General features: G+C 41.8%; 1 protein-coding gene across 2 annotated transcripts; it reads right to left on the bottom strand.

Moving 5' to 3' along the window:
* Window positions 1–11,759: 11,759 nt before the first annotated feature.
* MED17 (mediator complex subunit 17) lies at window positions 11,760–42,731 on the bottom strand. 2 transcript variants are annotated; one of them, XM_075851478.1, is made up of 12 exons: window positions 42,364–42,729; window positions 39,470–39,636; window positions 36,802–37,021; window positions 34,725–34,861; window positions 32,060–32,144; window positions 24,711–24,863; window positions 17,767–17,897; window positions 17,487–17,671; window positions 16,839–16,976; window positions 16,142–16,259; window positions 13,072–13,231; window positions 11,760–12,038 (listed from the first exon to the last, which is right to left on the bottom strand). In XM_075851478.1, exons 1-12 carry the CDS (start codon window positions 42,590–42,592, stop codon window positions 11,833–11,835), a joined length of 1,929 nt encoding a protein of 642 aa, XP_075707593.1. In that variant the 5' UTR covers window positions 42,593–42,729; the 3' UTR covers window positions 11,760–11,832. The 2 variants fall into 2 exon arrangements, with proteins under 2 accessions (XP_075707593.1, XP_075707594.1); XM_075851479.1 differs by lacking the exon at window positions 24,711–24,863 and having other exon boundaries at window positions 42,364–42,731.
* Window positions 42,732–66,445: the final 23,714 nt, after the last annotated feature.

The raw sequence follows: 66,445 nt of genomic DNA, 5'->3' as shown, positions 1-66,445 counted from the left end.
GCTAGCTGATTATTTCAGCTAGCGGGAAAAAGAGGCGTCTTACCCGATCTTGGGCGGATTCTGCCCGAACCTCCCATTCCCGTCGGCGGGAATAGTTCAGTGGCAGATTTTGAAGCGGGACTCACAATGCAAATCGGCAGTGTGAACTAGCCCTTTCTGTTGGCATGCTATATGTGGCGATATGCTACCAGCACTACCAATCCTAGAATTTCTTCTTAGAAGATGGCCACTGGCCCCCAGCACTAAAGTGAAGACTGAGGCTACGTTCACACGTTGTTGATACCATAAGGATTTCGGCATGCATTTCACACACAAACCCGCATCAAATCCACTCACAATCAGCCTCGGATTTCTGCTGCGGAATCTTTTAAAAATCCATGATCAGATTCTTTTATGGCAAATCCTGATCATGTGAACATACCCTTAAAGCTATTACTTTTATTAGAAAACAGAGGAGGGGGTGGGGCGTATAGCTCTACAATGTCACATTATGTATTCTTATTGAAGCGCAACAGTGCAGAGGAATGAGATGCTGGGCACATCCCGCTAAGATGTTGATACAGATGTCCGAAATGTTTTTCTTACAAGATGTGTGTTTTTTTGTTTGATGTGTTTACACACATAATATAGATGAGAAAACTCAGCCACATTCCAACAAAAAGAGGACGTACACGTTACTGCCATAAGACGCCGTAGAGCCTGCGTTGTGTGAATATTATCATTACGTGAATAAATCTGGTCTGATACGATCCGCCGCTGATGACTGATGCAGAAAAAACGGGTTTCTGCTGGGAGACAAAATAATATCTCCCCCCCATAGTTCCCTCCAGTGACGTTGAGCTGGAAAATTGAAGTTGACCTTATAGGACCTATCCACCTTTAGCTTGCTTCATCCTGCCAACAAGCTGCAATCGCTTCAACAGAATGTTATGCTAAAAATACGTATTTTACCTGCGTTTAAGCAGCCGTGCACAACGGATAAAAGTTAGCAGTTTCGGCTAAATAATTCTGCGTTCGCATTTACGCTGAGAATTCAGTTTATCTGTTCTGTCATATAAAAAAAAAGACGGAATTCAATGCTGTGACGGATCCGTTACATGATGGGAAAAAAAATAATGCCTCCTGACGGACCCTATTGACTTTAATAAAGTCCGTCAGGTTTTCATTATAGGGTCGGTCATTTTACCGGAAAAAGTGTGCTGTTTTTTTCCTGCATTATTAACGGACTCTGCGATGGGGGGTCTCTAGTTGAGCCTCTAACGTAGATGTGAACAGAGCCTGATCCCTTAGGAGGTCCGGGTACCTCTAATAGCCTTTATTTTGAGAGGGATAACCATAGACATGTAAAATCAAGCATGGACAGTTAATGTGCATGATAGTCAGGCACAGATTTTCCATTAGGCACAAGAGGCACATGCCTATGGGCTGCACTGTAGACAAGGGCACCTGCTGAGTTGGTGCTGGTTTCCTTTTAGTTCTTATATACATGTTATTCGTACGTGATCATTATACAGCTTGAGGTTCTCTTTCAATTATATATATTTTTGTGGTTGGTTTATCAGTGAAAAGGGCCTAAGGCACAAGGCAATCTAGAGATGTACATCTGGTACTTATGAAAGCCCACCGTACATGAAAGATCATTACCAGACCTAGTCAACAGGAACCTAGTATATACGCAGGATGCTTTGGCTATGTATCAATAGAGAAGAAACCAACTATGGCTATGCTTACACTGGTGATGAGGTCCATTCTGTCTGGTCTCCATTGCTCCCTGCGTACACTGCTATACTATTCTTTCTGTAAAATACCCAATGGATCGGTCATGGCTCCTATAATAATGGATGCCAGTGAGAACAGAACGTGGTCAAAATGTGGACATGCCATCTACTTAGCCATTTCAGCCACTTTCATTGCGAAGAAGGAGCTTACAATGAAGCGTACAGCCATGCACTCTCCAAAGACAATCATTAGCAATGGGATGTGTGGTTTCAATACTAAGACTGTCATCCTTCGAACAAGTCAATATGTCTGCCCTACTTGAGCCTCTATGATCAGCCATCTTTAAGTCTTGTTCTTTTGAAGCGCAAGCTGCCTCAAGAAGCAACATCAAGGAAGACTTGTTCGTAGCTCTATGTATTGGATTTCCATGGATGAGCAGCAGTCAAAGCTCACGATGTGCAATGCAAAGAATCTGTGCACATCACCATCAGACTCTGGAGAAGTGGAATTGTGTAATCAGGAGAGATGAAAAATAGCGCTCCACCAAAAGGAAGAAAATTTTTCTCTAATGCCACCACAAGGAAAATCAGTACCCTTTAAGAGGCAGAACATATGGCATCTCACACCGTCAACCAGAACAATACTCTGTGCTGATGAGGGACAACAACTCTGAAACAGTTCCGTCTACAGATAGGTGTCTCTAGTTTGGCTAATAAGCCAATTCAGTTCAAGGTTTATTAAATAGTCAAACATTGACTTAGTTTCAAACAGGTGGCACTCTAGAGACCGTTTTCTTCCTACCAGAGGAGAGCTCTTTTGCAAACTGGGGTGGCCAGAATGACGCTTATTGCCCAATTGTGTAAGTATGGTGAAGGAATAATGGTATGAGGTTGGTCATGATTGGTGCCCCTTAGTTCGAGTTGCATCAAATCTTAACGATGTTCTAAAGATTTATGTCATCTTTGAAGTAACTTTTTGGGGAAGGCCGTTTTCTTATCCAGAATAACAATATCCCTAATCAGAAAGCGGGGTCTAAGTTTAGTGTAAACATACTTGACTGGCCTGAGCAGAGCCCTGACCTCAACCCCATTAAAACAACTTTGGGGATGAATTGGAACTGTAACCAGGTCCTAAAAATTTTAGCTCTCAAAAACATTGCCTGACCTCAATAATGCTCTCAAGGCTGAATAGATACTGCCACAGCCATGCTCCATAATCTAGTGGAAAGCCTTTCTAGAAAACTAGAGGCTGTTATATCAACAAATGGGGGGGGGGGGGGTACCCTCCTCCATAATTGTTCCAAGTTGGTCATTATAAGTGTCACGGACAGGACACTCTAACCCACAGCATCACTATTGGATTTGGTTTAAAGAGGCTCTGTCACCACATTATAAGTGCCCTGTCCCCTACATAAGGAGATGGGTGCTGTAATGTAGGTGACAGTAATGCTTTTTATTTAAAAAACCGATCTTTTTTCACAACGTTAGGAGCGATTTTGGTTTATGCTAATGAGCTTTCTTAATGCCCAAGTGGGCGTATTTTTACTTTCGACCAAGTGGGCGTTGTACAGAGGGAGTGCATGACGCTGACCAATCGTTATCATGCACTCCTCTCCATTCATTTACACTGCACTAGCGATATAGATATATCACTATGTGCAGCCTCATACACAAGCCCTAACATTACTAGTGTCCTGATAATGAATACACATGACCATCCAGCCTGGACGTCATGTGTACTCAGAATCCTGACACTTCTGAATCTTTTTTGTGAGATTCCGGCAAGTGAAACCAAATCTCGCGAGATTACGGAGCTAAACGAGATTTGGTTTCACTTGCCGGAATCTCACAAAAAAGAGTCAGAAGTGTCAGGATTCTGAGTACACATGACGTCCAGGCTGGATTTCATGTGTATTCATTATCAGGACACTGTAGTAATGTTAGGGCTTGTGTATGAGGCTGCACATAGTGATATATCTATATCGCTAGTGCAGTGTAAATGAATGGAGAGGTGTGCATGATGCCGATTGGTCAGCGTCATACACTCCTCTGTACAACGCCCACTTGGTCGAAAGTAAAAATACGCCCACTTGGACATTAAGAAAGCTCATTAGCATAAACCAAAATCGCTCCTAACGTTGTGAAAAAAGATCGTTTTTTAAAATAAAAAACATTACTGTCACCTACATTACAGCGCCGATCTCCTTATATAGGAGACAGGACACTTATAATGTGGTGACAGAGACTCTTTAAGAATAAACTGGGTAGAGTAGTCTAAGGGGACTGTTCAATCTTCACCTTAAAATGCCCATCAAGGGGATATGAACTTTTTGAAGGTAATAACGAAGTTTGCATATTCAGGCCAATGGTGACAAGCTTACTGAGGGCATCTCACGTCATGGGTGAAACCAGTTGTTATAATGGTTGGAGGACATGCTCTTTAACAGTAAATGGGCACGTGCATCATTGACATGCAAGTTATATTTAGCAGAGGGTTTATTCTAATACAAACTGATCAAACTGGAAATTCCAGGTCATACAAATTATTTTTCATTTTTTTTTACATAAAGTGATAGTGAAGTCACATGTTTTATAGAGTGCAACAATCCCCCATGTTTTTCATCTTGGGTTTAAAAATGTGAATGATTTTTTCACGTTTTAGTATCTTTTTATAGTTTGTGCATTTTTCTATATATTTTTTTAAAACCTCCTTTATTGGGAATGTCTCAGGTATTTACATTTAAGTTTCATGAATTAGATGTAGAAGTCTGTAGAAGAGTATCAAGGGGTTTGCTCTTACCTTTAACCCCTTACCAACATTTTACATACATGTACAGTATGTCAGTCTGGGGGGGGGGGGGGAGTATGGAGAGGGCTCATGGGCTAATTAAAATAAGTGTAAAAATGAAATAAAAAGTTTTTAGGAATAAAGAAAAAAAAAAACAACAACTTTTCTTATTGCCTCAAAATTATGTAAATAAACATTATTGGTCTGTAAGAGACCAAGCTATAAAAACATGACGTTATTTATTTGGAAGGTGAACGCTGTAAAATTAGAAAAAAAATCCAGTATTACTGTTTTTTGGTCACCTTGTCTCTTCAAAAAAGTGATCAAAAAGTTGTATGTACCACAAAATTGGAGCAAGAAAAATGACAGCTTGCTCCACAAAAAGAAGCCCTCACATAGTGTCATCGACAAAAAAAAAAAAAAAAGTTATGGGTTTTAGAATATAGCAACAAAAACAATTTTTTAAAAGAGTTTTTAGTTTGTAAAAATTATAAAACATAAAAAACAAACCTATATACATTTGGTATCACCGCAACCATATTGACCCACTCTCATGACGCGGGGTGTGGACCCACTGGGCCGTACCGCATAGCGGGATAGCAGCTGGCCAACTAGGTACAAAACAATGTCTATAGTCCAGAACGGGTACCTGAGGCAATGTAGACAGTAGCGGAGACACGACTTGACTCTCACTGTAGATGTGATAGCACGGGATACAGGGTACAGTCAGCAGGAACGGGTAACACTGGGAACTGGAAAACACTGGGAGACCATTTGCAAGACAAACTTTAGGTAGACAATAATAACGCTCAGGCAAGGAACAAGTGGGCAGAGCCCTTTTTATAGTCCAGCAGCATTCTGGGCTAATACTGAAGATAGACAGTTGGACGCGTACTGGCCCTTTAAGGTCACAGAACCCGTAAGTGAGTGCCGGCGTCTCCCTGGAGTGAGATGCCGCCGGGAACACAGACGTCCATGGCCGGAGCCATCAGATGGTAAGTCTGAACGATGGTCTGCAGCAATGGACATTACACCCGCAGAGTAAAGTTAACATGTCATTTTTACTACTGCTAGGTGAACGCTGTAAAACACTAAACTTAACTCGCTCTCTACCTTCTCTCCACCCTACGCCGTGGCAGTGGCACCTAAACGAAACCATGCTGCAAGACTCAAAAATTGTGGCAGTACTGGAGAATAACCTCCGCTTTCTCTTTGACACTAACATTACGGACGACTAACCCGCTCTCGGTGTGGGAGGCACATAAATGCGTCATAAGAGGCACCCTGATACGCATAGGATCTCGACTTAAAGAGGCCCTGTCTCCTACATAAGGAGATCGGCGCTATAATGTAGGTGACAGTAATGATTTTTATTTAAAAAAAACGATCTGTTTTCACCACTTTATTAGCGATCTTAGATTTATGCTAATGAGTTGATTAATGCCCAAGTGGGCGTGTTTTTACTTTAGACCAAGTGGGCGTTGTACAGAGGAGTGTATGACGCTGACCAATCAGCGTCATGCACTCCTCTCCATTCATGTACTCAGCGCATAGGGATCCTTTTAGATCCTTATGTGCTGTCTTATACGAACACATTAACAATAATGAAGTGTTTAGACAGTGAATAGACATTCCACGGGATGTCTATTCACAATCTCTGCACTTCGTTACTCTGTCGGTGGTAGTTACAGCAGGTGGTAGTTCCTCTGCTGTAACTACCATAGAAACAGTAACGAAGTGCAGAGATTGTGAATAGACATCCCGTGGAATGTCTATTCACTGTCTAAACACTTCAGTATCGTTACTGTGTTAGTAGAAGACAGCACATAGTGATCTAAAAGGATCCCTATGCGCTGACTAAATGAATGGAGAGGAGTGTATGACGCTGATTGGTCAGCGTCATACACTCCTCTGTACAACGCCCACTTGGTCTAAAGTAAAAACATGCCCCCTTGGGCATTAAGCGACTCATTAGCATAAATCTAAAATCGCTAATAAAGTGGTGAAAAAAAAGATCGTTTTTTTTAAATAAAAAGCATTGCTGTCACCTACATTATAGTGCTGATCTCCTTATGTAGGAGACAGGACACTTATAATGTGGTGACAGAGCCTCTTTAAGAAGGAATGCTCAGCAACCTTCTCACAACTCGTTGAAAAAATCCATACCATGGAATTATCTCATAAACGGTCACTAGACCCAGGGTCGAGGGCGGAATTGATTCGGTTGCGGGACGGTTTGCACACGCTAACACTCTCCGCATATGGAGCCACACTTACTAAGTGCCGCATACATTACTATGAATACGGCAACAAACCAGGCCAAGTGTTAGCGAAGGCCCTACGCGTACAGAGAGTGCGCACATATGTCCCATTTGTTAATACCCCCAATGGTATACAGGTGCATACTCCTGGGAAAATCGCAGACACCTTCCGCTCCTATTATTTGCAGTTATACAACTTGCGAGGGACCCCTGGGGACCTACACCCAAACTCCAGACTTGGTACCATCAGATCCTATCTCCAGTATGGGTCACATCCCACCGGAGGTTATGAAAGTGCTGGAATCCCCCATCTCGGACAAGGAGTTTAACTTAACCCTCACATTCTTCCCACCTGGTAAGGCCCCAGACCCTGAAGGTCTATCACTACCTTATTATAAGAAGCTACCTTCCATCCTCACCAGCCCCTTCTTAGTTGCATTTAACGGCATCCCAAAAGGCAGAACAATGCCAGTATATACGCGGAGAGCCCACATAACTAATTCCCAAAGCCGATAAGGACCATTCCCTCTGTAGTAGTTACCGCCCCATCTCCCTTCTCAACTTAGACCTCAAGCTCTTCTCCAAGATCTTGGCCAAACTACTCACACCATTCCTGTCCACAATAATCCATGGGGACCAGACATGCTTCTTTCCAGTGAGGGAGGCCAGAGATCATACTATCCGGCCCATTAAACTCATTGAACATATAAATTCCTCCTCCACCCCAGCCTTCTTGCTCTCCACGGATGCCGAGAAAGCGTTTGACCGGGTTGACTGGTGTTTTCTCCAAGAGACTATCTTATAGAAGTGTAGGCCAAAGCATGCTTAGCTGGATCCTGAGCCTATACTCATTTCCTTCGGCATCCGTGAAGGTCAACGGCCATGCCTTCCCCTCCTTCCCGATTACTAACTGAACCCACCAGGGCTGCCCGCTATCTTCCCTGATTATCCTTCTTTGTCCGGAGCCCTTCCTCTGCCATATCCGTAACAACCCAAATGTTGCAGGGGTAGTAGTCGGGGACGCGCCACACAAGGCGGCGGCATATGCTGATAATCTCCTGTTCTTCATCTCCTGCCCCCGTATCTCAGCACCTAACTTATTAGCCGAATTTAAAACATTTGCTTCCCTGTCCAAGTTCAAAATAAATTTTCAGAAGTCAGAAGCACTCAATATATCTTTCCTGACCCAATTGGTGGCAGCACTAGCGGATTCCTTCCCTTTCAGATGGGCCCACAGCCCACAGCTAGGGATACACCTCACAAACAAGCTCTCCCAACTTTACTCTCGCAATTACCTTTGCCTCCTAAGATCGGTCAAGGGGAACCTTGACAGATAGTCTAAAGAGACCTTCAACTGGTTCGGTCGTTGCTCCATATTCAAAATGGATGTGTTACCTCGCCTGTTGTACTTCTTTCAAGCACTCCTTATACTGCTACCATGCCTATTCTTTAGCTTCCTCTCCCCTCTACTTGTCAAATTTATCTGGCCCAGAAAACCGCCCCGCATTGCCACACGACTCTAGCCCACCCAAAGTTTGACAGTGGTCTGGGGTTGCCCAACATCCATCTTTACTACCAGGCAGCGCACCTGGTTCACATTGTGGACTGGTGTAGGCATGGTACTCTCAAGCCTCTATATTCCGCCCCTTGGCTACGAAACCGTCTCACAACACATAAGATCAAATCCACTCATAGGACCCACACTACGCGTAGTGTCACTCGCATGTAAACGATGCAACATTTCTCCCTTCCCATCACCGCTTTACCCCATACTAGACAACACCTCTTTCCCGCCGGGATGCGTGCCAGGTCCCTTCAGCCAACGTCGTGCCTCCCGCGAGACCCAAGCCCGTCACTACATAGTTGACAACAGCTGGAAAATACAATCCCAACTAACTGAGACTCCGGATTTGGGACACCTCCCCCTCTGGCAGGCCTCCCTACTCCGTCATTTTCTACTGTCGCTCCCTTCTTCCTCTTCCCGCACTGCTACACCATTCAAAAACCTATGAATTACGACGGGATACCTGTGCCATACCCTTTAATGTACGCCCTGCTAAACTCCCCAGTTGAAGAGTCACACTCTCCATATCTGTCCAAATGGGCATCAGACCTTCACCTAACTTTTACAGCGGACCACCGTAGTCGACTATACACCATGACACATCAATCCTCAATATCGAGTAGAATTCAGGAAGCGGGCTCTAAGATCTAGACAAGATGGTTGAGTCCCCTCCAAACTCCAGTTTTTACCCCGAGGTCTGCCCCATGTGTTTGTGATGCAGCACCCAGGTAGGTGACCTCTTACATACCTTTTGGAGCTGCCCCAGGCTGTCTGCCTTCTAGGGACAATGTCTGGCACATCACCTACAAATTCACAGACTTTACGTTCACCAAGAAACCGGACTTCTTCTTGCTTCATCTGTGTGACATTCCTATCTCTACATACAAGAAATCGGTGGTACATTTAGTAAACATGGCTCGCACCTGTATCCCAGCCCTGTGGAAACAAGCTGATCCACCAACAATGCGCCTTTGTTTTCAGAAGATCCAGGAGGTGAAACGCATGGAGGAACTCACAGCCTCTATACAGGACTCATGACAAATTTATACGTTCCTGGTCCCATTGGGTGTTCTTCGAGAACTCACCTGAGTACATATCCTTGTCATAATGTCATTCCCCATATGGGGAGGATGTTTAAGAGATAGATGCTGAGGAAAGTTCCCATTTCCCTCCCTTCCCATCCCGCCCCCCTTCCTTCCTTCGTCCTTCACCCCCGCCCCTCTTGCCTCCTTTTTGTGGTCTCTACCAGTCCAGTTTTCAATGGGCTACTCAGTTGTTTGGCTTTAAATAACATTTAGACCTTTATGGTTCTTCTTATGTGCTTACATACTGTTTTTGTATACCACTAAGCTGTGAATCTGTATTTGGCTTGTCTATTTCCTTTCCTAATGAAAAAAAAAAACAAAAACAAATCAAAACATTTCTTTTTCCCCCAGTAAATATTATGGTCCATTAAATGGTGCCATTAAATACTAAAACTTGTCCCGCAAAGAAAAAAAAAAAACCACACCTCTTACACGGCTATATTGACAGAGAAAAAAAAAAAAGTTATGGCTTTTGGAAGGCATGGAGCAAAAAATAAAGAAAAAATAATAATTTTTTTAAAAAAATGACAGCGGCAGCAAGGAGTTAAATGTTGTAGCTATTTCTTTGTTTTGAAACTTTTCTGGGGGGGCCAAATTGGAGACATACACTTGCTTCCGGTATTGTCGGAGTGCTTTATGGCTATTGCAATGAATAGGAGTCTATTGACAGAGAAATATCACAGATTTTTGCAGTCTCTAGAAAGTGATGGAGCGCAGCCCCCTCCCCAGAGAGGGTCAGGGGAGATGCATACAGAACCTTATCTGTGTGTACAGTCTAACTATCCTGCCTTATCTAGAACTCCCGCAATAGAGAGGTCATTAAGAGCCTGGGGTATATATGCCAAACATATCCATAAAAAAAATGTATAGCAGCCTGACGGATGTCAAAGGAACATCTATTTTGCTGAATGGAGTAGCATACCTGAGCTATTTCATACAGAATTATCCAAAAAATAAAAGTATACCACGCAGTGTGAACAGGCCCTAACTTGCCCAATCTCTAACGATACTGAGAGGACTCTGCTCATGCTTTCCCAGTCTACACAGCAAAGCTGACAAGCAAGCTGCAAAAATACAGAAAGTGTCAGTCAGCCTATTGCAACTGCTCTAGTAGCCAGTGTGAAAGATAATTATGTGGACAGCCTCAAAAAAAAATAAAAAAGTTTAAAAATAGGTTTATAATAAAAACCTGATTTAAAAAAACCAAAACATTTAATTTTCTGGGGCTATGGCTAGGTGTACCCTTGGAACCATTTTTTTTTTTTTTAATGCAGAGGCAAAAAAAATCCTATGTATACAGCTCCTATGTAAAATTGTTGTGACGGTGTGACTCCATGGTCAGACTACATACTTAGTGATGGTCAGAAAGTGCAGTCATGTTTACTCCACTCCTTCTGTGCCCTGCTGCCTCCTAACCTACAGATGATAGAACAGAGTAGAGGGTATGCTACAGCATCACCACTCATCCAATAGGGATCACAATCAGTAAACACACACCAACAGGGGTAGAAAACTCCATGTAGAGGTTTTCCTTGATCAGATACGACCTCACTGCTGCAAAGCAACATCACTAACCACTAAGCCATCAAGATACTCTAAAAATGTCCAAACGTCAATAGGATATACGAGTATTAGGAGATAGGATGTGTCTGGCCTTTTCCACATATCTCATAGACTAATATAGGAAGTGACTACGGATGTGTGTGACACCACTGGAATTGTGGGACCAGATACCCCCATTATTAGTACCAAATTACCTGCACAGATCTAGAGATCAAAGATGCCATTCTGGCAGCCTGCAGCCACCACTAGGGGGAGTTTACTGTATACAGCGTTATTACGGAGTTCTATATATGCTGTAAGCTCTTGGGCTCCCACGAGTGGTGGTTGCAGTCAGTTAGAATAGTATAGTAGCAGGCGCAGCGGCAATCAGCTGATTGGTCCGGCAACCATGGAAAACCGTTGATTTTGCCTTGTCTTCCGGTAAGGAAAATGTGGTATTACACGGCAGCCATTCAGATGAATAGATGGCTCGAGTCCACCGGCCCTTAGTCCTGGTTTAGAGGGGAGAGCCCTCTTCTCCGACATCCACATCCCCTTTCACCATGTCTGTGTTGGAGCTTTTTATCATAAAAACAGACATCCGACCACTTTAAAAAAAAAAAAAAATTCAATAGGCACGGAAATTTGGACCTAAAACGACGTGATGATAAAAAAGGTGGAGATTCATTTTAAGGTTACTTCGCTTACAACACGCACACTAGGGTCATGGATATACTCGTGTAGACAATGGTAATATCCGAGCCAGCAGACCATTCCTGTAAATATAGAATGAAACAAATCTAGAAAAAAAAATATTTTATTTAAATGAAATAACAGGCTGTGTCCTGTGAATACTCGGAATACGGCCGAGGTTCTAGCAAGGAGTCAGTGCCGCCATTAATAATTCCATCTTATATACAAAATTACGCCCCTCCATTTTATTCCACTGAACTTCCTTGAAAGGTCCTCGCAGGTAATTCCACTTGTTGTCCTGCAGCATGTCGCTCTTGGGGACCTCTTTACTCTGACATCGGGGGAACTGTACCATGACTTTGCTGCCGCTCTCAGGTCCGTTGCGCACTGTTAGGAATATGTACAGAAAATGCATTGTCAGAAGCACAATGAACAAATGGTAACGCTGGGCAATTCCAGAATACAGTGAAATTCCGTTAATTCGAAATCATTGGGATCTGAAAGATGGCAGATTATCACACGTTCCAACTAAGTGAAAATAAAATCTCAGAAAAGCAAGTTTCCGTGTAAGGTCTTCGGGTTTTGCTAAAACGCAACGTTATATTGCAGTTTTGTGCTGGAACAAGAGCTGGATTATTACATTTTGTGGCCTGTTGGATGCCAGATGATCAGTATTTCACTGTACATGCTGATCAGCAGCTAGTGCAGAACCCTGTGACAACTACGTGTGCCAGCTGCGCAGCCAGGCGCGACAGCCTGCTCGACAGCCTGCTCAATAGCTACATGAGTTAGACAGATAGCCCAGAAAATCCTCTGAGCAGATCTTCTATTCATTTTCTATAGTTCCTTAGGCAAAGATTGTTGGTCGTCGGGGCCGGATCAAAATTGGTGGAGACCCCTGGGAAAACAATTTGGTTATATAATATAGATAATATAATGTTTGGCTATCATAAGCCGACCATACACATTAGAAATTTCTCAAGAGATTTCTCCAAAAGGGAGAGGATCTGCCGACAATCTAATATGTATGGTGGAAGCCTGATGGTCCACCAATGTCAGCTGGTAACATGCCCAATTCTTTGTTCCCTCGACGGTAAGCACAATATAGTTGTCTGCCAAAGCTGCCTTCACAATTCTACAGCTTTCAGAGCTGAAATCTCCCAGCATTCCTTGCTCAACCAATGGCTGTACAGATCTTGCTTTGGTGAGTGTAGTCTTTATGCCACTGTCCCTCCTGCATTATAGAAGATCAGCTAAGCTGTTAGGGGCGTGTCTGTCAACAGCCTTGTGCACTTCTCCAATAACAACTTGCAGAATTATGAATGCAGCTCTGGAGTATAATACAGGGTATAACTCAGGATCAGTAAAATAGAAGTAATGTTATATATTTACAAAGCTACTCAACTGTACAGTCACATACCTGAAACAGAATAATCCCCATTTGGAGATGCTACAGTTATCGATGATGCATTGCCAATGCTCTCTACTGGGCCCAGACCTACATGGTTGCTAAAGCTAAGGACGTGCCAACCCATCACTTTGGCCAACTGCTGAACAGCAAGGATCTGGTGCTGAGACATCTGAGAAGACACAGGAGGCAATGGTGAATAAGTACATGTTCAGCTCTTAATAAATACTGGATAAGAAGCATTAAAATATTTTCAGTATGCAGCAAACTCCTTCTAGTGGTAGCAAAAGTTTTATGCAACTGTGGAAAAATTCTGCAGAGTAAGGCCGGATTTACACAAGCGTGTGCAATTTGCGCGCGCAACAGGCACTTAAGAGCTCCGTGTGTCATCACCATATGATGCGTGGCTGCGTGATTTTCGCGCAGCCGCCATGATTATGACACTATGTTTGTAAACAGAAAAGCACGTGGTGCTTTTCCATTTTCAATCATAGTTTTGACAGCTGTTGCGTGACTCACGCGCGTCACACGGAAGTGCTTCCGTGTGCTGCGCGTGATTTTCACGCACCCATTGACTTCAAATATAGGACATGTCGTGCGTATCACGCAGCGGACATACGCTGCGTGAAAATCACGGACTGTCTGAACGGCCCCATTGACTAACATAGGTCTGTGCGAGGCGCGTGAAAATCACGCGCGTTGCACGGACGTATTACACGTTCGTCTAAATAAGCCCTAAGAAGAATGCTTTCAAAAATAGTTTTTTTTAATCAATTAACTAAATGCAAAGTGAATGAACATAAGATAAATCTAAATCAAATCAATATTTGGTGTGACCACCCTTTGCCTTCAAAATAGCATTGATGCTTCTAGGTACACTTGCACACAGTTTTTAAATGAACTCGGCAGGGAGGTTCTTCCAAGCATCTTGGATAATGAAGCACAAATCTTCTGTGGATGTCACTTCCTCAAATCCTTCTTTCTTCATGTAACCCCAGACAGACTCGATGATTTTGAGATCAGGGCTCTGTGGGGGACATATCACTTCCAGGGCTCCTTGTTCTGGTTTACACTGAAGATATTTCTTACTGACATTAGCTGTATGTTTGGGGTTGTTGTCTAGCTGCAAAATATATTTGGAACCAATCAGATGCCTCCCTGATGAGATTTCATAATGGATAAGCATCTGGCTGTATTTCTCAGCATTGAGGACACCATTAATCCTGACCAAATCCCCAACTCCATTTGCTGAAATGCAGCCACAAACTTGCAAGGAGCCTCCACCATGCTTCACTGCTGCCTGCAGACAAATTATTGTGCCACTCCTGCCCTTCGGCAAACAAACTTCCTTCTGTTACAGCCAAATATTTCACATTTTGACTCATCAGTCCGGAGCACCTGCTGCCATATTTTCGTGCATAGTTGAGTCGCTTGGCTTGGTTTCCACATCGCAGGTATGGCTTTTTGGCTGTTATTCTTCCATCAAGACCACTTTTGGCCAGACTTCACAGAACAGTAGATGGCTGTACCTGGGTCCCACTGGTGTCATCTGCCTGTTCTGAGCTCATGGCACTGTTGGACAACTTCAAATTTCAAAGGGAAGTAAGAATGAGGTGTCTAATCTGCTGCACTAAGTTTCCTTGGCCGACCACTGCGTCTACGGTCCTCAACGTTGCCCTTTTCTTTGCGCTTCTTCAAAAGAACATGAACAGCACATCTTGAAACCCCAGCATGCTTTGAAATCTTTGCCTGGGAGAGTCCTTGCTGATGCAGCATAACTACCATGGTGGACCTGTGACACAAAACGATCTTCCACAACCCCACCTTTGTAGCAGAGCTTGGCTGTTCCTAACCCAGTTTTAAGCCTCCTACACAGCGGTTTCTGTTACAGTTAATGAAGGTGTTTCAACCTACATATGAAAATGATGATTAGCACCTGTTTGTTGTAATTGGTTAGTCATCGACCGGAATATAATCCTACAAAATCCATGACTTTGTGCAAGCGTACCAAAAAGAATTGATGCGGTTTTGAAGAGAAAGGGTGGTCACACCAAATATTGAGTTGATTTCTCTTCTGTTCATTCACTTCGCATAATGTTCATTGTGTGTGTGTGTGTGTGTGTGTGTGTGTGTGTGTGTGTGTGTGTGTGTGTGTGTGTGTGTGTATACACACACACACATGAATGAAAAAACAAAACAAAACAGACCACTGTGAATATTAAGAAATCAGCACAGATATTTGGTACCAATTAAAATACCAAATGGTGTTGAAATGTGGACTGCCATTATAAACCATTGCTTCTAAAAACGTCTATTTTTCAAAATTCTTTAACCTCTTAAGGATGTCGCTCATGTTGGCCTGGAGGACGCAGTAGATTCCATTTTTGCCTCGCTGCACCCAGAGAGTCAACATTTTTTATTCTTTTGCGAACGTTGCTCTGCGAGGTTTTGTTTTTATGCGTTTCGGGTGTATATTTATTTTGGTTTCATTTTACATAACATTTAGGGTGTACTTTATATTAAAAAAATAATAATTAAGCGGAATAAGCAAAACATTCTGTTCCGCCATAGGTTTCGTTTGTAATTTTTTTCTCCCATAGTATTCCAAACAGGAAGTACAGAATACGTTTTGTTTCTTTTAATAAAACGGATATATATATATATTTTTAGATTTAGGATTTTATTAAACTTTATTATGTGCAACAAGGGGACTTTACAATTGTATTTTTTTTATTATGTATTCAGGAGCATTACTAGCCTGTGCATGTTAAATGCACAAGCCGCTGTTAGAGACCTACCTCCCCTCATTTATGATGCTGCAATTGGCATTGATCACAGCATCACAGGGGTTTACTCTCATCACAATAGCACCTCCACCTCCCCGGTGAACTAGCAGGCAAAACCGCTGTACCCCTCCGACCACTGTGCCGCAAACGTATGACACTGGGTGCCAAGTACAAGCTCCCAGCGCCGTAGATTTACGGAACGTGGCACCAAGCGGTTGATATAACATTGGTAAGAATAGAGGTGTCTGTATATCTATCTATCTACACACACACCAATATGGATATATGAAGATCACCTGTGACAGGAGGAAGTCTTGCAGCTCTTGTTCCTGATGGGACAGGGTGATCACTCTCCCATCTCTGTGGACAACTCTTATCTGATCAACCCCAATGTTCAGCTGTAACTGAATTGATCTGGAGGAAGAAAAAAAAAAAAATCACCCAAAAAATAAACCAAATGGAAATTAAACTGGGCTGATAATTAAATGTGAGCGTGGCCAACTACACAATTACATGGCGAATATATACAATTCTAACCAAAATCTATTCTTAAAAAAAAATTCATGAGACGTAGTAACGGGATACACAAGCTACAGAACCCTGTGCCGGTTATAATGTATGTGGCATTACCATGTAGTCATCGTTTATGGTGGCACTTTGATAGATTTGACACATTTTGGGAATTTCTGACCTGTGCAGTACTTTGCTTAGGACAATGGTAAGGGTCCTAGGAAATGGAGTCCCCATTTAACAGACTGCATTCTTTTGCAATATGAAATAATTGCCTGTGTGTAGGCCAGTGGTCCCAACTAGTTACATAAATGGAAAAAAAAAGTCACAGGTCCATTAAGTTCAACCAGTCTATCGGTTGCAAAACTGAAAGTCCCAGAATGCCATGAAAGCCTGTGGGTGCCTGGGCATGCTGGGAGTTGTAGTTTCGGTGTAGATGATGGATGGGTAGGCTCACATTTGCAAGGAAATAAAACCACTCACTTGCAGATCTGTTCGTAACCTTGGGATGTTATTAAGACCTTTACACTGGACTCATAGACATCATTGATACTCGACCAATGGGCTTGGATTTGAGGGTCTTCAATTCTGCTGGCCAGGCAGTCTATAGTGCGGGCCGTCCTATTGTATAAAACACACAAAAAAGAAAATATATTTTCAAAAAACGTTTTAAATGTGCATTACCTCAGCTCAGAAATGTTAGCCGTAGTCATAGAACGCTGTGCTGTTCCTCTGTTATTCCTCCTGGAAATGTATGAATAAGTTGACAACTGGCTGTTAGCATTCCCCTTGTCAACGGTTCGTGTACCTACAGTGTTTGACGCTGCCAGCACTGATTGTAGTGTCAGACCGTGTAGGGACACAACCTATTGATGAGGGGAATGGTAACACCCAGTTGTCAAGGAGGAGTAATAGAGAAAAATCACAACGCAGTTCTGAGAAAAGATGCAAAATGTACTAAAACAGACAAGTATGCAGTGCTATTCTTGCTGTCAAAAATAAAGAAATCCTGAACCAAACCCCATTATAAGTCAACGGGTGACGGACGCCACGGTTAGGAGACAGTCACAGCCCAGGCAGAAGAAACCGGAGATGTGAATGGCGCCTAATGCGATCCACGTGGCCACTCACCTGCTTCTGAGGAATATGTGCTTGGCCTGTTTGATGATTTTTTCCAGGAGGCCTTCACTCTGCTGCATGGCAATAATATCATTCTTATCAAACGCCTGAGGACCAGCAAGACGCATCCTCTTGTGACCGAACGGAGCGCTGGCTGGATGCGGCATGACGATGTTACTTAACGTCTGCTTGTGGAACTGAGAAGATACAAATGAACAGTATCTGGTCTTAAGTAGTCAGCCCTGTCAATCGTTAGTTACGGAGCCATCCAAAACTCTCCCCCATCTCTCACCTCTCGGATGAGCTGGTGCAAGTTGTGCTCCAGAACATATAGATGGTCTTCTGGTCTCATCTTATCAGAAGAGGACTTCTGGGACTTCTTGTCATTTGTGGAGTGACAAAATGATATAGACAGCTGAAGGCCTGTGAAGTAGGAGACACGAAACACACCCAAACATTATAGTCTTCAACCTTTGGGTGCCCATGACATCAGTGTAATCGCAATAGCAGATATAAGTTGGTAATAAAGTTAGATGCATTAGTGATCCAATGGATCGAAAATAAAAACCAAGCACCGTTGGATATAGTTTGGATTAAAAATCTCCTACCGTTTTGTGTCCACAGCTCCTATGCAGACCTGTGTGTCTCAATGGTTACAGATTACAAACTAACCCTGTGTGGTCTACCCCTAAGGTCATGTGTTGACAGCAGAAGAGGGGGCAGATGACAGGAAGTAACACGTGCAAGCGCGCGCTGCAACCGGGGACGTGTAAACCTGAATTATTTTTACGTCACTTGGCATTTTACTCTCTCAGTAGTCAGAATAGAGCTGCCCTCAGTAGTTACAGTAGTAACACTACCCTACTAACCTTCAGTAGTAAAACTTGTGTGTCCCACTAGTCACAGCAGGGCCACCCTCCACCCCCTTCCTAAGCAGGCAGTCACAGGAGGAGTTTTACCAACTGCTCCTTCAGTAGTCGTAGCAATCCCTGCTTCAATTCACAAGATCAAATTCTGGATGACTGCAGCCACCACTAGGGGGAGCCCTTTTAAAACAGATTTATACAGAATCGGACTCCATAGTAAATTCATTTTCAGTGAGCTCCCCCTAGTGGTGGCAGGAAGAATTTGGTCAAATAACCCTATGGCTTTGTGATGGAAATTAGAGAATTTGGAGGCATAGTTCAGATCCCTATATAGCTACATTATGGAATCAAATAACTTTGGACCGATAAAAAATATTACATAAAACTTTAAATATGGCACAAGCGCACAAGCAGAGCGGGCGGCATAGCCGGTTGTACAGCAGGGACCCAGCGGCAATGCTTGCAATCATAAAAATTTCTGATCGCAAGAATTTGACCCCTCAGTTGCGAGTGTGAGATGTGACCACCGGCATCTGAGGGGGTTTTTACGGCCCCTTTCACTTCGGGGGCCGGTCACCAGCTCCCACGCGGCAAGATCGCGGGAGCCGGTGTATTCCTCTAGCAGCTGGGAGCCATGTAAACGCTCACAGCCCCGCTATAGGAAGATGGCTATTCAGATCAGACTGTGGCAGGTCTCAATAGTAATGCACTAATTTTCCCCATAGACTGCAATATTGTGATATTACAGTCTACGGCATAAGCGATCTAATGATCGCAGGTTCAAGCCCCCTACCGGGGCTAAATAAAAAAAAAATATTTTATATAAATTCAAAATCACCCCCCTTTCCCTAGATCACACATAGAAATAAACAAAAATAAACATAAAACACATTAGGTTTCCCCACGTCCGAAAATGCCCAAGACTATTAAAAAAAAAAAAAAAAAAAAGGGAAGGTCAAAATGGTCGAATCACAGTTTTTTGCCACTTCAACTCCCACAAAAAAAAGGGAATAAAAAGTGATCGAAATTCCAGACATTCCCCAAAATAGTGTTAATAAAAACTACATCTTTCCTCGGACAAAAAGACTCCTTACACAGCAATGTACACAGAAATATATAAACGTTACGGGGCTCACAATATGGCGATGCCAACTATTTTTTGTTGCTTTCAAACGTTTACATTTTTTTTTAATGGTACTAAACATAACAAAAACCATATAAGTTTGGTATCCTCGTGATCGCACTGACCCGCAGAATAAAGGTAATTTGTTATTTTCACATTATAGTGAACACTGTAAAAACGAAACCCATAAGAAAATGGCGGAACTGCTGTTTTTTTCCAATTCCACCCCATTCAGATTTGCTTCCAGCTTCCTAGGAATCGCACATAATATTAAATAGTACCATCAGAAAGTACAACTTGTCCAGTAAAATTTAAGCCCTGATAGGACTGTCAACGAAAAAATAAAAAAAGTTATGACCTTTGAGGGAAAAACAAAAGCGTAAAAACGAAAATTAGTCTGGTCCTGAAATGGTTAAATAACTAAAAAAAAAAAAAAAAAAAAAAAAAACACCAACGCTGCACTCCCTTTTGTTCTAGCGATTGCACGAGGCTTTCCTCAGCTCATGGACCGCACAGATGTCATTGAACCACGTCAGGGGATCTTTAAAGACGCACACACACATTCTGAGCAAATGCTGCACATCTGGCGTAGATACAAGAGCGTAGCGCGCACATCAGCCTATAACCAAACATACAAAGCCAGCCCCATACATAATGTGGGAAGTGTGGAGCGCCAGAGAACAGCCTGTGCACAGCGAAAGATGGATGTTGGTCTAGTACAAAGGATACCAAGGAAACGGCACAACGTGTCAGCTCTCTGGCTGTGCCTTTCTTTATGCCGAGGAACCTGAAATGTTCCAACTCCAGAAAATATGGAGGCTTAACCGGTGCACAAAGAGCAGCCCACCGGGGGACGCAGCATTTACATCCACAAGAGCACAAAAGAATGGCGTATTTAACATGGAAAAAAAAAAAAAGGATTTAATAACTAACTCCGCACCAACACGCTGCATTTCAGAGCCGCCGCCATTGCGTTCTCGGTTATTTGTTCTGCATTTTTACTTTTATAGGATGGATTTATCGCTTGTGAACACAGAGCTCAGAAATACGAAATACAATGTAGACTACACATTTAACCCCGGCACTGCCGGACCACTGAAAATCAATGTCAGAATGAATGCAACCATTGATGCATGGGAGGTGGGGCAGGGGCTGTATCCACGTAAAAGAAAAAAAAAAACACTCCAGGAAACAACGTAAAACCCCTTAAGACTTATTGATAGGGCGAAACAGGACTTATTTTTGGTGTTTTTGGAATATTTAAAGTCATGCACTGCCCCCTCATGCCCTGCAGTAGGCATAACGGTATATATTTTTCCTGGAGTGTTCCTTTCAAGAGATTGTCCAGTCATAAGAAGTTCACGGCCTATCCTCAGGATAGGCCATCAATATCTGATCATTGGGGGTCTGTCTCCCGGCACCCCCGCCAATCAGCTGTTTAGAGGGGCCGCTGCGCTCGTACGATCGCTGCATCCCCTCATTCCTGTGAATCGTGGACATACTTGTAGTGGCGGTTCACGGTATTACAGCCTTCTCCCATTCATAAGTGTGCTGGTGATTCGCAGTACGGAGCAGTCACATGAATGAAGGGCGAGCAGCACTCGTACGAGCGCCGTGGCCCTTCCAAAACAGCTAACTGGCAGGGGTGCAGAGATTTAGACCCCCACCGATCAGATGTTGATGGCCTATCCTGAGGAGAGGCCATCAATTTATTATGACTGGACAACCCCTTTAAGGCCATGTCAGTACAATGTGGATTTGGTCAGGATTTAGGCACAAATTCCGTGCCTAAATCCAGACCGAATTTGCAAAAATGAGAATGGGGCATTTTATACCTTATTCACATGCTCCAGATAAAATCCACATGGAATAACCGCGCCACAGATTTTATAATCCGCAGCATGCTCATTATGGACGCGGACTCCGTACTGAAAAGCCCTGGATTAGCTTTCTTGCGCTTCAATGTAGCCAATCCGCTTCAGGATCCACATGACAATGCGTGGCGGAAATCAGAGTATCAGCGGAAGATCTTTGCTACGGATTAGTGCAAATCCTGACTGTGTGAACGCGCCATAATATATATTCTGACTTGAGCTGAAGAACTGAGTAAAGCTGGCCATAGACGTAAATAATTGGCCGTGATACGACGGCATTCAAAATCCAATGATTGTCGCACTTCCTAATAATGAGCGAAAAACATTTTGAAGCCTGAACGATCATTATCCCAATTGTTGTCTTTTGGTCCAACATTATGTGCCGATTATTCTCTTAATAGATATTTATAAAAGTGGCAGCTCAATTTTTCTGACTTAGATGTGATATATTACAGGTGGATCCGCTGACACTGAACCCGTCAGGTCCACGGGACTGACGGATACAGGTCTCAGCTGCTCTGTATACAGAACACAAAGCAGCTGTATCTCTAAAAGTACAACTAATTTTTAATAAAAAGTATTTAGAAAGTTGCACCAATAACACGTTTTTATTTATTAAAAAAAAAATATAAAAAAAAAAAATATATTGCAAGAGGTGTAGATAGCCTTTAAAGAGCACAGATCCAGTCATTGCCATAAATCTGAGGCCAGTATGGGATTACGGCTGCGGTCAGCCGCGGACAGTCACCCGCATTTGCATGATTTTGCGTAAAAAAAAAAAAAAAAAAAAGGACAATGTCCTAATTTTTGCGGGTCATTTCTACGGCCCGGACGCCTTCCCATAAATATACACGGTAAGGTGTGCGTTGGAAATAGAAATGAATGGGTCCGAACTTTCATCCACAATTACGGTCCGTAGTTACGGATCAAAATTACGTCCGTGTGTACGGGGCCTTAGATGACCACTTTCCCCTAATTCTTGATTGTAGCGAGTCCAGGTGGGACAATTTTTTCACAGGCGCCACAATATTAGCAAAAAAGTGAGCATAAAGAGATGATGGTCAGGCGAACAAGACCTGACTATCCAAGGATGGAGGATGTGAAGTGAACCAGCACGTGGAGCAGGGGTTACTTTTTGACTTTAGCTATAGAGCCCCTGCTCCTCCGGGCACGCCACTGAAGTCAATGAAAGCAACAAAAAGAACAAAAAAAACGTATGAATTCAAATGTAGTTTCTCCGGGACTAAATTTTAACAGATTTTAAACCGGTTGTTCAGAATTAGCAAACATGGCCAAAACAGCACCACACATGCACACAGGTTGTGTCTGGTATTGTAGCTCCGCTCCATTGAAGTGAATGTAGCTGAACTGCAATACCACACACATGTGAACAAGTGTGGCGCTGTATTTGGAAGAAAGCAGCCATGTTTTTCTAGTCCTGGAAAACCCCTTTAAAAGAATGGACATGTCTGCCATGAACCGCAATTAAAAACAAAGCCTGGCTCTAAAGAGGACCTGCCACCTCCCCCGACACGTCTATTATAGTAAATCCTTTTATTCCCCGTTAAAGAATAATTCTAGAGCATATTTTCTTAGAATTTTACGTTGTACCGTTCCTCTGTTATTCTTCCTAGAAATGTGTGAATAAGTAGACAACTGGGAGTTACCATTCCCCTCGTCAAAGGGGCGGGTCCCTGCACAGTCTGAGACGGAGTACCGATTGGACAGCATTAGGCTAGATTCACAAATCAACTGCAAACTCGGATGCGAAAAACTGACGTTTTTCACATAAGAGTTGCAATTGTGTGAGACCCGTTTCAAATCGGAGTCATCCGTGAAAATGGAAGAATATAAGACACGTCCTATTTTTTCACAGACCCTTTACACGGTTAAAACATTGAATCATGCGTCCGTGTACCGGCTGTCGTTTTAACGGCCGTCACACGGACGTATATTACAGTGGTGTGAATAAGCCCTTAAACTGTGTAGGTACTTGCATCTTTAACAAGAGGAATGGTAACACCCAGTTGTCAATTTATTCATACATTTCCAGGAGGAATAACAGAGGAACCGCACAACATAAAAGTCTAAGAAAACAGTCTCCAGAATTGTTCTTGTATGGGAAACAACCATTTACAGTCAAGTCAGGAGAGCCGACAGGTATTCTTTCATTTATGTTCACCTTGGTTCATCACTGGATTTGCATATACAAATCTTTAGGCTTCAGAGCTGAACTCTCCATACATTCCCTGCTGGCTCAATGTCTACACATAGCTTGCTTCTGAGAAGTGTGGCCTGGAAACTGTACAGTAATCGAATGTGGACACTGCATTAAAGGGTAACTAAACATTGAACAAACTTCTGACATGCCATAGTGACAGGTCAGAAGTTTTGATTGTTGGGGGTCCGAGCACTGAGACCCTCACCAATCGCTAAAACTAAGCGGCAAAAGTGCTCATGTGAGCCGCATAGTTTCTGTTCGCCTTAGCCGCTTAGCTTCTCGGACCCCCACCAATCAAAGCTTCTGACATATCACTATGACATGTCAGAAGTTTGTTGAACGTTTAGTTTCACTTTAGGGCCTTGTTCACAGTTTTTTTTTTTCACACGTTTTTTGACGCGGAAACCGCTTCGGAAAATGCGCCAAAAGATGTCCGAAAATGCCTCCCATTGTTTTCAATGGGAGGTGGAGGCGTTTTTTTTTCCCGCGAGCGGGAAAAAGAAGCCTCATGCCATATCTTCGGGCGTTTACGCCTCTGACCTCCCAATGACATCAATGGGAGGCAGAGAAAGCGTATTTCGTGGAGTTTTTGCCCGTGGCGCTCAATGAGTGCGAGCGAAAAACACGGTAAGCGGTGTGCAGGCAGATCAAAATTACAAACGGAATTTTGAGGCAGAATTTTCTGCCTGCAAAAAAACTCAGTGTGAACAGGGCCTAAAGCAGCTCAGCTAAACTGTACAAACATACCTGCTGACTGTTTCCAGTAACATCTAGCAAAATCCTGACTGTAGCATTGCACTAAAATACAGGATGGAACAAATGCATTTGCACGCATCAGTGTTTCCCAGAAAGCATTGCTAGAGGTGGCGGCACAGTGGACGGATCGTCTGCCTATTCAAAGGTGCTTGGTACGGCATAGAAAATATACTGCAAAAGTCTTCGGCAGCGGAGATTACGAGTCTGCTGACAACTGCAATGCAGTGCGGTGAACTAGCTCCTATGTGATGTAAGGAGTATGTGGTCAGTGTTATAAGGGTGACATTGCATGCGGTTAGGATTCCCCCCATGCTTCAGGGGGTTACTCCAGGGTAAAATGGTTGCGATATAAATATAAGGGGAGAAAGAAGAATCTGTAGAACATGAATTTCTTACCAGGAAAGGGCTGGGAGATTATTTGGTTCTTGACGACAATGTGAGGGATTTGGGATTTGATCTGAACGGCTTCACGAGACAATTGTGCGAATATTTCTTTGCAAAGCAGGACATTCTGTGCCGCTTCCAGCTTTGTCTGCCAACGTGGTGTCCCTGAAATCAGAAAGCAAGGGGGGGGGTAATTAAATATTGAGAGCACTGGACTGATCTACAGCAGATGGCACCAGCAGAGGAGTTGGAATGGAACAAGTAACAAACATGATGATAAATACGAGGCGGCAGAGAGGTGGACAGCTGCGGCCTTCTCCGTAATATGTAGTAAAGCGTTAACATGGAAGCTGCTCATCCATCTCCACATGTCTACATAGTAGGCAGTTCTTATTAGCGCTTAAAGGGGTTTCCCACATCACACTTGTATCCCCTCCATATCCTCAGGATAGGGGATACAGGTCTGACCGCTGGGACCCCCAGTGATGAGGAGAAAGGGGGACCGAAAGTCTGCCAAACTGCTCCATGAGAATAAAGCGCATGCCCGGCCAGTGCTCCATTCATTTCTATGGGACTTTTGGGACTGCTATCTGACAGCTCCATAGAAATAAATGGAGAACTGGCTGAGTATGCGGGCAAAGGGCTCTGTTTTTGTCTCCCGTTCTCCTCAACGCTGGGGGTCCCAGCGGTCAGACCTTCAGGGATCACGCATGTATCCCATGTGTTTGTGAGAAAACCCCTTTAGGACACAGCCTTGTTTAGGCCTTAACGCTCAGAGCCCATTTTTAAAATGTGACATATTTCACTTTATGTGGTAATAACGTCGGAATGTGTTTTTATTTTAAAAACGATGTTTAACAAAGTTATGGCGTTTAGAACATTTATGCAAATGAGGTCCTTAATGCCCAACTGGGTGTTTTTTAATTTTCAACCAAGTGGGCGTATGACAAAGAGGTGTATGACGCTGACCAATCCGCATCATACACCTCTCTGCCTTACACCCAAGCTAGATTCACTGAGCAGCGTGATCTCGCGAGACCGCGCTGTGACGTCACTTCCGCCCACAGGTCCTTCATCCCTGCGTGTGAAGACAACATCTTTCGTCTCCCTCCAGGCTGTTGCTGCTACTACTACCGATCCGACGACTGGGACTTCTCATCGGCCTGGAGGGAGACGAAAGATGTTGTCTTCACACGCAGGGATGAAGGACCTGTTGGCGGAAGTGACGTCACAGCGCGGTCTCGCGAGATCACGCTGCTCAGTGAATCTAGCTTGGGTGTAAGGCAGAGAGGTGTATGATGCGGATTGGCCAGCGTCATACACCTCTTTGTCATACGCCCACTTTGTTGAAAATTAAAAAACGCTCAGTTGGGCATTAAGGACCTCATTTGCATAAATGTTCTAAACGCCATAACTGTTAAAAAACATTGTTTTTAAAATAAAAACACATTGCTAGTAACTACATTCCAGCGCCGATAAACTGATGTAGGAGATCGAGCATTTTTATTCTGGTGACAGAGCCTCTTTAAAACTATCCAAGCGATTCGGAGATTGTTTTCTCGTGACACATTGGGCTTTATGTTAGTGGTAAAATTTGGTCGATATATTCAGTGTTTGTGAAAAATGTAGAGAAAATTTTAAAAAAATTATAATTTTTCTGAATTTAAATGCATCTGCTTGTAAAACAGACGGTTATACCCCCCAAAATAGTTACTAGTTCACATTTCCCATATGTCTACTTTAGATTGACATAATTTTTTGAACATTCTTTTATTTTTCTTGGACGTTACAAGGCTTAGAACATAAACAGCAATTTCTCATATTTTTAAGAAAATTTCAAAAGCCTTTTTTTAAAGGTACCTGTTCAGTTCTGAAGTGGCTTTGAGGGGCCTATGTATTAGAAACCCCCATAAAACACCCCATTTTAAAAACTAGACCCCTCAAAGTATTCAAAACAGCATTTAGAAAGTTTTTTTTTAACCCTTTAGGCATTTCACAGGAATTAAAGCAAAAAGTGGAAGTGAAATTTGCAAATTTCATTTTTCTTGCTGAATTTCAATTTCATTCAATTTTTTTTGTGTAACACAGAAGGTTTTACCAGAGAAACACTACTAAATATGTATTGTCCAGATTCTGCAGTTTTTAGAAATGTCCCACATGTGGCCCTACTGCGCTCGTGGACTAAAACACAAGCCCTAGAAGCAAAGAAGCATCTAGTGCATTTTGAGGCCTCTTTTTTATTAGAATATATTTTAGGCAGCATGCCAGGTTTGAAGAGGTGTTGAGGTGCCAAAACAGTAGGAATCCCCAAATAGTGACCCCATTTTGGAAACTACACCCCTCAAGGAATTCATTTATGGTTGTTGTTACCATTTTAACTCCAGAGTTTTTACACAGCACGTATTTGAATTGGGCTGTGAAATGAAAAAAAAAAGTCATTTTTTCCAATAAGATGTCATTTTTGATCAAAATTTCTTATTTTCACAAGAAACAAAATACCCCATTCTGTTGCGCAATTTGTTCTGAGGGCCGCAATACCCCATTTGTTGTGATAAACTGCCGTTTGGGCCCATGGGAGGGCTCAGAAGGAAAGGACCACCATTTGGCCGACTGGGGATTTTCTGGTGCGAAGTCATGTGTGCAGAAGCCCCTGAGGTACCAGAACAGTTGAAACCCCCGAGAAGTGACCCCGTTTTAAAAACTACACCCCTTAAGACATTCATCTAGAGGTGTAGTGAGCATTTTGACCGGAGACCTACACCCCATAAACTGTAATGTGGGTTCTCCCGGGTATGGCAATACCCTACATATGGCTGTTATCAGCTGCCTGGGCACACAGCAGGGCTCAGAGGGGAAAGACGAGGGGGGATAAGCTGTGTGGAGTGCATCAGGGTAAGTAAAACTGGGGTAGATTATAAACCAAGGAATGTATGATAAATTTTAAAACAATCTTTCATACAGAGCTCTGGTTATTCGGGACACGTGTCACATTGATATATTGGGTCATCCCTTATCCACCTCTTATAGCAGACTCTGCACCTCTTTTGACTTTTTCCCTTCTTGCCAGTTTGGGGAACTTCTCCTGGAAAGTGTTGCCCTGGTACGATGCCTGTGGCCTCGCTTCCAGAAGTACTGGGTGCCCCCCCTTCTTGGTCCCTAAAGATTAAGTTCTTGATAATCACCTCTTGAAATTCCAGGAAAGTTCCCGTCTGGCCTGCACATCGACGTAGCACGTACGCATTGTACAAAGCCATCTGTATGATGTGCCCGGCCAGCTTCTTATACCACACCGCATGGCGCTGTAGGGCTTCAGGACTTGATCTGACAAGTCCACCCCTCCCATGTACCTATTGTAGTCCAGGATGCAGTCTGGTTTGGGGGTCTCTGTACTGGTACATGGGTACTGGTGTGACATCTCTCTTGTCCTTGTACTTGACACACAATATGTTGCTGCTAGATTGTGCCCTGCTCTCACCCCTTCTGAGTGTTTGCCCAAGCAGAGTCTTAGGGAGGCCTCTCAGATTTTTTCTAGCAGTGCCGCATGCCGCAGGTCTTCTGGAAGCGAGGCACTTGAAGAGTGGGACGCTGGTATAAAAATTATCCAGGTAGAGGTGGTAACCCTGGTCCAGCAGTGGGTGCACCAAATCCCACACAATTTTTGCATTAATTCCCAGTAAGGAAATTAATTCTGGGGGCTGAATACTGCTGTCCTTCCCTTCATACATCCTAAATTTGTAGGTATACCCTGATGCACTCTCGCACAGCTTATACATCTTCACGCCATACCTTGCCCTCTTACCCGGCAGGTACTGGCGGAATTGAAGCCTCCCTTTAAAATGTACCAGGGACTCATCAATAGAAATACACTTCTCGGGGGTGTATGCTTGGGCAAACCGAGCACTGAAATGGTCTAATAGGGGTCTCAGTTTGTACAAACGGTCAAAACTGGGGTCATCTCGGGGTGGGCACGGCTCATTATCAGTATAATATAAGAAGCGAAGTATTGCCTCATTTATTTTTTTAGGTTCCAGTTCAGTTCTGAAGTTGCTTTGAGGGGCCCATATATTAGAAACCCCTATCAAACACCCCATTTTAGAAACTAGACCCCTCAAAGTATTCACAACAGCATTTAGAAAGTTTATGAACCCTTTAGGTGTTTCATGGGAATTTAGAGCAAAGTAGAGGTGAAATTGACATATTTTATTTTTGTAAAACAGAAGGTTTTATCAGAGAAACGCAACTCAATACTTATTATCCCACATGTGGTCCTAGTGCAGTAATGGACTGAAGCGCCGGCCTCCGAAGCAAAGGAGCACCTAGTGGATTTTGAGCCCTCTTTTTTATTAGGCACCATGTCCGGTTTGAAGAGGTCTTGTGGTGCCAAAACATTGGAAACCCCCCAAAAGTGACCCCATTTTGGAAACTAAACCCCTTGAGGAATCCATTGTGGTTTTCTTGGGGTGCATGCGGCTTTTTGATCAGTTTTTATTCTATTTTTAGGTGGCGTGGTGACTAAAAAACAGCAATTCTACTATTGTTTTTTTATTCTATTTTTTTACAGCGTTCACCGTGCGCTATAAATGACACATTCACTTTATTCTGCGGGGCGATACGATTACGGCGATACCAGATGTTTATAGTTTTTTTTTTATGTCTTATGGCGTTTACACAATAAAATACTTTTTGTAAAAAATCATTTTCTTTTTGTGTTGCCTTATTCTAAGAGCCAGAACGTTTTTATTTTATTTTTCCATCAATAAAGCCGTGCGAGGACTTATTTTTTGCGTAACGAACTGTAGTTTTGATCAGCACCATTTTTAGGTACAATTGTGATTGTGGTTCGGTTTATTATCATTTTCTTTTACGGCGTTCACCGTGCGGGATAAATAACGGAATAATTTTGTAGTTCAGGCCGTTACGGACGCGGCGATACCAATTATGTATAGTTTATTTGTTTGTTTATATATTTTTATTAATAATAAAGGACTGATAAGGGAAAAAGGGGGATTTTTACTTTTAATACTTTTATTTTCTTATTTTTACACATCTTTTTTTTACTTTTTTTTCCCTTTTTTACTTTGTCCCACTAGGGGACTTGAGGGCAGGAGGCCCTGATCGCTATTCTAATACACTGCACTACATGCGTAGTGCAGTGTATTAGAACTTCAGCTACTCACTGACAGCAAGCATAATGGGTTCTGACTTTGTCAGGACCCACTAGGCTTCCGTCTATGGCATAGCCGGACGTAATTGTTAGGTGTCGGTTGCCATAGCAACCATCGCGGGCTGTCGATGGTGGTTTAACCCCTAAGAAGCCACGATCGCTATTGAATGCGGCTTTTAAAGATTAATCAGCGGGGACACAGCGATCGGTCCCCGCTGTAGGAGCTGCGGCAACCGCTGTACAAGACAGCAGTGGTCACAGCTCCTATATGTGTCGGGAAGATGTCCGAAATGGCCGTTACTCCCGTGACGTACTATTCCGGCATGGAGTGCGAATGGGATGGTTTCCATGATGGAATAGTACGTCACTGAGCGTTAAGGGGTTAAAAGTTCTGCATCTTTCTAATATACTTTGCTTTTCAATTCCTCACCAATTTCAAGATCTCTGCTTGCAGTCAGTGAGTTGGAACATTCAGGAGATGATGCTGGGTAAAGCATGTACACCGCTGCAATCTCGCATCTTCTGGACGCAGAGACCGCCGCTCTCCATTGTTTACCTAACCCATACATGGGCATCAGGGGGCCTTTAACTGAACAACTGCGGTAAAATAGAAGGACAAATTACAGTTTTACGTGCCACAACTACACAGTATATGGCCTTGTAGGGCTATAAAGTCGCCAATCCCTTTAGAGATGACTAAATGGCAAGCAATTGTGTTTTTATTGTCGCATTTCAAAAGTCGTAATTTTTCTATTCTACAGGACGGGGGGCGGGGATACGGTGAGACAAAATATTTTTTTTCTTGACGTTTTAATACTTTTATACACAACAGAAAACATTTAATAGTAAAAAGATGGTTTCGCCGATGTCTGAGAACCGTTACTTTTCCATCGATGTAGTTGATATATTATAATTATATATATATATATATATTAGAATTTGCCACATTTTTATCGAAAAAAAAACAAAAAAAAAAACACAGCAAATCTGCCATCCCCAATGCGCCGTGCGATAAAAATAAAAAGTTACATTTATTCTTTGGGTCCTTATGTTGCGGCCACACCAAATATGTATTTTTAATTAAACTTTATTAAAGTGAATTTTACTGAAGTTGTTTTGTCCCCCTCGGAAACTTGGCGTTTGATCGTGAACATAATGGTTTTCAATACATAAAATTTCAATCATTATTGCCTGTCAGCGTTCGGCCCCCTTCACATCACGTTTCTGCCCTGCGTCTAGCGAGTACGCCAGGAAAGCTTCCGACTTACATGCTAAACGTGTCCAGGGGGCTCCATTAGCCCAAAAGGGGCAAAAAGAGCATCCTTAACGTCAGTATACTTTTTTTCTCCCCTTGAGGTATGAAATAGCGTAGTAGACTACGCAATTCCATACAATGGTAAAAAAACAAAAAACAAAAAAACAAAAAAAAAAAAACATACCGCACAGTAGAAGTTAATATTTTTATAACGTGGCAGTCTTTGGGTGACGCATGCCACTGAATGGCATAAATCACAGGCATTAGTTTTAACATATGGACGTCATGGGCTTTTTAATAGCTATTTGTGACGTATACGGTAAACGGATACCATTATAGTCTACGGTGATGGATGCCACCGTTATGGAAATTCGTCAAAACATACGTTTAACATGTTGGGAGCTTTTTCCGGTGTACACGTTAAACAAAGGCCATTTAAGGTGATGTAAACGAAGCCTTACACAATTAGTTATTGTCTCTGGCCTAGCATTTGCAGCCCCGCTGCACCCCCATGGCATACACGTACGTCGTCATCTTGAGTTAAGGACGATACGTGTGATCTATTTAAAAGGGTTGCTTGGAATTGGAGTCGTCATCTTTGATCCAATTGTTAAAAATTTTATTCGGACACCTTTTGTTAGGGCTGTTTCTGGGAAAGGTGGACAAGAACAAATATTGCGGCACTGCATTCGCTGTTCCTTTATCCCTATGTAACTAGGCAGATGAGATGTTCAGGCGTCTAAGAAGGCCGAGCGACCGAGTGTAGGTGCTCGATTGGCGGCCATACTGGTTGTCACATGGCTTTCCAAGAGACCGATAAATGATCATAATTTTATCTTAAACACCTTCAAGTAAGAGGGTGACCCATAGACTTCTATAGAATATTCCGGTTTGGATATTGGAGACCCCAGTGAAGAGCTCACGTAATACTTGAAAACCTACCTGGCTTTGCTTTGGGCACTGGCCTTTTGAACAGATTCACTGTGCCGAGGTCACCAATATCCGACGACTGCTTCTGAATGGAAACCTATGACAACACAAACGTAGTACTCTGGTTAAGATGACTTTTCATAGCCCCAAAAAAAAAATATAATAAATCGATATCTTCCATTTCCTGGTATAGTTCAAAAACCCCTTTAAAAAGGAGTTTTCCCATGAAGGACAATTATGACATATCCACATGATATGTCAAACGTCAGATAGATGCGGGTGCCACGTCTGGGACCCGCACCTATCTCTTGAACGGGGCCCCCTAAACTCCGTTCTAGCTTTAGGTGCGAACGCTGTCTCCAGGCCACTTCCTGGCTTTATGGTCGGGAGTTACGCAAACAGTGTAATTCGCTGAGCTACGCTGTTTCCATAACTCCCCTAGAACTGAATGGTAATTACGGAAACAGAGTAGCTCGCATGCTAAGCTGCTCCGTAACTGCCATTCACGAGTATAGGAGTAACAAAAACGATGTAGCTCAGCAAGATACGCGGTTTTCGTAACCCCCAACCATTAAGTCAGGAAGCAGCCGGGAGACAGCGTTCGCACCAAAAGCTATGAACGAGGTTTAGGGGGCCCCGTTCTAGAGATAGGTGCGGGTCCTAGAGGTGGGACCCTCATCTATCGGACATTTGTGACATATCCTGTGGAGAGGTCATAAATGTCGTTCATGGGAAGACCCCTTTAACAGTTTCGCTGCTGCAACAATTTTCACTTTTGACAGACAAATAAAACCTGAATTAGCAAATAAATCAATCATATCAGACCACCATAACAACAGAATTAATAGAATCTTCCATATTGCAAAAATTCATTCAGAAATTTACACTCATGGGCACCTTCAAGCAATTTTGCATCCCGATTTCCTCATCAGGAGCAAGGGGTTAATAGATACGCAACTGCTCATCGTCTCACCCCTGTAGTTCGAAGAAAACGTGACGCAATGTGAACGCAAATCCGCTCTGATTGGTAAGAGGTGTTATAAAATGAATAAAAAAAAGTTCCTGGGGTCACCGGAGGCTGTACAGGAGGAGAGAGGACAGTAACAGGCTGTGCTTTTTCTTCCTGCTCTCATGCAGATTCTCCCCTCCCCTCCACAGACACAGGAATTTCCACAACTTCAAACGCTGTGCTCCGAATATTGTACCTAGAGCGTTAATCCTGGTAGTTAGGTTAATCCTAAAAGCGAAGATCTTGCCGTGGCTAGAATGTAAGTCATGTCCTTGTCAGAGAAAGGGTTAAACAAGAAGGCCGTAAAGTAGTTGTTGTCCTTTGCTGCAAAACTCCCTACGGAGTCCCAAAATGTGCAAGAGCTGCTCAACACCAAAATAAGCGCCATAAATTTCCGATGAGATGTGGAAGGTGCTGCCCAATGAAACAGACCAGAATCCAGCTTTCATTTCAAGGCAGTGATCAGATGGGTCATATGGACAACACTCCAATTGTCTGTCGCAGTTTTCATCCATAAGGCCTGCAATGTTTAGTTGGGCTTTAACCAATATATTAAGTGTTAAAAAAAACAAAAAAAAATAAAAAACCCACCACTAATAGCACTAAATTGGTGGTCAGGGGCCTACTGGATGGGTCTTAACTCTGCAGAGCCGCATAGCCAGCAGCTCACCAATGTGAGGATTCAGTTGATGATCACCCCCCCCATATCTCAGTTTCCTGGACTCCTATAAGTCTGACATTGGGTCAATGGGAAATTGGGGTGAAACGCAGCCACTTTCAGGGTTCGAACGATTCTAGGTTTTAAAAGGGAATGTTTCACCTATATTTTTCCTAATTAAAACCAGATAGTAAAACATAATCTTTTTTTCCAATCTGTTTTTTTTTTTTTTTAATTCTATTTTCTGTACATGATTATGGGAGCAGCCATCATGCCTTAGATGCTGTTAACAAAATCTAGAGATAAGCTTTACAGCGTCCACATGGACCATAGGAAACAATAGTATGGAGCGGACCCATTCTATGTTAGAGTGTAGGGAGCATGCTCTGTGACCTGTGTATAGGTCACTGTGCAGGGAGTGGGAGGGGGGAGCTGTATCAATCACCTTTTGTGAATGGTGGATCCTGTGTTCTCTATATAAGTGTTACTTGTCAGTGTAATCCTGCCTGTGATGAGAACGAGATGACTGATGAGAAGTGATCTCTGCAGAACAGGAAGGGTCAGTCTATTATGAATGGTGGATTGTGTGTTCACTATATAGGTGTTACATATCAGTGTAATCCTGCCTGTGATGAGAACGAGATGACTGATGAGAAGTGATCTCTGCAGAACAGGAAGGGTCAGTCTATTGTGAAAAGTGGATCCTGTGTTATCTATATAGAGGGGTTACATGTCAGTATAATCCTGCCTGTGATGAGAACGAGATGACTGATGAGAAGTGATCTCTACAGAACAGGAAGGATCGGTCTATTGTGAGGCTCATTGGCCAGAGGGAATACTGCAAGATTTTAGGATTATTTTTCAATACAGATAATGACAGAAAATAAAAAAATAAAAATCACCAAAAATTCTTAAATATGTTTAACATAAAAACCCGATTTAGACAATGGGTCATTTTCTGAGGACACGTTCCCTTTAAAATGAATTTAAAAAAACCACGAATTACAGACCTTCAAATAAGCGGAGCCTTCCAGATCGCTGGGTATCTGAACATCTAGCGGGCAGTAGTCTTCAGGGATTTTCTTATCTAAATCTAGGTCTGTGTTCTTTATGACTTCAAACGTTCCTTGATGAGGAAAGAGTGAGCCTATACCATGGCGGAAACACAAAAGTCAGACGTCAGAGCAGGAACGTAAAGAAGGTTTTCCCACCACTAACATTTATGCTACATCCAGAGCATGTATGACAAACATATTATAGTGAAGATTCAACTGCTGGGACCCCCCAATAGTTGCTAAAACCACCTTGTCTGCTGCACTTTCTTGGAAGACTCCAGATCGGTCCATGAACTAAAAAAAAGTGCTGCAGCCCCTACATATTGGTTGTCACCCAACTTTCCTAGAAATAGATGTAAAGAATTCCAAAGATTGATAGGATATAAGGGGCTGTGGTTCTCTTAGCTTTTGGGATGATCAGGTAATCGCTGATCCCCCCCCAATCATAGACGGATGTCAAATCTAATGAACTAGAATACTCGTTTTTAACCATCTCTGGAAAAGCTGGGTAAAAATCAATATGGCTGCCATAACAGCTCCTATGTACTGAGCCACCAGCACGGGACAAATGGCGTGTTTTCAGTACGGGACAGTTGTCCTGCAGCGAGGCAGGGACTCCTAGCATCGTACATAACTATGATGCTAGGAGCCCGGCTCCCTGCACTGTGTTCGGTCCGGGTCTTCCGGCCGAAATACGTTCCTTACATTACGGACGTAACATGGTCGTGTGAATCCAGCCTTACAATATGGGACTGTTGTCCCGTGGGGAGGCAGGGACTTACAGCATCATGGATGACTATGATGCTAGGAGTCTTGCTCTGTGAACCGTGTTTGGTCTAGGAAACACAGCCGACCAACAGTCTGCATCTCTTGGACCAAACACGACCATGTGAAGCAGGCCTTAAGCTCTGTGCAGATCACATATTTGGCCTACGTTTACGTCAGGAAAGCTCCCGACTTAGGCCCCATGCACACGACAGCAAAAAACGTCCGTTTTTGCGGACCGCAAAAACGGAGCCGTTCACTTTCATTGAACACTGACACCTTTCCGTAGCACTACGGAAGGGTGTCAGTGCCGTGGAAATGTTCCGGGAATTATGGAACATGTCCGTTCTTTCGCATTTTGCGGGCCATGCTCCCATACTTTGTATGGGAGCACGGCCCGAAAATGCGGCTGTCAGTCATCGGCCGGCCGTGCCCGCGATCGCGGGCCGGGATTGCGGGCACGGTCGTGTGCATGGGGCCTTACACGTTAAAAGCGCTTATAGGGTTCCATTAGCGCGACAGAGGACAAAAGAGGGTCATTTTCACCTGTCAGGCTGGTAGCAGACTACGCTTTTCCATCCCGAGAGCGCTTTAAAAAAACATATACTGCGCGGTATAGATGTTTTTGTTTTTTTAAACGTGGAGCCTACGGGTGATGTATACGTTAAGCATATACGTGTGACGTATGGCATACTTCATGGGCATTTCAATAGCCTTTCATGAGGTATACGATAGACGGATACCACTATAGTTTATGGGAGACGTATGCGTTAAAACGGATGCCTAACAGTGGCATCCGTCGGCCATAAACTATAATGCTACCCGTTTAACTTATACGTTATGAACAGGGTCCTAAGAGTTCATGACGTATACGTTTAACGTACATTTACCACTATGGTGATGGCTGCCACTGTTACGGCATGTCACAGCCTACATTTAATGGGGAATTTTTCCCGACATATCGTAGGCTCAAAACGTGACGTGAGCATAGCCTGAGACAGCTTACACTAGGCCAGGGAGGCAGAAGACGCGCCAAATGTATCGCAGTGGTGCGGACTGTATGATAAATTTGGCGCATCTTGATTGACATGTTAGATGCAGCGTTGGCCCTTTAAATCTAAGCCTGGAGCTCGAATTTTGAGAAGACGGATATGAAGTTATAAACGTACAGCACTTTTAGTGCAAAACGATCGGAGCGCCGTCTGCTAAAACTGTAGAAGCTAAAAGCTGCGTCTTATATTCTAGATCCCCGATCTACAAGAACTACCTGCACTCCTGTAGCTCAGGTCCCCCAGGATCTTATCTCCCAGTTTCCTCAGCTTCCAATGCTGGCGTAACCTCAGCAGCTCAGAATTAAAGTCGCGCTGCCTCTTGTTCTCCTGGTTCTCCGCTACAGACTTTGACAGCCGTTCGCCTCCTTTAAGAAGAATCTGTGCAGCGCTAAGGAGGAATTTCCGCTTAGAAACCAAGAGCAAACTGTGCTGACTCTGAAACACAAATACATAGATTCAGTAAATTAACTGCGATCCAGTTTACAACCAATGGTTATAGAGTGTACGTCAGGTAGGCTCCCGGCCTACAGGCTAAACGTGTCCATAGGGCTCCATTAGCCCAATGCAGGCCAAAAAAGTGTCCTTCTGGCCTCTGTTGGACTGGTATATGAGTTAAATTATTTTTTTTTTTTAGGTATGGAATAGTGTAGGGAGTCCCGTAAAAAAAATAATACCGAACTGTATAATTTTTTTTTTAACATGGGAGCCTATGGCTGACACATGCCGCTGTCTGGAATATATCACAGGCATCTATGTAATGTAGACGTCATGGTCTTTTAAATAGCTTTCTCGAACGGATCTGCTAAGCGGATGCCATTATAGTCTACGGATGACGGATACGTTAAGCAGATGCCCAATAGTGGCATACGTCACCCATATACTACAACGGTGTCAGTTTAACGGATACATCATGAACTCTCATGACGTGTCCATTTAACAGATATGGTTATGGTCTATGGTGACGGATGTCGCTGTTAGGGCATGCCGTCACAGCTGAAATGTAATAACTACGTATACGACAAACGTAGAGCAAAAACGTGATTTGAAGGGGGCATAATATACAACAAGCAAACCCAACGTAGGAGCCAATTCACCAAGTAACTAGTCACGTAACCATGAAGTTATCCTCCATGAAGAAACTAAGGACCATAGTTTATAAAAATGGTCTAGCAGTAAAACAGGCCTGGTTACCCATAGCAACCAATCACAGTGCAGCATTCATTTTCCAGAGCAGTTTAAAAAAATGAAACCGGAGCTTTGATTGGTTGCTATGGGTAACATGGACAGATTTTCTGTTAGACAGCATAATTGAAACTTTGTTGCCGGGGTTGTCCAGGAATGGGACGTTTTTTCATACTTATGACTTATCCTGTGGATAGGTCATCAGTAGGAAAAAACATCCCGTGCCCGGCCAACCCCTTTAAGAAGCGCGCACCTCTTAAAGAGGCTCTGTCACCACATTATAAGTGTCCTGTCTCCTACATAAGGAGATGAGCGCTATAATGTAGGTGACAGCAGTGCTTTTTATTTTAAAAAAACCGATCTATTTTCACCACATTATTAGCGATTTTAGATTTATGCTAATGAGTTGCTTAATGCCCAAGTGGGCGTATTTTTACTTTAGACCAAGTGGCCGTTGTACAGGTGAGTGTATGACGCTGACCAATCAGTGACCAATCAGCGTCATGCACTCCTCTCCATTCATTTACTCAGCGCATAGGGATTCTAATAGATCCTTATGTGCTGTCTTATACTAACACATTAACAATAATGAAGTGTTTAGACAGTGAATAGACATTCCACGGGATGTCTATTCACAATCTCTGCACTTCGTAACTGTTTCTATGGTAGTTACAGCAGAGGAAGCGTGATCTCGCGAGATTACGCTGTAGATGACAGGTTACGAGATTACGCTTCCTCTGCTGTAACTACAAGAGACAGAGTAACGAAGTGCAGAGATTGTGAATAGACATCCCGTGGAATGTCTATTCACTGTCTAAACACTTCAGTATTGTTAATGTTTCAGTATAAGACAGCACATAAGGATCTAGTAGGATCCCTATGCACTGCCTAAATGAAGAGGAGTGCATGACGCTGATTGGTCACTGATTGGTCAGCGTCATGCAACCCAACACTGAGGTTCCTTAAAAGGGGTTTTCCCCACAATTCACATTTAGCACCTATCCACAGGATGGTCACGGGGGGCACCACCGATCCCTTGAATGGAGCGGCGGTCGCGCATTTGTGCTGCTCCATTCAAGGTCTATGGGAATGATGGAAACAGCCGAGCACTGTACTTAGTTGTCGCCATAGACGTTGAATGGGGTGGCACATGTAAGACCGCCGCTCCATTCAAAATTCTCCTCACTGCGATCGTGCAGTGAGGAGGAACCCCCGCTCTAGAGATCGGTGGGGGTCCCAGCGATCATACATTTATCCTGTGTATAGATTATGTTAGTTGTGGGAAAACCCATTTAAATTGACTTTTCTCACAGCAACGCATTGCCAAGAGTGAAATATGCAGCAAATCCACAGCTCGCCCTAAAATCTGCAGTTTTTTTCCCACAAAGTGTGAACGGCGTCTTATAAAACCCTATTCACTAGCATTGTACAGTACATTCGTTGCAGATTTTCAGCGCATAACCAGTCTCAATATATTTTTACGGTCTATAGTATAAAACAGGTTTACACACATCTTTCTATGGTAGCTTTGGCATCTGGAACATATTCCTGAAAAAAAAAAAAGGTTAAAAATTGAAAGAAAAAGCTGCTGTTTAGAAGGACTGCGCCATTGAAGTATTATAGACTGCAGATAACCAGTACAGAGCCACAATGAGAATGACCATACAAGCTGAAGGCCGGGGCAGGGATCCTGCTCTATACCTGCTTTGGAGTAAGGGGCTCCTGGGAGACCGGATCCAGGTGCATGTACCTCTTGTCTTTCACTACAGTCAGTACATCGTGCAATACACACATCTCCGTCAGGGAGCCTCGTAAATGGTTCCTCACAGAGTCCCATGGCCAGAGTGATGGTTGGAATTTGACCAGACCTGTAGGGGAAAGAGGAGGTTTTCCAGTTTTATGCCAGTAAGGTTTAGGGTAAGTTCAAATGGCCTTTTTGTCTTGCAATTCAATATCAGATTTTAAATTGCCAGCGTTTAAAGAAAACTGCTGTTGAACCGAATTCAAAAACCGCCACAAAAATTGGCGTACACGATAGGCTGCACTGGTCACGTGGATGGATGGAACGTCGCTGCTGCAGCCAAGAGAAACGGCAGGGACCGCATTGGCGCTGGATCAGCGGGGGACTTAACAGGCGAGTTTTTTAATCTCCTGAGAAAACCCCTTTAATCACTGTATGAATGAGAAGTTCTACAACTTCCTAACATACTTTGGGGGGGGGGGGGGGGGGGGCTATATCAACCGCTTCCCGACATATGACATACAGGTACTTCATAGCCGGGTAGGGGGAAGTATGGAGCGGGCTCACGGAGTGACCCCGCTCCATACGATGCGGGTGTCGGCTGTTTGCTACAGCCGACACTTCAGAGTAACGAGCGCCATCGTTTAACTCGTTAAATGCTGCAGTCAATAGCGACCGCAGCATTTAAATAGGTAGAAAGAGGGGTGCGGCCCCCTTTAACAGCTCATCGCGCTCCCCACAACGCAATTGTGCAATTGGTCACCTCATCTCCCACAAAAAATGAAATAAAAAGTGATCAAACCATCGCATGTAGACCAAAATGGTATTATTAAAAACTACAGCTTATCCCGCAAAAAATAAGCCCTCATACCCCTTAATCGACGGAAAAAGAAAAAAAAGTTATGGCTCTCGGAATTTGGCGACACAAAATTAATTCTTCGGTTTTTACTTGTAAAAGTAGTAAAATATAGAAAAAACTATACATATTTGGTATCGCCGTAATCGTATTGACCGGCAGAATAAAGTTAACAGGTTGTTTTATTTGCACAGTGAATTTCGTAAAAACGGCGTGCAAAAAACCACGGCGGAATCCCTGTTTTTTTTTATTTTCTACCCCACAATTTTTTTCCCGTTTCCTAGTACATTATATGGAAAAATAAATCGTGCTACGAAAAACTAAAACTCGTCCCGCAAAAATCAAGCCTCATAGGACTATATCGACGGAAAAATAAAGACGTTATGGCTTTTGGAAGGTGGGGAGGACAAAACGAAAATTAAAATCTGAAAGTTGTTTACGACGGGAAGGGGTTAAATGGTTTAAGCAAGATTTCTGGCGTTAAAAAATAAATAAAATAAAAAAGCACTTTTTCCCCCAAAGCAGCAATATAAGGGAAGGAGCCTCCGCCGGAACAACAATTTTATCATAATTTACACCAGAAACTGAAGTTACGGCATAAATCTACACCGGCTTATAGAAGGCGTAGATTTGCAAGTCTGTCCCACGGACAGCCAAAGATGCGCCAAATATATCAACAGCCGTGCACTTCTTAATATATTTGTCGCACTTTCCGCCTACGTAAATTAGTTTCAGAAATGCCAGTTTTAATATATTCCCTGTCTGCTTTAATTCCTCATCATTTTCAAAATATGAGTTTGCGGTCAGTGAATGGAGACACTTGTTTAGGTTCTGTTCACATCTGCGTTCTTCATTTCCATTGTTCTGTTCCGGGATAAGAGCAGAAACAAAATGATGCCAGTGACTGATCCGTCGCAGGACAGACACCAGCGGTGCCTACTTTGACTGGGATTTTTGTCGGAATCTGCGAAGAAGACGCCAAAACAGATGTGAACAGAGCCAAAGGCTGCTACCTTGTACGTAGTCCTGATCTCAGCGGAAAAGTGGATACAATTGTATCCAGCCTAGACAATGCTCTGTCAGCTGATCAGCCTGGACTCTATACTGATACATTGTAGCAAACTTCCAGCTCATAGAACATAAAAGACCAACGTGGCCACTTCATTATGGTAGTGACTTATATGACCAGTCACACCCCATGATGTAGAGGAGTTGATCTGACATCTCAGAATCACTGACCGCTATAGATCCATTCAATTCATCGGTGCTGTAAAGTGAGCGATGGAAATCTCCAAACTGCACTGGGAGGTCCCAAGTCATCGGACCCCCTAATCACTAATGGTCTATACCTAGGCTAAATCTTCAAGTGTGATGAGTGGGGGGGGGGGGGGGGGTCAACCCTCGGGACTACCGATCAGCAGAACCAAGGGTCCGTGATGTATTCTGGAGGTTCAGCTCAGCTATACCAGGCACAGCCGTAAAGGAGGGGCACTTTGGTTCTGCTCATTGGTAGGGGGTCCCTGCAATAAGTCTAGGGCTAGATGGCATCTTCGGCTGCAACACTGGTCGCACGGCCAAAGATCACTGTGTGTCCCTGCGAACATCACATGTAATAAAAGTGAATGTGGCCACGCTGCGATCTACAGGATGCCGTGATCGTGACCAGACAGTCGCAAGAAATCCACGCGGGGGCAGTGATCTTTGGCCACGCGATCTATGTCGCGGACAAAGTCGCCGTGCAGGCCTAGCCTAAGACATTAATAATATCAAAAAGACATGGATAGATATTTACTGTGAAAATCCCCCCTAATGTGATCATGAGCAATAACATGAGATCCCACCAATGGCTTTAAGGGGATTCAGATGCCCACCAATCAGACATTTCTGGAATATCCAATCAAACATCTTCCACCAGAAAACCTCTTTACGACATGCATGATAAATGTAAATAATCATCTGCTCGTTATCAATCAGATCGGCCGATCTGCGGTCACACACCTTCCTCCTCTTCCTGATCCCCCCAGTCGGTTTCCCGGGGTAGGACTCCCATTCCATTCCCGTCTTCATCAGAATCCTGCCCGAAGTCTATCCGCTGCGCCAAACGGGCCAGGTTCTGGGACATAGACAGCGGCTGCACATAAGTCTCCGAGCCGTCCAATCCCACTTCTTGCACCTGCTTCTCTGCGGAGGACTCGATGCTGATCTGTACCGGCGGTCCCCCAGACATAGCGATCAGTGGAGATCTCCGATCTGATAAAACCTAGGGCGTACGCTGATGACTTCAAAGTCATGTGACCGGCGCATCTTGACGTTTGCCGTGCCACGTGACCGCCAGTCTACCACGTGACCGCCAGTCTACCATCTGAGTCTACCATCTGACCCTCCCAGTCTACCACGTGACTGGCAGCGCACCATGTGACCGCCAGTCTACCATCTGACCCTCCCAGTCTACCACGTGACTGCCAGCGTACCATGTGACCGCCAGTCTACCATCTGACCCTCCCAGTCTACCATGTGACCGGCAGTCTTCTCAGAGCTGCAGGCGGGAAGGGAGGGTGGGAATGGCGGCTGAGGAATAACGCCATAATATGAGAGATAATGCAGCAAAAGAACCATGTGTAACAGAAATACTAGTGAATGGGGTTAATGAGGCGCCAGTGCTGCAGAGTCACTTGTCTTTGGAAGGGGCGGAAGTGTATGACTGGTCCGTTATGCGGCCTCTATAGAGATGTGTGTGGTACTGAGCTTCCATATCTCCCGACCGTGTAGTCGGGTTTCTGCACATTGAGACCCTCACTAGCAAGATTTAGGAGTCAAAGCCGCTCCCCATGACCTTTCAATGAAGGGGGATTGCGGTCGTGTGGAGGTGGGGGCACCTAAAGATCACACTTTTTTGTACCTTTACTACTGTGGGGTAAAAACGGACAATGTACGACATAAAAAATAAACAGTGAATGGATATAGAAGAACCGGGCCTGATGCTGAGAAAAAAAGAGAGGAGTACAACATATAAAAAACGGTTCAGGATATACAAATACATCGAGTACCACAGGATCTAGCGCTACAATAAGAAAAGCATGAAAATAAAACAAGCGTGATGTCTTAAGAAAATATAATAATTCTATATACCCGTGCGGGGATAAAGAAAGCGGAATAAACAATCCGAGAATAGTAAAGGCAAAACCGCAAGAAAAAAAAGTTCTAGTTTGCGATTGTGTTCCGGCTCCGCACAGGGTCTGTGATGTGAAGTGACTCTAAGGCCAGGTTCACACACAGTTTTAACGCAGTTTTTGGCTCTGTTTTTTTTTAGCAGAACACGGGGGGTGGACACCAAAGAATGGAGATGCATCAGTCTTTTCTATACGCCTTTCATTTAGATCCACTAATGGCTTTGGTTTAAAAAACTGCATCAAAAATACTGTGTGTGTGATTTTACCCTAACTGGTTATAGCAGGGATGGGAATTAAAAATGGCGGCACATTTGTAGTTTTCCGTTTTTATTATTTTACTTTTTTTTCATGTTGCGCTTGGTGCAAACAGATACCTTGGGAATTTAAAAAAAAAAAAGCATAGAAAAACAATGAATGGTTCTAGGACTGGTGTTGAGAAGAACACGACGTGTTATGTCGCTGTATACGAGTACGTTAAGTAAAACCAGATATGGTGCTGAAATGAGTAAAACGTTCACGGATAACATCTGAGAAATGTCAGTAATCTGTGGGGAGATTATTTTAATAGGAAATCGAATGATCAGTATGAGAATAGGAAAGAGACGAACCCCAAGTAAAAACAAAAAAAAAAAAATGTGTGCATTTCGTTCCTGGTGTTGGGGTAATAACGGACAATTTAGATAAAAAAACAAAACGAATGCGTGTACTGAACCTAATGCTGAGAAAAACAACAAAAAAGAGGAGTAATGCATATAAAAATGTTTTTGGATAAATGAATATATCTAGTAAGACAGGATCTGGTGCTTAAAGTAGAAAAGAAACAAAAAGTATAAAATGCGCAATATCTGCTCTAATATCGTAATGTTATCCGGTGGGGGGGGGGGATTTATTACCTCCATGTAACACGGATGTTTTTGTATGCAAAAAGGAGAAACTGGCCGTATGTTTAGAGGCGATAAACACCCAAAGATTACGGCACATTTGGGCTTTTTTTTTGTGTGCAATTTGCAAGTAAAAACAAAATTAATCCATATAGGAGTATTGGGCCTGGTGCTGAGATGACCACAAAATGTCATAGGGATGTATACGAAGACGGGAGCTGCTGCTGAAATAAGCTAAACATTCACGGACAACATCTAAAAAAGAAGCTATTTCTTCGGCCATTAGGCCTAATTCACACCACTATAGAAAATAATTTTGCATCCTGAATTTTTTTTTCCATCCGTATGGAGTCTGTTTCAAGTCCATATTCTACCTCATCTGGTTTTTACGTCCGCATAAAAAAACAAAAAGCTGTGCAGTACTTCCTGTTGTAAAAAAAAACCTTTTATTCGGCATCACTTAGTAACAGACCCATGATAGAGAGATGCATACGGGTGGTGTCTGGTTTTTTTTGTGTCCCAATTGACTTAAAATCAGAAAAATCGCAAATCGCACTCCCAATTTCTTCCCGTGTGAATTGGGCCATTGAGTAGTGTGGGTCAGTGTGCAGTCCGTGTACAATCCATTGTGGACTAGGGCAACATATGGACCGAAAATACTGTTTTTCTTTTTTTGAAAATCTCTTTATTTGTTTAAGTCACAAAATACTGAGACTTGGTAAAAAAAAACGATGAAAAGACAAGACATGAATGAGAATAAACATTTCAAAATCATTACAGTGTCTCTGCAGTATAGTTTGACAAAAGGAAAATTCTAATATTCTACATCTTAATACAATATCATGCCAAATAGTAAAGAAATTTCCAAAATGTTCGTATACATGTAAATGGAAATAGTTAACGCAAAAAAACTATATACAGATGTCCCTATCTTTGTGAGCTATACGCAGAGGTTCAGATGAATAATGTATATCTACTTGGTAAGGAAGTGACAATGAAATTATGTGAAGTGATAAATTATGGCAAGAAATACAGGGACCGAATCCTAGCAGCCCAAACCAAAGCTAAGTTCTGGTGGAAAAACAGGAGCGTTCTATAAACTACGTACCAGGGCACTTATTTTACTAGTTCTGATCGAGTAAGTTTCCATGGTCTCAGAGTCTCCAGGAATTTTTAGTGTTCACCTAATTCCCAACTAGATAATTCCTCCATTCTGCACATCATATCAAGCTCGGCAACCCATTCAGTGATGGAGGGGATCTGCTCAGATCTCCAATGCTGGATGAGCAAGTCATTTTTTTTTTGGTGTGAAACCCGCCTGAAGGCAGCCATAATAGGATCAGGGAAGGTGTCAGACCAATCTGTTGATTGGTAATCAAATTACAGCAAGATTCAATCTCTGCCCAAAAGGGTTGTATACGGGGAGCAGAACCACCATAGATGAGAGATAGAGCCTCTAAATGTGTTGCATCTCCAGCATGTGTCTGACACTGTCGGATACATTTTGTGTAGGAACTCAGGAGTCCTATACCACCTGGTCACTGTCTTATAAGAGTTCTCTTGCACCCTTACACATCTTGAGAAACCATGAGAGTTATGGAGAAGGTGGGAGATTTCATCTTTAGTAAAAGTCCTATCAAGTTCCTCTTCCCAGGCACAAATAAAGTTTGGCATAGATTGAGCTCTGTTCCCGAGTAGCCCGAAATATTGTTTTGATAGTAACCCTTTTACTGGGTTAGGGAGTAAGATATAGGTTTCAAGCCAGGATGGTTCTTGGATGCTGACAAACTTTTTCCGAAACACAGAGCAAACCTTTTGAAAAAGGAGGGACCAGCCAGACCCAGAGACGATAGTAATACATTTAAATCTAGTGAATCCGTGTCTTTGAACACCTCAAAAATGTTTTGCTCAGTCAACTTTTCCCAAAACACTGGGGTAGGGCCTTTATAATCTGTAAAATAAGATAAAAACTGTAAGGGAGCTAGTGAGGAAATGGAATCAGAGAGTTTAAATAATTATGAAAAACTGAAATAGTTCTAATAGTTGGGCTCGGTTTGAGAGAGTGGTTAAGCTTAGAACTAGAACACCATAATAGTGCTAGACTTGGTTTGCCCAATAGGGCTCTTTCGGCATCTAGGTTAGGGGAATTATCAGTGTGTCTATGTCCACCCACCTGCCCAAATGGACCGCCCTATAATAAAGCAGAGGGTCAGGAAATCCCATACCACCTAAGGAGGGCTTGAGAGTTAACAGTCTAAAGGAAAGTCTGGGTGCCCTAGTGTTCCATAAAAATTTATATAGAATTCTCTGAACTGTTGAAGAATGTCTATGGTAGAAAAATCTGTACAGTTTGAAGAACAAAAAGCAATTGGGGGAGTATAAATGCTTTTAAGTAATTTTTCCTCCCTAACTTTGACATAAAAGTAACATTGAGAGAATTCAATTGAAGTTGTATCCTACGTATTAAAGGGAGATAATTTGCAGAGAAAATTTTGGAAAGGTCCTTAGTGAGTTGGATACCTAGATATTTAATCTGGTGACTAGGCCATTGAAACGGGGTCAATTTCTTCAGGTCTTCAATGCCATCCCGACCAACAGAGACATTCAAGACCTCAGATTTCGTAAAATTAATTTTAAAATTGGTGATCCACCCAAATGATTCAAATATTCGTAATATATGAGGAAAGGCCTGTTGAGGGTTAGTCGAAAATACTGTTTTTCTGATGCCATGTCACATTTTCAAAGCCTATGAGGTACCAGTACAGTGGAAACCCCCCAAAAGTGACTCCATTTAGGAAACTGCACCCCTCAAGGAATTTGTCTAGGGGTGTAGTGAGCATTTTGACTCCACAATGTCATGAAGACTTGAATGCAAAGTAGTTGGGAACAATTTAAATTAGCATTTTTTCACAAATATGTCACTTGCAGGACAGGTTTCTTATACTTATGTATATGAAACTGAAGAAACACACCCCAATATGTATTGCCCTAATTCCCCTGTATTCAGAAATGCCCCCAATGTAACCCCAATCTGCTTCCTGGACACACGGCTGGGCCAAAAATAGAAGGAGCACCCTTTGGCTTTGAGGGTACTGTTTTTGCTTTGAATTTGAGGCCTAATTCCATGCTTGGAGAGGTTTTGAGATCCCAGAACTGACCCTATATTGAAAAATACACACCATAAAGTATTTATCTAAGGGGGCAATAACCATGTTAGTAGGGAAGTTTTTATAGCAAAACAGAAAAAAAAAAAAGCAATGACGTACTCAGGGAGGCTTGTCCCCAACAGTGCTTGCACCTGAACATATGACTATGTCTTTCTAATATAACAGCTGTCCAACCCGTGTGCCAGTCCACTGCTTTTGCAAATAGCTATCTGGTCTGATATGTAATAAATGAGAGTGGAAAAAATTGATGAACTGTATTGGAGTAAAGGGCAATATATCCAAAAACTGGAGGAAAAATAAATACTATGTGGAAAGCTCAAGCAGGTTCACAGGATGAAACAACACCTGTAAGGCTATAAGGAAATTTTTTGTTTAAAGGAACTGGTTGTACAACGTCTCTATATGCAATCCCTATATAAGGGACAAATGTGCCAAGTGACGTGGCGCACCCTATCGGGTCCCTGCCCGGCAAGGTAGGAACTGAAATGTACGCAAGACAATCACCTGCAGAATATATAAACTGTCTATAAGGACAGTAAAGGATCACTAGGCCCAAAGTGTTTTCAGCTTCACCAGCATTGTTGGACATAAGAGGTTCATCAAAAACCTGACCATATTAAAGCCCATAGTGTATTGATAAGAAACAGCTCATTTTCTGGGATTCCTCCATACAAGAAAAAATCATGGCCGTATCACCAACCAGTAATGTTTTTGGATACAGTAGCTTCATATCGCAGTACATAGTGATAACAGTTAGAAAGAGAGGACAAAAATAATTGTATTCAGAGTTTTGGGGAAAAACAAAGTCATTTTGAACATATTTATTTCGAAGTTTCCCGTGTGCAAAGTAATGTGGCATCTTTCCATTGTTTGTATTTATGGCAGGGCCGAAAATCAAAGGAGTACTTTTCAATTCATCCAGGAGTACAAGATATTTTTGTTTCATTCGAGGTTTTAATCTAATTTTTAAATGGACAATATTGTAATGGGAATAGGGGGGGGGGGGGTGTCTGTAGTTAGCCAAAAGCTAAAGGCCAATATGGTAAGACCGAACAGGGTTAAAAAAATAGATAATAAATTAAATTAATAATTTAGTGACGAATGGTAAGTGCGAAAACAGTCCTTGATGTATGGCTTATCAGGACAATTGTCACACTGAAAACCCGTTTCTTTTCGCACTTAGTTTTTTTTATATCAAACACAGCATCTTTTATAGGGTTGTCTCTTTTTTTTCAGTGGGGGGCACTTCAGTTGGGATATGCTGCCCTGGTACAATTCTGATGGCCTCACTGCCATATGATGTGCTCGCACTCTCTTCTCCCTGATCTCTGAAAAGTAACTGCTTGATGACGTTTTCCTTGTATTCTATATACCGTGCTTGTCTTCATGCCTTGCGATAAACAATAAAAGTATTTTACAACGCTATTTGTACTAGGTGGATGGCAACCTTTTTATACCACACTCGTGATTTTCTCATTGCGCTGTATGGATGTAGCATTTAATCAGCCAGATCCACTCCTCCCTTGTATTTGTTGTATTCTAGTATACATACAGGATGGAGGACTGTGGCATTTCTTCCCCTTACAGGGACAGGGCTGCTGCTGTCCCCATAAATTAACGATAGGACAAAAGCCGTCTTTCTTGTCTTTACATTTTGCAAGCATTATTTTCCTGCTTTCGCCAGGTCTAAATTTTTGGTCCACAAAGTTTTTGGGGAGACCTTACTGATTCCTTCTTATTGTGCCACAAGCCACTGGTTGTTTTTCCAAAAGACACTGGAAGAGAGGGGCACAAGTTTAAAAATTATCGACATAAAGGTGATAACCTTAACTTAGAAGGGGGTATAAAAGGTCCCATACAATCTTGGCACTTGTACTGAGAATAGTAGGGCATTCTGGTGGATAAATTTGGGAGTCTTTTCCCTCACAGAATGCGAAAACTGTGAGTGTACCTAGATCTCAGAGTTTGTATGTTTTTATCACGTATTTGGCACTTTTACTTGGGAAATATTGCCTGAACCTCAGCCTCCCTTTGAACAGTGCGAGTGACTCATCGTTTGCGATGTTTTTCGATGGGGTATTTGTCTCTAAAAATGTATCTTTGATATGGGAAACGAGTAGCCCTATTTTTAAATAACCTATCATGACTGGGGTAACCAGAAGATGGGCACTGGCTGTTATCGCTATAATGAAGGAATTTTAATATTGCTTCAAAGTGAGTTTTATTACCATTACGGGGCATACATCGGTGTGTTGTATAATACATCGGCCGACTAGTAGGACCTTACTGTAAGTTTTTTTTTAATAAGACCCATTTTAAGAAGGAGCCCCTAAAATGCAATTCTGTAGCATTGGCAGGATGTCAGATCTGGCTTGTAACATAATATAATGTGGGGTGATTGGCCAGAAATTGCTGCGCATACAGATTAATTTGTGTGAGCATAGGGGTTAGTAATTCATCTGTAAAAAATACTTAAAAAATAAATAAATCTGCATACCCTGTAGATCAAATTTTATTCTCGGGGCACAAGTGAATCCGGAAATTCGGGGAGAATAAATATTTGGGGCAACCAATTGGAGTCGCCTTTTTGGGGTTCCTCACTATGACCAGAGGATGACATTATAAGAAATTGTTACTCATCCTTGCTGGCAGTGTTTGTGTCAGACCACAGCATGGCATAAGCATTTCCAAAAACCACGGATAGAAGCAGCATTCCAAGGAGAACTGTCAACAAAGGTTCTTTTATTCACTCAGTGTTCACAGTAGCAACGTTTCACCCCCTCAATGAGGGCATTCACAAGCAATAAGTGTCAGTAATCATTACAAATTTATACACCACACTATGTAATTACTAATTACTTCTTCTTAAAAGAAAAATACTAAATATAGTGCATATCGTCAAGGACATTTCAAAATGTATCACAATAGTACATCCATATAAATATAAAAAGTAATGTCTTATAATGATAAAAATAAAGTGCATGTCATGTGCAATAGCATAAAAAATATGTTTCATATAATTGTTCCATATAATTAATATTAAATAGCGGGCGCTCACCCCTGTAGCATAAATAAACCTTGATATATTCAACTAACATATGCAAAACAACATGTGTCAAGTCCGGCGTCCAAAAGAACCTACAGCGCATGTCAAGGAATACTCTATCAAATGGTATAGAGAAAGGGGAATGATCATGTCTGGCGTGATACGTCAGTAAGAGCATACCCGTTCTCACCATAGGACGACTGCGCCCTGCACACAAGCTTAGAAACGCCATATTGAAAACGGGAACTGCAACTAGTTCAAAACTGTCTGGGCAAGTAGGAACCACATGGTGACATAAATGCAAAATTTCAAAATTGCTTTTAGCAAGAGCGTTCGAGATCCAACAGTCACGACGTCAAACAGACAAGTATCAATGACGCTAGTGTGATGACCAGACCATAGAATTATGGTAATATATGTGTACGAAAAAAATGGATCAGTAACGGCGCTGCTACTTAGTAATGATGAATAAAGATGATAGATAACTGTTTATTACGATCCAGGCGAATTATGGTAGGTAAGGACCCCTCATACTTGGCCCAGTTGCGGCTCTAGAGGCGAATATATAATTCGACACTGCCCTAAAACGAGGCCAACCTGGGCTCTAATGTACTGTAAAATATTGTGCCATAAATACAACTGAATACAGAATGATCTATTGCAAAAGATGAAATCTACAAATGAATAAGAATTATTCAAAAAAAGACACGTGAATATCCAAGAAATACTGCTTAATATATTACATATCATGCCAGTCACATTGGATCATTCATAAAAATGAACAAATTGCGCATAGATAAAACAGTGGAAAAACGTAATGCCCAAAAAAAAAAAAATCTTATTATTTTTTTTTTAATGAGTAAGAAGAAACTTAATTATTTTATTGCATAGAAGGGAGTTCACAATCTGGTGATTAGATGTTGAACGTGGTGAGAGCTCAGCTGTAAACTGACAAATTAATATTCCCATATGCCCAATCATAATTAAAAATCAGAAAACGACATATAAAAATGACACTCACCCTAACACGACAGGGAAGGGTATAGTAAGTCATAGTTTCCCACTGGGTAAGTAACTAATAAAAATTCTTCATACTTGACTAAAAATATTTAATGGCTAGTCAACATTTAACCTATTGGGATGTAATACCATATGGTGATATACAGGGGCAAGAACACCATAGTACATAAATTATATATTCACTATTACAAATGAGAATAAAATCTTATATCAAACTCCTGACCCGTATTCTGATGTATAAATCTAGTTCCCTTCTGCAGCGAGTAGTTTTCCCAAACCAGACAGGAATAGCTTTACCTCCTAGGAGTCAGAGAAGAAACATAATTTCTGACATGCCCCCAGAACAAATATTAGTCTTAACCAGTCTATTTTTAATATTCGGTATTCGCTTATACGGAAATATGGGAGGGGAGTTAAAGATTTGTAGTAATTCGCTAGGATACTCAAATGTCTATGGAGAATATCTGCTACAGAATTACTGCACCGATTAAAAGTTTTCACCATGGGGATTCTAGCTTCCACTGTACCCCTAGATTTAGTCTCAAAATTACTTTCTGTCCATACTGTCTACCCAAATGATGCCTCACTGCATTTCTCGGGTATCCTCTACAACTAAATTTGTTTTCCATTTTCATTAGTCTAGAACTAGCCCTACTGGGATCATCAACTATCCTTTTTAACCTATAAGTTAATACAAGGGCAAAGATTTCACATACTCCTCGGGTGATTGCTATTGAATTGCGATAAAGTGTTGTTTATTGTACTGGTCGGTCTTCAATCTATCCCCATCAATGTGAACCGCAGTGTCTAGAAATTGAATTCTCTCATCAGAGTGTAGAATTATAAATTTGATGTCCCTATCCACCTGATTTAAAAATGTAAAAAGAAGCATCAAGGGAAGACATCTCCCATCCAAATGGCGAATACGTCATCTATGTATCGCCACCAACCAAGCACTGGAGCAAAGTGGTGGGACGCATAGACCGATGTCTCCTCCAAGTCCACCATGATAATGTTTGAATACGTGGGGGCCATATTGACCCCCATTGCAGTACCCCTCAATAATACAAAATATTGTCCATCAAACGTCAAGTAATCACAGGTAAGGACAATCTCAAACAGTTCCAGTAGGAATTTCGTTGCCTCTGCAGTCCGAACCTGTCAGGGCTTTCCTGACACAGCTTTCCTGACACTCCGTGAGCCAGTCTCATGATTGATGGATGTATAGAGGCTCGACACATCAAAAAAGACCAGTATAGAGCCAGATAAAACAATTACCGGACCAGCCCCAGTTTTTCAAATCTAATGTGTCATTTTATGTGGTAATAACTCTGGAATGCTTTTGCCTGTCCAAGCATTTCTGAGATTGTTTTTTCATGACATATTGTACTTTGTGTTAGTGGAAAAATGTGGTCAATAAATTCATTGCTTATTTGTGAAAAACACCAAAATTGAAAAAAATTTATGATTTTTATAATTTTTAATTATCTGCTTGTAAAAAAGATAGTAATACCACACAAAATACTTACTATTTCACATATTCCATATGTCTACTTTATATTTGCTTCGTTTTTTTGAACATTTTATTTTTCTAGGACGTTACAAGGCTTAGAACTTTAGCAGCAATTTCTCACATTTTCAAGAAAATTTCAAAAGGCTATTTTTCAAGGATCAGTTAAGTTCTGAAGTGGCTTTGAGGGCCTAATGTACTAGATAGACCCCATAAGAAAACCGAAACTAGAACGAGCCTTAATATATTGGTACGTGTAACTCAGTTAAATAGAACCTATTGAGGACAAGACACGACCTTCCATAAACAATAAAAAGTAAGTATTTTATTAAATGGTCAAGTTAAAATATACAAACATGTACAAGTAAATAAAATGCGATATTTATCCTTCACAATATGAAAGAGAGAAAAAATGTGGTGGGTATAACAGCTATGCAGACAGTGGCAAGGTCCTATACAGAAATTAGTACAATACAATACAGTATTAAATCAAATATTTATGACATATGGTCATGAAAGAAGAAGCAACACAGTACAACAGGATATGAAATAAATCACAATAAATATGTAAGTTAATTGATATACTAGGTCAAGAAGATAAATATCTAAGCAATGACAACCAAGACATGATAAGGTTAGAGAATCCTGGTGTAAACAATACCTGAAAATGCAGCTGAGCCGGAGCATAAAAGAAACCCAGACAGGACACCGCTGCCACGCTCCCGACGCGCATTTCGCCGTAGCTTCGTCAGGGAATGGCGTCAAGAGCGGAAAAAAAAATCTACCTTTTAAAATCTACCTGTTCGCAAAGCGGAAGCGGCATTGAGTGTAATTCATAGTCCGGCGAAAGTTATATCAAACTTATTCTTACAGGTTTAAACAAACAGGAGCCATAATTGGCTCACAAGGGCCACACGACTAAACAAGGCCACATGGTATCAGGAGCGAACCATGGAGATAGAGTCAACATTTTTTGGTACGTGTTATACAAAATATGATCATAGTTGTTTGACAGAACACCAACTATTGTGAACGAATTATAATAATAGCAAGTCGCAAATGAGAAGCATATAGTTCGTATTAATAAATAACAAAACAGATAAGTACACCCCGACACCTGGCTCATATATCCATGCATATATCTATTTAAATCATACAAATTAAAAAGATAATGGACATAATAATAAAAAACTGTGATATGGAAAAGAAAATATGTAGATATAAATATAGAATAAATAAATATACTATATACACATATAAACACGTACACATACATAAATATATATACACACATACATAAATATATATACACACATACATAAATATATACACACACGTATAAGAGAAATAAAACACGCGTGCAAGGAAAAAGTGCCAAACGTGAAGTGAAAAGAAAAATGTAAAAAATAAAAGTACTAAGGATGTCGATGCCAGCCTCTGTAATGGAATCTGAGAGTATATCACAGAAAGAATGAAAAATATATAATAACCGTCTATATTATTATTAGTGATATATATATATATATATATATATATATATATTAATCAAAAATATGAAATTGAAGGAAAACTAAATACATAGTTTAAATATTACTATATGCATACATATCAGCTACATACAGTGAAGGAAATAAGTATTTGATCCCTTGCTGATTTTGTAAGTTTGCCCACTGTCAAAGACATGAACAGTCTAGAATTTTTAGGCTAGGTTAATTTTACCAGTGAGAGATAGATTATATATATAAAAAAAAAAAAAGAAAATCACATAGTCAAAATTATATATATTTATTTGCATTGTGCACAGAGAAATAAGTATTTGATCCCTTTGGCAAACAGGACTTAATACTTGGTGGCAAAATCCTTGTTGGCAAGCACAGCAGTCAGACGTTTTTTGTAGTTGATGATGAGGTTTGCACGCTGTAAATCATTAAGATTTCGAGGCTGTCGCTTGGCAACTCGGATCTTCAGCTCCCTCCATAAGTTTTCGATGGGATTAAGGTCTGGAGACTGGCTAGGCCACTCCATGACCTTAATGTGCTTCTTTTTCAGCAACTCCTTTGTTGCCTTGGCTGTATGTTTCGGGTCATTGTCGTGCTGGAAGACCCAGCCACGAACCATTATTAATGTCCTGGTGGAGGGAAGGAGGTTGTCACTCCGGATTTGACGGTACATGGCTCCATCCATTCTCCCATTGATGCGGTGAAGTAGTCCTGTGCCCTTAGCAGAGAAACACCCCCAAAACATAATGTTTCCACCTCCATGCTTGACAGTGGGGACGGTGTTCTTTGGGTCATAGGCAGCATTTCTCTTCCTCCAAACACGGCGAGTTGAGTTAATGCCAAAGAGCTAAATTTTAGTCTCATCTGACCACAGCACCTTTTCCCAATCACTCAGAATCATCCAGATGTTCACTTGCAAACTTCGGACGGGCCTGTACATGTGCCTTCTTGAGCAGGGGGACCTTGCGGGCACTGCAGGATTTTAATCCATTACGGCGTAATGTGTTACCAATGGTTTTCTTGGTGACTGTGGTCCCAGCTGCCTTGTGATCATTAACAAGTTCCCCCCGTGTAGTTTTCGGCTGAGCTCTCACCTTCCTCAGGATCAAGGATACCCCACGAGGTGAGATTTTGCATGGAACCCCAGATCTATGTCGATTGACAGTCATTTTGTATGTCTTCCATTTTCTTACTATTGCACCAACAGTTGTCTCCTTCTCACCCAGCGTCTTACTTATGGTTTTGTAGCCCATTCCAGCCTTGTGCAGGTCTATGATCTTGTCCCTGACATCCTTAGAAAGCTCTTTGGTCTTGCCCATGTTGTAGAGGTTAGAGTCAGACTAATTAATTAAGTCTGTGGACAGGAGTCTTTTATACAGGTGACCATTTAAGACAGCTGTCTATAATGCAGGCACCAAGTTGATTTGGTTCGTGTAACTGGTCTGGAGGAGGCTGAACTCTTAATGGCTGGTTGGGGATCAAATACTTATTTCTCTGTGCACAATGCAAATAAATATATATAATTTTGACTGTGATTTTCTGTTTTTTTTTTTTTTTTTTTAATATAATCTATCTCTCACTGGTAAAATTAACCTAGCCTAAAAATTCTAGACTGTTCATGTCTTTGACAGTGGGCAAACTTACAAAATCAGCAAGGGATCAAATACTTATTTCCTTCACTGTAGATGGCTACACATATACATTTTATAGTGAATAATAAAAGTACCCTAGTATATAACTAATAATTTGAGGTAAATGTGCGACAAAGTAAAAAAGTGAGTCGGGAGTGTTGATAATAATACAGATGCAAGTATAAAAAACACAGACATCACACAAAAATAAATGAGTGATGAAAATAGAATAATAAAATAAGTGAAGATATAAGTACAAGTATATACATAAAAATATGGAAAATAATACTAAATGAATAATGATAATTAGAGGCCGAGTTGAAAAAGAGAGCCAAAGTGAACACAATAATAAAGTGACTAGTATAAAAAGTGCATATATAGGGAACAGACCAGGATCCCAATAGATATACAATGCAAAAAACAGGCAGCACTCCGTTGGTTTTAGGTGAAAAAAAGTGGGTACTTTATTGCCCCATGTGCAACGTTTCAGCTCCTTCCCCTGGAGCCTTTCTCAAGCAACTAACGTGAATATTACAACATATAAATAGTGGTGTCAATCAACAATCCAATTACATTCAAATATGATAAAAAGTTGCAAAAGTCCATTTATAATACAGCAATTTAAAGATCATAACAAACACGACAATCGAGTGCAAGTAAATCCAATTTAAATAAGATAAATACTGTAGAGCATATAGCTTATAGATAGCTTTTACCCTTAAGTATCTAATATAGTAAAGTGTCAACATCAGTGCAGTTCATGTGTGCATATTAAAAGAATTAAAAGTGAAAATCACCTCCTGGTGTCTTGTCAACACGGCGCCGCCATTGTAGTAATTACAGAGTGCTACTGCGCCTGCGCAGTGAATTGCGTTTCATTATGGGCATCAGGGATGTCCGGTCTGCATGCGCCAAAGGCGAAGTCGCGGTCGCAGCCATTTTGGATGTGGGAACAAGTAAGTAGGTAAAAGAATAAATCAAGGATGTGTGACTTACTATCGCGCATGCGCCAAAAGGGCGCAAGAAGCGAATATGGCCATCTTTACTGTGGGAACAGGTAAGTGGCAAAGAGCATGTTTAGGAAGGGACTACAATAGCATAAGTCCCTCAAAGTGTGAGGAAAAATATACAAATACTGAAATTGGTAATGTAGAGTCTGGATATATTTTATACTGAGCGTCTGTGTGTATCCACATATATATGACAACCCATCTATTTATCAAAAAACGGGCAACTTCATCCTCCTCTATATATATCAGATGTAGAGAAAATGGTTGGAGTGAAAAACTATCCATTAATCCCCAAACAAATGCGGAGATATAAGCACCAAAGATATCTTATCAGTGTGCCTCGTTATCATCTCAAAATGATATAGTAATCACAATAATGAATTGCAACCGTATATAAATATCATAACTATATAGAAATAGTAAAGCAACCTGTTTACTCAGACCTAATACCCCAAAATACGGTATTGAAATGTAGCTAATATAGAATTATTTAAAATGTGTTCACATGATGCCCAAAAGAATACAGCAAAATGTTAAGGTCATAGAGAAAATTTTTATTTAGACGTTAAAAAGATCCGTGATGACTTGTATATCCAGAGGTGATCTTCAGCATGTTATGAGAATCATCTGGAAAAAATTAAATATATATTAATATTTCAAGTAATATACCATGTATTTATGTCAATGAAAATGTCAACATAGATGGAACTGAGCGGGTCGGGTCGTAAGGGAAAAAAGGGAGGGGGGAAAGGGTTTGGGGGGGGGAAGGGTTTGGGGGTGGGGGGAGGGGAAAGAAAGGAAAGCTTCTGCTACAATAGTCCACTAAGTGAGAAATCTACGTTAAGGCCACTGGGTTTGAGAGTGTTTAGCCTCTCTATCCATTGAAGTTCTCTTATTTTAAGCAACCTGGTTCTATTTCCACCACGTCTAAGGGGAGGAATGTGATCAAGAATCCTAAACCTCAATTGGTGTTCATTGTGACCCATATCCAAAAAATGTTTGGATACGGGTAAGTCCTGGCGTTTCTTTCTGATAGTATATCTATGCTAGTTCAACCTGGTTTTTAAATCCAGTGTGGTTTCACCAACATATAAAAGATGGCATGGGCACTGTAAGACATACACCACAAAATCGGTATTACACGTGAGATAATGGCGAATGTGGAACATTTTTTGGGTGTTAGGATGTGTAAAAGTAGAACCTTTAACCATAAGGCCGCAATTAATGCAGCTTAAACAAGGGAAACAACCTAACTTAGGTTTTGTCAGGTACATCTGTCTATCCACTTTTTGTGAACCAAGATCGGCCCTCACCAGTTTATCTCTAAGACTTTTAGACCTACGTTAAGAGAACAGGGGGGAGTTATTAAATTCTGGTATCTGTGTCAGGCAATTTCCTAACATAAGCCAATGTCGCCTGATGACTTCAGAGATGGCATTACTCTGATCTGTATACGTAGAAACAAAGGGAATACGATCACTTTGGGTTTTATTATCCCTAGAGACAAGAAGATCATTCCTACACACCTGTCCAAGTTTTGATCTATGTTTATTTAGTAGTCTCCTTGGATAACCACGGGTACGAAAACGTCTAACCATAGTATCCAAAGTTCTGTCTGCGGTCTCTGGGTCACTAACGATTCTTTTAACTCTCAGTTGACTTGTGGGTAAACTTTCAATCATCTTGCGAGGATGATTGCTACTGTATAGGAGCAGATTATTACAGTCCGTAGGTTTTGTATATAATTCTGTAGTGAAACAGTTATCTTTAACCCCTTCCCGCCCTAGCCACTTTTGACCTTCCTGACAGAGCCTCATTTTTCAAATCTGACATGTTCACTTTATGTGGTGATAACTCCGGAATGCTTTCACCTATCCAAGCGATTCTGAGATTGTTTTCTCGTGACACATTGCACTTTATGTTACTAGCAAAATTTGCTCGATATGTTCAGTATTTAATTGTGAAAAACACCGAAAATTAGCAAAACATTGCAAAAATTAGCATATTTCTCAATTTAAATGTATCTGCTTGTAAGATAGGCAGTTATACCACACAAAATTGTTGCTAATTAACATCACCCATATGTCTACTTTAGATTGGCATCGTTTTTTGAACATCCTTTTATTTTTCTATGACATCACAAGGCTTAGACCTTTAGCAGCAATTTCTCACATTTTCAAGAAAATTTCAAAAGGCCATTTTTACAGGGGCCAGTTCAGTTGTGAAGTGGCTTTGAGGGCCTTATATATTAGAAACCCCCAAAAAGTCACCCCATTTTAAAAACTTCACCCCTCAAAGTATTCAAAACAGCATTTAGAAAATGTCTTAACCCTTTACACATTTCACAGGAATTAAAGCAAAGTAGAGGTGAAATTGACAAATTTCATATTTTTTTGCAGAAATAAATTTTTAATACAATTTTTTTTATCACACAGAAGGTTTTAGCAGAGAAATGCAACTCAATATTTGTTGCCCAGTTTCTGCAGTTTTAGGAAATATCCCACCTGTGGTCGTAGCGTGCTACTGGACTGAAGCACCGGCCTCAGAAGCAAAGGAGCAACCTAGTGGATTTTGGGCACCATGTCAGGTTTGAAGGGCTCTTGCAGTGACAAAACAGTAAAAATCCCCCAAAAGTGACCCCATCTGGGAAACTAGACACCTCAAGGAAATTATCTAGGGGTGTAGTGAGCACTTTGACCGCACAGGTTTTTTACATAAATTATTGGAAGTAGGCCGTGAAAATTAAAATCAACATTTATTCAAAGAAAATGTAGGTTTAGCGATTTTTTTTCTCATTTCCACAAGGACTGAAGGAGAAAAAGCACCGTAAAATTTGTAAAGCAATTTCTCCCGAGTAAAACAATACCCCACATGTGGTAATAAACGGATATTTGGACACACGGCAGGGCTTAGAAGGGAAAGAGCGCCATTTGGCTTTTGGAGCTCAAATTTAGCAGGAATGGTTTGAGAGGTCATGTCACATTTACAAAGCCCCTGAGGGGACAAAACAGTGGAAACCCCCCACAAGTGACCCCATTTCGGAAACTACACCCATTGAGGAAATTATCTAGGGGTATAGTGAGCGTTTTGACCCCACAGGTTTTTTTGGATAAATTATTGGAAGTAGGCTGTGAAAATGATAATCTAAATTTTTTCAAAGAAAATGTGGGTTTAGCTAATTTTTTCTCATTTCCACAAGGACTGAAGGAGAAAAAGCACCGTAAAATTTGTAAAGCAATTTCTCCCGAGTAAAACAATACCCCACATGTGGTAATAAACGGATATTTGGACACATGGCAGGGCTTAGAAGGGATGGAGTGCCATTTGGCTTTTGGAGATCACATTTAGCAGGAATGGTTTGCGGAGGCCATGTCACATTTACGAAGCCCCTGAGGGGACAAAACAGTGGAAAACCCCCACAAGTGACCCCATTTTGGAGGCTACACCCCTCAAGGAATTTTTCATGTGGTGTAGTGAGCAGTTTGACCCCACAGGTGTGTCATACACTGGGCAGTAAAATAATAAAATTCAGATTTTTTTCAAAGAAAATGTTGCTTTAGCCCCAAATTCATAATTTTCACAAGGGGTTAAAAGAGAAACAGCACCCACAGTTTGTTACACAATTTCTCCTGAATACGTCAATACCCCATTTGTGGAGATAAACTTCTGTTTGAGCACGTGGTGGGGCTCTGAATGTAAACAGCACCATGCAACATCTGAGGCCTACTACATAGTTACATAGTTACATAGTTACATAGTTAGTACGGCTGAAAAAAGACACATGTCCATCAAGTTCAACCAAGGGAAGGGAAAAGGGAAGGAAAAAATTTCTACACATAGGAGCTAATATTTTTTTGTTCTAGGAAATTATCTAACCCTTTTTTAAAGCCATCTACTGTCCCTGCTGTGACCAGCTCCTGCGGTAGGCTATTCCATAAATTCACAGTTCTCACTGTAAAGAAGCCTTGTCGCCTCTGCAGCTTGAACCTTTTTTTCTCCAGACGGAGGGAGTGCCCCCTTGTTTTTTGAGGGGGTTTTACAAGGAACAGGATTTCACCATATTTTTTGTATGTGCCATTAATATATTTATATAAGTTAATCATGTCCCCCCTTAGTCTTCTTTTTTCAAGGCTAAATAGGTTTAATTCTTTCAATCTTTCCTCATAACTTAAATTCTCCATGCCCCTTATTAGCTTCGTTGCTCTTCTTTGTATTTTTTCCAACTCCAGGGCATCCTTTCTATGAACTGGAGCCCAGAACTGAACTGCATATTCTAGATGAGGCCTCACTAATGCTTTGTAAAGTGGCATTATTACATCCCTGTCCCGCGAGTCCATGCCTCTTTTAATACACGACAATATCCTGCTGGCCTTTGAAGCAGCTGATTGACACTGCATGCTGTTATTGAGTTTATGATTTACAAGTACACCCAGATCCTTCTCAACAAGTGAATCCGCCAGTGTAGCGCCCCCTAGGACATATGATGCATGCAGGTTGTTGGTACCAAGATGCATAACTTTACATTTATCTACATTAAACTTCATTTGCCAAGTGGACGCCCAAACACTTAGTTTGTTTAAATCTGCCTGTAATTCATGAACATCTTCCATAGTCTGAACTATATTACATAGCTTGGTGTCATCTGCAAAAATAGAAATAGTGCTATTAATCCCTTCCTCTATATCATTAATAAATAAGTTGAATAATAGTGGTCCCAGCACTGAACCCTGGGGTACACCACTTATAACCGGGGACCATTCAGAGAAGGAATCATTGACCACAACCCTCTGGATACGGTCCTTGAGCCAATTCTCAATCCAATTACAAACTATATTTTCTAAACCTATAGTCCTTAATTTACCCATTAGGCGTCTATGGGGGACAGTGTCAAATGCCTTTGCAAAGTCTAAAAACACTAAATCCACAGCGGCCCCTCTGTCTAGACTTCTGCTCACCTCTTCATAAAAACAGATTAGGTTAGTTTGACAACTTCTGTCCTTAGTAAAACCGTGCTGGCTGTCACTTATAATGCTATTTATTGTCACATAATCCTGTATATAGTCCCTCAATAGCCCCTCAAACATTTTCCCCACGATGGATGTTAAGCTTACTGGTCTATAATTACCCGGGGAAGACCTAGAGCCCTTTTTGAAAATAGGCACCACATTTGCCCTGCGCCAGTCCCTTGGCACTATACCAGTCACTAGAGATTCTCTGAATATTATGAAAAGGGGGACAGAAATAACTGAACTAAGCTCTTTAAGAATTCTAGGGTGTAACCCATCTGGTCCCGGAGCCTTGTGCACATTTATTTTATTTAATTTAGCTTGGACCATCTCTACATTCATCCAATTCAGTATATCAACTGATATATTAACAGCACTGGCACCGGCTACATCAGCTGCTCTTTCTTCTGTTGTATATACAGAGCTAAAGAACCCATTTAGTAACTCTGCCTTCTCTTGATCCCCTGTGATCAACTCCCCATTACCATTATCTAGGGGTCCTACATGTTCAGACCTTGGCTTTTTTGCATTTATATGCTTGAAGAATTTTTTAGGATTTGTTTTACTATCCTTGGCCACCTGCCTTTCATTTTGTATTTTTGCTAATTTTATTACATTTTTACAGATTTTATTAAGCTCTTTATATTTTACAAAGGCTACAGCTGTACCCTCAGATTTGTATTTTTTAAATGCCCTTTTTTTGTCATGTATTGCCCCTTTCACAGAAGGTGTAAGCCATGTGGGGTTTAATTTGAGTCGTTTATACTTATTACCTGTAGGAATAAATTTTGCACTATAATAACTCAAAGTAGATTTGAAAATCTCCCATTTATCATTTGTTCCATTATTTGACATTTGTTCTTCCCAGTCTATATCCTGAATTGCAGCCCTCATCCTGGGGAAATTGGCTTTCTTAAAATTAAATGTTTTTGCCCTCCCAGCCTGCGTTTGTTTTTTACAGTATAGGTAAAATGTAACTATATTATGATCACTGTTACCGAGGTTTTCACGAACATTGACATTCCCAACAAGATCTGCATTATTAGAAATGACCAGATCCAACAGAGCTTCACCTCTAGTCGGGTCTTCCACAAACTGGCCCATAAAATTTTCCTGCAACAGGTTGAGGAAATGTCTCCCCTTTGCAGTTGAAGCCGAACCATGACACCAATTAATATCCCGGAAATTAAAATCTCCCATTATCACTACAGTACCCGCCTGTGCAGCCCGCTCCATCTGTTTATATATCTGACCTTCCATCTCCTCAGTTATATTGGGGGGTCTATAGATTACACCAAAAGTAATTTTTTCAGTGATCACCTCCCTTTCTAGTTCCACCCACAAGGTTTCAACCTCCTCACAGTCTTCACCCACTATTGTCTCTTTCACACTCGCCTTCATATCACTTCTCACATACAGACATACACCACCACCTTTCCTATTTGTCCTGTCTTTACGAAAAAGTGTAAAACCCTGTAGATTTACAGCCCAGTCATGTGAAGAGTCCAGCCATGTTTCAGCAACACCAACTATATCTATATTTTCTTCCAGTATCAAGGCCTCCAGCTCCCCCATTTTGCTTGCTAGACTTCTGGCATTTGTGAACATACACTTTAACTTGCCTGTCAGTTTTTCACTTTTATTATCAGAAATGTGATTTGACATTAATCGGTCCTTTTTATTTACACTGATGCATTTACTGCCCTGTGTCATGAAAACAGAGGATCTGGGGTGTCAAAACATTAGAAACCCAGAAAAGTGACCCCATTTAGGAAACTAAACCCCTCAAATAATTCATCTAGCGGTATAGTGAGAAGATTTAGATTGTAATGTAACACCTTTCAAGGTATTCATCTAGGGGTATAGTGAGAATTTTTAATTTGTGAAGTGACAACCCTCTAGGTATTCATCTAGGGGTATAGTGAGAATTTTTAAATTGTGAAGTGACAACCCTCTAGTTATTCAACTAGGGGTATAATAAGAAATACTTTAATTTTAGTAAATAAGGAGGACAACCCGGAAAACCTGCAATGGAGGGAGAGGGAATGGCAGGTCCCACTACCAACCTACCCACCATTCCATAAAATCCAGCCCAAAAAATAAATCAAAGGCCTCAGCAAAAAAAAATTTGCTGAGACAACCAATCTCATCTGGATTTATTCCTCTCACCCAGATTTGCAACCTGGATGAGACAGACACTCCCTCGGGTCCTTGGTATAGTGAGAATATTTAGTTTTGTTTTAGGTGGTTTTTTAAAAATTTTAAATGATCAAATTTTAAATGGGGCTGGTCAGTAAAAAAATTAATAATTGGTCATGGCCAGTATGGGAGACAGAAAAGGTGAATAAAGAATAAATTAAAAATCCAAGGAGGTATGATAAATTTTGAAACATTGTTTCATGCACAGGATTTGTGGGACACGTCTCACAATGGTATGTGGTGTCCTTACGAATGCCTCGCTTGGCACACACACAGCATTTTTTTTGGGGCTTCTCTTTTTTTTCAGTGGGGGGGATTTCTGTGGGGAAATGCTGGCCGGGAATTATCCTACTGACGGAAGAGCCAGATGAACTGCCCTCTCCTTCCTGGTTACCAAATATCAGGGACTTTATGACCTTTTCCTTAAATTGCAGGAACGTATCTCCACTGCTGGCATATCTATAGAGGACAAAGGCGTTGTATAAAGCCATCTGTGTAAGATGCACAGACAGCTTCTTATACCATACTTTGGTCTTGCGTATGGCGCTGTTAGGTTTTATAACCTGGTCGGACAGGTCAACGCCACCCATATACTTGTTGTACTCCTGTACACAATATGGTTTTGGGACTTGGGAAGTGGATCCACGTACAGGGACTAGGCTGCCTCTGCTGTCGTGTATGCTGGTCAGTATAAGGACGTCCCTTTTATCCTTATACTTTAGGAGGAGCAGATCGTCGCAGCAGAAAGCTTTGCTCTCTCCTAATTTTAGGATCTGACCCAGCAATGTTTTGGGGAGGCCCTTCTTATTTTTGCGGATTGTTCCGCACGCCAAGGTGGATCTGGACGAGAGAACTTTTAGTAACGGGACACTGTTATAAAAGTTGTCCAGATAAAGATGATAGCCTTTCCCAAGTAAAGGATGGATAAGATCCCATACGATCTTTCCACTAATTCCAAGGAAAGGGGGGCATTCTGGGGGATCTATATGGGAGTCTTTTCCCTCATAGACCCTAAAGGAGTAGGTGTAACCGGTGGCACTTTCGCACAGCTTGTAGAGCTTTATGCCGTACCGGGCTCTTTTATTGGGTAGATACTGCCTGAACTGCAGTCTACCCTTGAAGCTGACTAGGGATTCATCCACCTAAATATTTTGCTGGGGGGTATAAACGTGGGAAAAAATTTGGGAGCAGTGGGCAATCAATGGTCGTATTTTATATAGCCTATCAAAATTTGGGTCCTGTGGGGGTGGGCACTGGCTATTATCATTGTAATGAAGGAATTTCAGGATGGCTTCGAAGCGCTTCCTTGTCATTACTGTGCGGTAAATGGGGGTGTTATATAAAATATCAAGGGACCAATAGTCTCTAATACTAGGCTTTTTTATTAGACCAAAACGTAAAAATATGCCCCAAAACTTCCGCAATTCCACTAGGTTTGTGGGGGTCCAATTTTGGCTTCTCCCATAATAAGAGTCAGGGTTCTGGGCGATAAATTGTTCCGCATAGATGTTGGTCTGCTGGACCATTAACGCTAAAAGGGAGTCTGAAAAAAAAAGTTTAAAATAATCAATGGGGCTGAAACCCGTAATTTCAATTTGGATGCCTGAGCGGGCTGTAAACTCAGGCACCTGGGGGGTATAATTCTCCGCAGCTTCCCAGGTCAGCTCAGGCAGAGCAGGACCTACGGCTCTTCTGCGCCGACTGGGGGGTGCAGATTCAGAGTCACTGGATGCAGAGGAAGATGGAAGCACGAACTGCTCTTCATCTTCACTCGCGCTGTCCGTGTCGGAACACAGCATTTCATATGCTTCCTCGGCTGAAAAGACTCTTGGCCATACTGATAAACTTTTGCTACCTAACGAAAAAAAAATGTACGTTTTTTTTTTTAAATGTTTTTTTACATTTTTTTTTTTAATCAAAAAATAAACCGCTACTCTCAAC

This window comes from Rhinoderma darwinii, chromosome 2 (genome assembly GCF_050947455.1).
Source record: "Rhinoderma darwinii isolate aRhiDar2 chromosome 2, aRhiDar2.hap1, whole genome shotgun sequence".
Lineage (NCBI taxonomy): Eukaryota > Metazoa > Chordata > Amphibia > Anura > Rhinodermatidae > Rhinoderma > Rhinoderma darwinii.
The sequence above is the reverse complement of the archived record's forward strand: the minus strand, read 5'-3'. Positions and strand labels throughout refer to the sequence as shown.

Excerpts from the sequence above, each read along its gene's own strand:
- MED17 (XM_075851478.1), bottom strand. The coding sequence starts at position 42,592 with ATGTCTGGGGGACCGCCGGTACAGATCAGCATCGAGTCCTCCGCAGAG. Across the intron at positions 37,022-39,469 it reads AGCCCCTTACTCCAAAGCAG|AGTCAGCACAGTTTGCTCTT; the intron begins GTATAGAGCAGG and ends TTTGTGTTTCAG. Across the intron at positions 34,862-36,801 it reads CCTGAGCTACAGGAGTGCAG|GCTCACTCTTTCCTCATCAA; the intron begins GTAGTTCTTGTA and ends GCCATGGTATAG.